This window comes from Symphalangus syndactylus, chromosome 1 (assembly GCF_028878055.3).
Source record: "Symphalangus syndactylus isolate Jambi chromosome 1, NHGRI_mSymSyn1-v2.1_pri, whole genome shotgun sequence".
In the NCBI taxonomy this organism is placed as follows: domain Eukaryota; kingdom Metazoa; phylum Chordata; class Mammalia; order Primates; family Hylobatidae; genus Symphalangus; species Symphalangus syndactylus.
Genome location: NC_072423.2, coordinates 67,593,686 through 67,665,774, shown reverse-complemented (window position 1 = coordinate 67,665,774; position 72,089 = coordinate 67,593,686).

Here is a 72,089-nt window from a genome sequence, read left to right as displayed (position 1 = left end):
GTCGCCCTTACTCCACTTGTTTCCCATTTCTCAGATATCACTGCCTTTTGTTGCCTGAAATTCAGTATTTTGAAAACCACTGGTTTGTATATTTATCTTTCTGTCTTTCCCCATCTCTCTCATCATTTCTTTCTATCTCTCTATCCCTGACCTCTCCCCATTCACTGATTTGTTTCCATGAAATAGGACAAATTTGAGGCCTCTTTTATCCCATCTTGGCCATAAGTGGAAATTTATTTTTAAGCAAGTATGATTTTAAAATAATATAAAGAAAAGAAGATGGGTTAACCATCCTGAGGCAAAGTAGACTTCATGCAGCATGCTATTGTAAATATAAGTGTGATCAAAGAATGGCCTCTTTAAAGGGTCGGGAGGTTTACTGCTAATGTACTAAATAGAATGCTGCTGCTCTTGCAGATTATGAGAAAGTGACATAAATATTGAGTTACTTAGTATCAATGGCTGGATTATTTTATAAACGAAGTGAAGAAATTAGGCTTAATGGCCACTGGGTACTTTCTAATGTTTGCATCAATAAACTGTATTCTTTATTGTGAGATTATTTTCACCAACTTTTTTAGTACCACATACTTTCACAAAATATTTATATTAAAATGCTCTAGTATATACTGGCTGTCTATTTCCTCACTGAACTTCACCATCATGTACTAAACAACACTGATATTTACTAATGACTACTCAATAATCTCATATCTCTGATGTCTTTGTGTTAAACACATACAATATTTGAAACTGGAATCAGACCAATTTAAATACAGAGTTTTACAAACATGGAACGTCTTGAGCCTGGCAGAAAAATAACAAAGGCAAAAACCTCACTCAGAGCCCAACTGACCTTTCCTGTTACCGATTTAACAAAATATTTCAAAGAAATTCAAAACTGACCTTTCTGCTCCACATTTCATGGCTGCGTTTCTGCCCATGGAACTAATCAGTACAATTCTCATTGTGCTGGGAACCTGGCAGAGAAAGAGAAAGAAAAACGCTTTCTTAGCAAAGGCTGAGGGACAATACAGAATAAGGGGAAAAACTCAGTTTCTAGTGAATAGCTACCTGAAAACAGCTATTTTTATTAGAACCTTTTTAACATTCATCCTATCCAAACTTTAAGATTTTTTTTCTCTCGAAGTGCATGCATAGTAGTGGAGAGGTTATTTTGGTATGCTTTTGAACTCAGAAGAGAATAAAGTTATCAAATTTGACAAATAAGTTGCAGAAAAGTGTTTTTAGTTAAAAAATGAACATTAAATAACATTTTGGAAGTGGAGAAATTAAACCATTTTAACCATTCTTATCTCTCTCTCTCTCTCCATTCTTTTCTAATGATTCACAGTAATAAACCAATAGAATAATTCATTATTCATAATAAATAATGAATATTGTATTCTTTCTTTTCCCTCTTGGCCCTTGTGGTACACCAGAATACAGTGACCATATCTGATTCATCATATGAATTAATTTAAAGAGGATTAGTTAACTAATAATTCTCACAAATCATCAGACTTGCTGGGAGCATCAAAATTCCCTTGTTTTCTTAGCTTCTCTTTGTGTTACCAATCTAAATGCCCATCAATGACAGACTGGATAAAGAAAATGTGTCACATATACACAATGGTATACTATGCAGCCATAAAAAAGAACAAAATTACATCCTTTGCAGTAACATGGATGGAGCTGGAGGTCATTATCCCAAGTGAACTAAAACGGAAAGAAAAAAACAAATACTGCATGTTCTCACTTACAAGTGGGAGCTAAATACCGCGTACACATGAACACAAAGAGAGAAACAACAGACACTGGGGCCTACTTGAGGTTGGAAGGTGGAGAGTGGAGGGTTGGAGGAGAGTGAGGTACTATGATACTCCTGTTGGGTACTACCTATTGGGTACTATGCTGATTATCTCAGTGAGGGAAGAATTTGTACACCAAATCTCCATGACACACAATTTACCTATATAGCAAACCTCCACGTGTAACCCTGAAATTAAAATAAAAGTTAGAAGAAAAATTCAACTGAGAAACACAGATGAAGCTTTGAGTAAATGTAAAGAAATGCCTTGTTCCTAGAGAGGAAGATACAGTGTGATAGTATTATTTTTCTTCTAGATTAAAATACATGTTTAACAGGATTACTAAATGTAGGACTGGCGTGGTGGCTCACACCTATATTCCCAACAATTTGGGATGCCAAGGTGGAAGAATTACTTGAGCTCAGGAGTTTGATACTAGCCTGGGCAACATAGCAAAACCTCATCTCTACTAAAATAAAAAAAATTAGCCAGGCATGATGGCAGGTTTCTGTAGTGCCAGCTCCTTGAGATGCTGAGGTGGGACAATCACTTGAGCCCAGGAGTTTGAGGAGCCAGTGAGCTTTGATTGTGCCACTACACTCCAGCCTAGGTGACAGAGTGAGATTCTGTCTCTTAAAAAAACAAATTAAATTTATTTTTAGTTTTTAGGGGGAGGAGACAATGGGTGTGTGTGTGGGGATAACTATAGAAACGATTTCCTACTATTTCCAGCATTTATTTTTGCTTTCCTCCCTCACATCACACCAAAACAAAACAAAATTAAAAGAAAAACAGATAAAAAAATTCCATTTAATGAAATAAATTGCCATTACTTCCAAATATAAACTATAACGAATATCTGTAAAATATAACAAAACTTTGACAGGGACAAGGAAGCATGCCGAATAGCACAATTGTCTTTTCTGATCTGAAAAAGAAAGAGATTTTCCCAAATGTCAATCTCAGCATACTAAATGTCTAAGATTTAGTTAGATTGATTATTTTGGCCAAAAGCAATGAGAATTCCTCTATGCTTAAAAATGTCATAAACAAAGTCAGAAGATAAATTTATAAGAAGGGAAAAATATTTGCAACAAAATCACAATTTTCCTTATAAGCCAGAATCTCTTATAAATAATTAAAAAAGCGATTCCAACAAGACAAAATTTGAAAAAGACACAATTGTTTGTTGAATGAATAACAGTGACTTAGAAGCATAAAAATATAACTGAGATAATACTTTTCACCTAACAAGTGCCAAGATTAAAGATCTGATACACGCAGTGCTTAGAGGATGTTGAAAATGGGCATTTTCACCTACTGTTGCTGTAAGTTTAAACTGATCCCAAGTTTTTGAAGGACAATTTGGCAATCCTTCATTTGCTGTAAGGTATCTTAAATTTACCATTCTACAAATAAGAACTTGATCCTTTGCTTTGATATTTTGTTTTGTTGCACTTTTCCAATCAGAGCAGCAGTTTTAGTGTGCACAGAACAATGTGTCTAACTCTGATGTGCAGTGTGTACATGTAATTTATGTAATGATCTTCTATTGTGATTTTTAAAAAGAGGTTACAAATAGAGAATATTTTTAAATGATTGCTTAGGACAGTAAAAATTGTGACAAATAAAAATGACCATGTTTCAAACAGTAATTCCTAAAATAATCTCAAACAGTAACTGTGACAGCAGGCATGATCATTGGCACTCCAGAGTAGAGATCTTCCTTGGTTTTTGGGGATGGCTGGATTTCCATTCGTTCGCCATAAAGCAAGCCCCACTTAGCTACATAGATTGGAAAAGTATATTTTTTAAATATAAAAATACAGCCAAGGACCCCCAGATAGTTACAGAAAGCAAAGGATATGAATGAGAAAGACAAGCATAAATTATTAGGGGGAAAAAAACTCACCAATGAACAATTTAATTTAGACAATAGAAAATAAATAAAAAAGAAAGCACTAGAATGTGTCCTTGGAAAGATTCAAGAACCTATTATATTTTTATAAACGTAATTCTATAAAAAAAGAAAAATCAAATGTCAAGAACACTGAAAATTAAAAGTGCATTTGCAGAATAAGCCACTCTATAGCACAGTAGAAGAATTAGGGGGTCCCACACCTCACTAGTAAAGAGAGATCAGAGAGAATAACAGGAGGGGAATTATGAAAGACGTAGAGTAGAAAAATTCCCCCAGAGAAAAAGTAAAAAGTTCCAAAAAGCTTCTAGAAAGAAAAAAGATATCTTATAAAGAATTAAGAATCAGACTGTTGTTTGGCTTGTCATTATTATCAGGATTATGAAGGGAATGGACTCTTTGAGTTCTAAGAAAAACATTTAACTAGAGGTTTATATCTAGACAAATGTGAGAGGCAATATAACATTCCAGACATATATTATTAATCTGTCATCGCTTTTAAAATTTTATCCATTTCATCATTCACTGAAAAGAAATACTTTTTATGATTTTTATCCTTAATCATTTTTGCCAAATAGTTTGTATTTTGGGAGTTTTATTTAAGACTCCTATGTTTCAAAGATATTCTTCTGTATGAGACAATTAGGTCTTTAATCTATCTGGATTCCACTTTTCTATGTGGTGTTAGGATGCAGTTTTGTTTTTTTTTCTATGGAGGGATCCTATATTCCCAGCAACTATAGATTACTCAAGCTCATTTATTTCTCTCCTGATTGAGATGTTATACTTTTAATGTATTAGGTTCACATACTTTTTTGAACTCCATTGGAATATTTGTCTGTTTTATTTTTCCAAAGTACCATACAGTTTTATATTACTCTATCTTTGTGATATAAAGTGATACCTGTCAGGTTCAGTCCTTTACATTTGCTTTTATTTTCAGAGGTTAATTAGTAGTCCAGTGATCTTTTTTCTTCCATACAAATATTAGCAAGAGTTTAATAAATTACTGCAAAAGATCCAGATTTATATCTTTTTGGGATTACATTTAATTTAGGTTAATTTGGGGGACCCAACTTTTTAGTTTCTCAGGAATCAGATGTGTCCTTTCAATATGTAGACACAGGTCTCCTCTTATTTCTGGAAAGATGTCTTGACCTACAATTTCAAAGATTAATTCTGTTCCTTTGTTTTGTTTTACTTCTTCTGGAACAGAAATTATATAAATGTTATTATGTAAATGTTTCTATATATATAATCATAGAAATGTTTCTTTGCCCGTCTTCAACTTCACTACTTTTCCTTAACTGCTTTTATTTCATTATTGTTGTCTTACTTATTTGCTTACCTTTCTTTAATGTCCCATATTAAATTCAAGTTTAAGGATATTCTACCTTGGAAAACTTAGTATTGAGGAAATTTTTTTTCTTGTATTTTTTTCTCCTGATTTCAATCTTATTCTCTTTATATTTCTTTCCCTTCTTACTTTTTGAATTTCTGATTCAAGGTAATTTTTCAGCAACTCTGAGTGTTTGTTTGAGTACACGTAATTCAGTCTGTGGTGGTGTGTTTTATTTTTCTTCAGTTTTCTTTGTGTGTATATCACTGGGAAGGGGGTTCTCATTAGTTGAGGTATGTTGAATTTTGCAATGCTTCATAAATTTGAAATCCAAAATTTGCATTATGATGTGAAAAAAATACACAAAATACCTAATGCTTTGATATATAAATTATTCTAAGGAAAACAAGTCTATCCTTTTAATCATAGCGAAATGCACATATGGAGTATTCAGTTCTCCTTTCCCAACATAAACATTTTTTATTGACACACAAAATAAATCTTAGGAAGAATCAGGTAAAATTTAATGTTTATGTCTAAGCTTCTTTAGGATTCTAAATATTATTTATTTGCATTTTAAATGACCACGCATCCTAGTTGTCAAAATGTCTTCATTCTAACATCAAAGTATACATAGTGTGTCACCACTAAATGACAAGCATTAGGCTTTATTAAGGAAATGAGTTCCTTAAGGGACGGTCAAGCTGTATCAAAATACTAAGTGGTTTAAGGGCACAGAAAATAAACCAAAACATCATTTATTTTTATGAATTCAAATACATTTGTTTTGAATTTGACTAAGAAAGAGTTGCCCCTAATACGTAATGAAACTCACACAATGACTTCTTATCTCAACAGGTATGTCCTAAGTGTCCTAAATGTTCATTCCTGGCTGTTGAGTAGCTCTTCCCTCTGGGGTAAACTATAGAAGTGAACATGGTAACAGTAAACCACCGAGGCTGGGGTGGGAGGTGGGATTTTTGGACAAGTAACATCTGAATCTACATCCACATCCTAACTGAAACCACATTCTATGAAAGGGGAAAATAGATTTTGTTGCACAACTAGCTACTTCTGCCTGGTCAAATGCTCTAATCTCTCAAAGGTATTTGTTTCATGTTGTTTTATAATTACTTTTTAGGGTAGAGATGTCAGATTCCTCACAAACCCCCTTATAAGCAAATCTCTCTCTCTGTTTCTCTCTCTCTCTCTCTCTCTCACACACACAAACACACACAATAATAGTTGCTAAGTTCTTCTCATGCAAAGCAATAAAATGATGAAACATTTTCCTTTAAAATTGGAAATGGTGTTCCAGTTATCTTATTCTGTACAAGAAATTCCCCCTCCTCCATCAAATTAGGGGTATAACATTATCATGTATTGTGATCATGAATTCACTGGGTCAGGAATTCATAAAAGGCACAGTAGGAATTTATTACTCAGGGATCTCTTAAGCATTTGCAGTTAGATAGTGGCTGGAGAGGCAGCATCTGAAGACCTGGCTGTGTCTGGAGGATCCACTTTTAAGTCGCCCACCCACATGGCTAATAAGTTGGTACTAGCTGTTGACTGAGGACATTAGCTCTGCTCCATCTTGGCCTCTCTGTGAGACTGCTTGAGTGTCCTAACGGCCAAGTGGCAGGCTGCCTCCTGCATGAGATATCCAAGAGGTTCAAGCAGAAGCTTCAGTGCAGTGTCTCTTAGAACTTCCCTTCAGGAACCACACATCCTCACCTATGCCATCTCTATTGGTTACAAAGAGAGAAAGAACGCCAATCTTTTCTTTCTTTTCTCTTTCCTTCTTCTCTTTCTTTCTTTCTTTCTTTTCTCTCTCTCTTTCTTTCTTTCTTTCTTTCTTTCTTTCTTTCTTTCTTTCTTTCTTTCTTTCTTTCTTTCTTTCTTTCTCTCTCTCTTTCTTTCTTTCTTTTCTTTCCTCTTTCTTTTCTTTTGACTGAGTCTTACCTTCAAGAACATCCTCACTTATGCCATGTCTATTGGTTACGAACAGATAGAAATAACGCCAATTCTTTCTTTCTCTCTCTCTTTCCCTTTCTTTCTTTCTTTCTTTCTTTCTTTCTTTCTTTCTTTCTTTCTTTCTTTCTTTCTTTCCTTTCCTTTCCTTTCCTTTTTTTTTTTTTTTATCTTTCTCTTTCTTTTTTTGTTTTTTGACTCAGTCTCACTGTGTTGCCCCACTGGAGTGCAGTGGTGTGATCTGGGCTCACTGCAACCGCCACATCCCTGATTCAAGAGATTCTCATGCCTCAGCCTCCTGAGTGGCAGGGATTACAGGTGTATGCCACCACGCCCAGCTTTTTTTTTTTTGTATTTATGGTAGAGATGGGGTTTCCTCATGATGGCCAGGCTGGTTTCGAATCATGACCTCAAGTGATCTGCCCGCCTTGGCCTCCCAAACTGCTGGGATTACAAGGGTGAGCCACAACACCCGGCCACACACACACACACACATACACACAAAAATTAGTGCAAAAATAATTGTGGTATTTGCCTTTTGTTTTTGCTGTTGTTTTAAGTAATGGCAGAAACTACAATTATTTTTGCACCAACCTACAATGCCAATTCAATATGGCATTTGCAAGGGGGACCACCTTGGAAACTTGCTACCAGATATAGGTGAGGGAGACTGATCATCTTTTGGCTACAGCAACTCTCAGAAGTACTGGGACCAATGTGTTTATGACTTTCATTTGAGAAAAGGACCCAAAGCTTGTTTGTAAGAAATATTTTTGGCCCATCAAATGTTGAGAAACATTTCTGAGAAACTTGATAACTCTTATTGAAGCCGTAACAGAAATGTCATTGACACCAAGGTTATTCTCTTTCTGAAGATAAAAAACTAGATATTCTCTTGGATGGTAAAGGGGTTACAAAGGGTAAAGTCTACTGACTAGTATTTATCAAGATTTATATAGCCATATTTTAAAATTTTAATTACTTTAAATATGATATTAGTAATTATCTTAAAATTTGAATATGATCACTGTTTTTCAGATCTTTTCCTAAATGTTTAAAATTCATCTTGATAATATCAAGGAAGGTGATAATGATGGTGACTGTGCGATAATGTGCTAGAAACAGTAATGGTAATGATCTCAATATACCTGTGCAGTATTTTTAGAATAGAAAATGCTTCTCACTGGTATTATCTTTTCATCATAGTTTTGTGAGATAGATATTCCTCTTCATTTTACATATGAAAAACTATAGTTCAGAAAGGTAAAATAATTCACACATCATCAAACATGAATCAAATATTTCTTAACTGAAAAATTAGTTCCTAGCCTTGCAACACACAAAGTTTTCCTTCTATTAATATTATAAAGTATCTAAAATAGTACTCCTACTATCATTTTACATTTCTTTATTGTTAGCAAACATTCAGTCTTTACATTTATGATCTCATCTTGATAGCCCAATAGAAGAAGAGAGATTGGTATTATTATCTCAGTGGTATAGGTGAAGAAACTGAGGAAGTGGGGAAAGAATTAAGTCACTTGCTTAATGTCACTATATGTAATAGCATACAAGTATAATGTGGTGTTCTGTGAATTAGTAGCAATGAAGTAATGATAAACAGCTCCACAGGCTTGTTCACTGTAAGAATTCAGTAATTTTGATATATAACTCAATAGTTCAGTTCCTGCAGTGTTCTGTTTAAGATTCTTGGCTGCACAAATTTATCACCCAGTAATAATTTAGTTTCTGTAACTGAAGAGATTACTTAATAGCAATTTCCTCACTTATCACTTTTTGATGAAAAATTAATAAAATAGATTATGATAATTTACTCTCTACCTTAAGCAATGAATAAATTATTATTTGGGTATCAATTTTGAGTTTGTAGTATTATTTTTAAGTTCCAAATATTTATAATTTTCAATAAAATTTTGTTTGCTTCAACTTTTGGGGAGCATTGTATTACAAAAATATTCCCAAATGATTTTATTGTTTATTGTTCAATAAAATAGACTTTTTAAAGTGTTTTCTTTTCTGTGCAATTGCCTTTACAGTTGTTTGGCATTTTAAGTATTCATTGCATCAAGGGATTAGAGAATTAACAACCATAGGCTGTTAAAATAATAAATCTTAGTGACACATTTTGATTAAGAAAAGTAACAGAGGCTCTAGCGCATGCTATATGATACATTGGCCAATTCCCCCATCTTTATAACTAAGACATTTATTTCTTCAGCTGCAAGTTTGGTTGCTGACAATTCTCAGATCAGCTTCTCTCTAGGAACTGGCTTCTATCCAGAGAGCTTCCTTGTTCAAATCTACGCCTTTTGCTGGGGCACCCTGCTTCCAATGACTGGTCGCTTTGAGAGTAAAAAAGCCCAGACCCAACTTCAATTTCAGGGCCCTCCCAGCTTCAGAGTTTGCCGTGAATATTCTGAGGACCCTGTTGCAAATGCATCACAATTTGACTTCTCTGTTCACACGGCCACACATCTTCATAAATCTGCACATAGAACTGAAGTGTGGATATTTTTTTCCCAACTGGTGGAATGGTACTGGAGCTCAACTTCTCCAGGTATTTTTCCCTGCTAGGGAGCTCTATGATAGTCTATAACCTACAAGGTCCCTAGTTGTCTCAAAATCCCACAGTTGGCTATTCCAGAAAACTCTGTAAAGTGTTGACATTCTAAATCCAGATTTTCAAGCACCAAACACTCTTGTGTGTTTCAGCACTGATGAAACCACTTCCTCATATTTTTAAAAGGAAAACACCCAATGGTGGTAGTGGTAGGGCTTTACTACATTAGAACCTAGTGCAGACTTCCCAGTTGTGACATGAGGGAAAGGAAAGATGGGGGACCCACAAGATCTCTGCCTGCTGACCCTTTGTTACGTGAAGTAACCTTTCTCTCACAAGGCCTATTCTCAAACACATGCCAAGTGTCGTGGAAATTATCTGGCCCATTGAACAGAGAGGACCCACCCAGCCTGACCCCTACTTAATTGAGTTATTTTCGGAATTGAATGATAAAATATATTTTAAAATTATTAGCTCATGGAACTGGCACATGCTAAGTATTCAATAAATAATTGCTATTATAATTATTATTGTTAGTATTGCGTATGTAATTATTTTATTTCAGATTGAGACAGTTAACTCATTTAAGTAATAAATTTAAACGTTTTGGGCTGGGTGATCTTACAGTCTATAGCAGTGAAAAAACACAAAAATCCTTGTTCTCATGGAACTTCAATTTAGTGACAAAGACAATAAACAATATGTTAAATATAGAAAATGATAAGTGGAGATGAGTTCAAATGAGAAAATTATACCTTGGAAAGGGAACACAGAGTGCTTGAGCTTAGATCAGGGAGACATAAAGAGTTGGTTTTTTATTACTAATTTTGAATTTTTATGGGTACATAGTAGGTGTATATATTTATGGGGTATATGGGATATTTTGATAAAGACATGTAATATGTAACAACCACATCAGGGTAAATGGAGTATCCATCCCCTCAAGCATTTATCCTTTGTATAACAAACTATCCAATTACATTCTTTTGGTTATTTTTAAATGTATGATTAAATTATTTTTGACTATAGTCACCCTGTTGTGCTGGAAAATGCTGGGTCTTACTCTTTCTAATTATTTTTTGTACCCCTTAAAGATATATAATAATTATTATAATAATTTACTCTCTACCTTAAGCAATGAATAAATTACTATTTGTGTTTCACTTTTGAGTTTGTAGTATTACTTTCCAGTTCCCCATCCCCACTTCCCACCATCATCCCACAGCTATCCTTCCCAGCTTCTGGTAACCATCCTTCTACTCCCTATCTCCATAAGTTCAGTCATTTTAATTTCTAGTTCCCACAAATAAATGAGAACATCCAAAGTTTTTCTGTGTCTGGCTTATTTCACTTAACATAATGACCTCCCATTCCACTCATATTGTTGTAAATGACAGGATCTCATTCTTTTTTATGGCTGAATAGTATTCCATTGGGTATATGTACTACATTTTCTTTATCCATTCATCTGTTCATGAACGCATAGGTTGCTTTCAAATCAGGATATTGTGAATAGCCCTGCAATAAACATGGGAGTGTCTCTTCGATACACTGATTTCCTTTCTTTTGGATATCTACCTAGAATTCAGGTTTCCTATTCATATGGTAGCTCTATTTTTAGTTTTTTTAGGAACCTTCAAACTGTTCTCCATAGTGGTTGTACTAATTTACATTATCACCAGCAGAGTGTGAAGGTTCCCTTTTCTCCACATCCTCACCAATGTTTATTATTGCCTGTCTTTTGGGTACAAGCCATTTTAACTGGGGTGAGATGGTATCTCATTGTAGTTTTGATTTGCATTTCTTTGATGATCAATGATGAGTTCTTTTTCATAAACTGTTTGCCATTTTTATGTCTTCTTTTGAGAAATTTCTTTTCAGATCTTTTGTCCATTTTTAAATAGGATTATTAGATTGTTTTTCCTATAGAGTTGTTTGAGCTCTTTATACATTGCAGTTATTAATCCCTTGTCAGATGGGAAGTTTGCAAATATCGTCTCTCATTCTGTGTGTTGTCTTTTCACTGTGTTGATTGTTTCTTTTGCTGTGTTGAAGCTTTTTAAATTGATGTGCTTCCATTTGCCCATTTTTTTCTTTAGTTACCTGTGCTTGTGGGGTATTACTCAAGAAATCTTTGCCTATTCTAATGTCCTGGAGGGTTTTCCCAACGTTTTATTTTAGTAGTTTCGTACTTTGAGGTCTTATATTTAAGTCTTTAATCCATTTCAATTTGATTTTTGTATATGGCAAGAGATAGGGGTCTAGTTTAATTGTTCTGCATATGGATATCCAATTTTTCCAGCTCCATTTATTGAAGAGGGCGTTCATTGTATGTGCTTTTCACCTTTCTTCAAAATGAGTTCACTGTAGATGTGTGGATATTTTCTGAGTTCTCTATTCTGTTCCATTGGACTATGTGTCTGTTTTTATGCCATTACCATGCATTTTGGTTACCATAGCTCTGTAGTATAATTTGAAGCCAGAGAATGTGATTCCTCCAGCTTTGTTCTTTTTGCTCAGCATAGCTTTGGATATTCTGTGTCTTTTGTGGTTTCACATACATTTTAGGTTCTTTCTTTCCTCTATTTCTGTGGAGAATGTATTGGTATTTGGGTAAGGATTGCATTAAATCTGTAGATTGCTTTGGGTAGTATGGACATTTTAATAATATTGATTTTTCCAAATGAACATGGAATATCTTTTCATTGTTTGGTGTCCTCTTTAAATTCTTGACTCAATGTTTCATAGTTTTCATTGAGAAGATCTTTCACATCATTGGTTAATTCCTAGGTATTTTATTTTATTTGTAGCTAACGCTAGATCTCACTTGAAGTCAGTACATCTCAGAGTCTCATTCAAGGTCCACGGTGTACCCCCTGGTTATTCACGACCCAAGTCTCTTTAGTCAGCAGGCAATGGATCCTGACAGGACTGGGACTTCCTTGCAAGGCAGTGGGTTCTCTTTTGGGCCAGGGTGTGTCTAAAAATGTAATCTGGGGGAAGGGCATAGTATGGGTGCCTTGTTACTCTGATCAGTGTCCTATCCTTCTGTAACAGAGCTGTCATCCAAGATGCAAATCAAAAGTCCTCCATACTCTTCCCTCTCCTCCCTTCAAGAGGAAGAAAGGGTATCCTTTGCAGCTGTGAGCTGTACTGCCTGGGGTTGGGGGAGGAGTGGCACAAGCTCTCCCTTAGCTGCCCTAGCTGGTTTCAAGTAAGTCACATGTTCCCCAGTTCCAAGTTGCAGTCCTTGTGATCTTTCAAGTTTATTTAGGACTCCAGAGCACTTCAGCCCATGGTGGCGAGGCTTGCATGAACTCCAGCTCTGGCCAATGGAATGGGCAAATCCTCTGTGGCTAGACGGTCTAGATGCTTCCTCTGGAGGTGGATGTCAGCTGAGTTCAGCCCAGTTTTACTTTCTGCTGTGAGAGGGCTATGCAAAGTCTCACAGTTGCTGCACTCTCCCCCACCCAAGTGCATAGATTCTCCCCAACACTACCCAGCTGCTATGGGAGGATGGGGGGAGGGGTGGCATTGGTGCTTTAAGGCTGTCTTTCCTACTTGCTTCAGTGCCTTTTTCAGCAATATGAAATTAAAACCAGGTACTGTGAGTGATCACATGATTTTTGGTTCTTATGAAGATGCTTTTTTTGGTGTAGATAGTTGTTAAGTATGGTGTTCCCGTGGAGGTAACAATCAGTGGAGCCTTCTAGTTCACCATCTTGCTCCCTTCCAGGAGGCATTTCCAAAGGTTGTATTTTTAAGTGGAATTGTCATGGAAGGATTCACTAATACTGTGATATCAGAGCAACAACCCAATGGTGACAAGAGTGAGTAAGGACTGAGGTTATGGATAAGAGGTAGAAGTGCTCCAGGTAGAAGAAACAGAATGCCTTTCACTTGTATGGTTTCTGTTAAGAAGGCTGTTGTGTTCTTATCTTTGCCCTTCTTCAGTTACAGGAATTATTTTTTGTTGTTGTTTATTAGCTTCTTTCAAGATGTTCTTTTTGTCTCTGGTTTTGTGCAGTTTGGATATAATATGCCTAGGGCATTTCATGTGTGTGTGTGTGTATGTGTGTGTGTTTGAAATCTGTGCTTTGGTGTCTGCATTAATTTTGGAAAGTTATCAGCTGTTATATTTTAACAATTTTTTCTGTTATATTCTCTCTTGCATTCCTTGTGGTATTCCAATTATACATGTGTTACACCTTTTGAGATTGTCACATTTCTTGGATTTTTTTTTGTTCATTTCATTTTTTTTCTTGTTGCATTTTAGTTTGGGAAGTTTCTATTGACCACCTTCAAGCTAATTGATTTTTTCTTTAGCTATATCCTGTTTGCTGGTGAACTCTGTGAAGGTATTCTTTATTTCTGTTGCTATATTTTTTATTACTATCATTTCCTTTTGGTTCTTTCTTAGAATTTCCATCTCTTTGCTTACAATAACCATCTGCTCTTCCTTGGTATCTACTTTTACATTAGAGTTCTTAATATATTAATTATAGTTATTTCAGGTTTTCTGTCTGATAATTCTAACACCTGTGTTATATCTGACTCTGGTTCTGATGCTTGATTTTTCTCTTTAGTCCGTATTTTGTCTTACCCTTTGACATACCTTGTAATTCTTTTTAAATTTAAATAATATGTATTGGCAAATAGAAACTGAGGTAAATAGGTCTTTTGTGGGAGGATTTATGTTGATTGAGAAAAACAGAATTGAGCTGTGTTTAATGTTTGTTGTAACCATCAGTGCCAGAGGTTTCAAATCCTCTAGTGGATGGTTGATTTTGTCTCCCCTCTTGACTTCAGTTATCCCTAAGTACCTTCAGAGAGACTCTGAGTCTTGTGTCTCTTTCGGCCGTAGCTCACTATTATTATATCATGTGTTTGTTGTTGGTGTGCCGGTAAAGTGTGGGGGAGAGGAAACTTTCTGTTGTCTTATGATTACATTTGACCTTTTTAAAAGTGGGTTTATGTCTCTGGGCTATGACTTCATAAGTGTTTATCCCATGGCATAGTGCTACAGCATCCTAGTTATACCTTCTTTAACTGCTCTGTTAAGGGTTACTGTATATTACTAGAATTTAATAATCCTTAACTTACTCCATTCTTTAGGTTTACCACATCCAAATAAATGCTAGGATGTGTGGATACTTTAACTCCATTCACCACTGTGTCATCTATTCTGTAATATCATCATGCACTTTACTTCTTGTGATTATTGGTTTTATGTGCCAACTTAGCTAGGCTGTAGCTACAGTTACTCAATAAAACACCAATTTAGGTGCTTCTGTGAAGGTATTTCATAAAGATAATTCACATTTACAATCAGCTGACTTCAAGTAAAGGAGATTTTCCTTAATAATCTGGATGGGCCTCACCTAATTAGTTAATAAACTATTTCTCTCTCTGCTTCTTTTTTTTTCTGATACCTGTTAGTAAAGACCACAAGAGCAGTTTGCTTTCAGTCAGCAACTCTAGGAAACCACCTTCATTGTCTTACCCCATGGGTATGTCAACTTTCCAACCCTGTGGCATAACTTAGTCCTCAGCAATCTTGATTATAGGTCTCTTTCACAAGACATCACACTGGTCCATTACACTGATGACATTAGACATAGTGAACAAGACATAGCAACTACTCTAGATTAATTGGAAACATATTTGTGTACCAGAGTCTAGGGAATAAACACACACACACACACACACACACACACAAATCAGAGAACATTTATCCAGTTAAACTTCTTGGGGTCAAATGGGACAGAGCATGTCACATCTGGCCCCTCCTATGAAAAAAACAAGGAACAATTCCTGGTGGGCCCCTTTGATTTGGGAGGCAATTTATTCTTCACTGGGTGTCTTACTTTGGTCCATTTCCAAGTGACCCCAAAAGCTACTTTTGAATAGGGGCCCAAATAAGAGAAGACTACCATATGCATCATGTTATCCATCAGATTTGATGATGTGTGAAGTGTCAGTGCCAAACAGAGATGCTGCTTGGAGATTTTTAGCAGGCCCCTTGGTGAATAGCAGTGCAGACCCTTCAAATTTTGGGGCAAATTTCTGCCATTCTCTGATGATAAATACTCTCCTTTTGAAATAAAGCTTTCAGCTTGATTCTGGCCTTAGCACAGACTGGATTTGAACAATCAGCCACCAAATTATCAGGCAACCTAATCTGGAGTAACTTTACTCCTAATTTCTCTGGTGTGCAATCCAGTTCCTCATATCTATACCTGACTAAAACCTGATTTCCCAGTATCCAGGGCCTGATTGGTTCAATTTCTACAAACATTTTGCTCTAACTTTGGGGGATGGCATCACAGTTGCCTGGCTTCCTGGGATGCAGATGGGAATCTGACTGTCTCTGCCTTTTATATATGAATTTTCAACCAGTTCTACTCTTTTGTTCAGTCCACTTCCACACCTCTTTTTTCAAGGACTGATAACTTGATTCTCATTGGAATTCTTTGGCAAATAATTAGACTAACTTTTTCTGCTATGTGATTTTTAAATGATTATTCTCTCCACTCTCTGTCTTCCAAAGATTATTGAAATTTTCCTATGCTCTTATCTCATATCTAATTGTCTTTTTCCTGGGAAGTTAATTTTTTAAATTCTTTTGTGACATTTTTATTGGGTTTGAAGATAAGTTAAATGCATGTAGTCAGTTTATCTTATTTAACAATGTGTCTGCATTCATTTTTTAAATGAGATTCTAGTGCTATTTCCAGTTTCCAAAACTTTTAATGATGAGATAATATAAAATGAGATAAATTAGAAAGCTATTAGAATTTTGTGACTAGTATAGTCACAAAAAGGAAAAGAAAAACATTTTCAGTTTTATCAATGATTTGGAATATAAAAAGGAAACAATCTGGGTATTTTTCTTTGTGCTTTACAACATTTGGGCAAAATTTTCTCTTGGAGTTAGGTCTGTTCTGCGTCTCTTTCAGGATAACAGCCTGATGTTTGCCTTCACAATCAATTCCCATTCCTTTCCATTTGCAGCTGATAAATCTTCACTGCAAATGGCACGTGAGGTCAAAGACATCCCAGGAGAGATGTCTTCAGTCTTCACCAGATGCAATTTGATACTCGGAAACCTGGTGAGAAGGATCAGGCAGGAACCAGTGAGGGAATGGGAATCATTTGCTAAAAGTTGTTTGGCGATTTGGTTTAAGATGATTTACCAGACCCTTATCTGTTATAAATCTCCAGGATAAGGTGATTTATCAGACCCTTGTCAGTTATAAATCTCCAGGAGTCTAAATGAATAAAAACCCATCTATATAGAAAATCAGAGTCAAGCCTAGAGGGGAGATTCTAGTCTACTAAAAATTTCTGTTTATAAGATCTGTCCAGTACTATATTTTTATGACTAATTGAGACTAACATATAGAAGGCGTGTTCTGGCAACACGGAACTAGAAGCCAAGATAAATATGTTTCAGGAGAGAATCAAAATTCATAATATCTCAATATGCTGAATTATGGGAAGGATCTAAATGTAATAGACACATGTGCCATCCTTTATATTCTCAAAGTTCAAATTAAGAATGTCTACCATTTATTGGTAGTAAAATGTTTCCACATTTTGTTTTTCCACATTAAATTTTTCCACATAATATTTACTAATATTTATGTGCATTCCACAAAGCATACACATAAGACGTCTCTTTTAATCATAGCAATCCATTCAATAATGATTTTTTTTGAGCACTTACTGTGAGCCAAACAATGTATTAGGTGCTTGAGATATATCAGTGGACAAAACAGATGAATACCTTGGCCATTGAGTAGGCCAAGAGGTGTGTGCCAATACTATTTTTCCCAGTTTTTGGATGAAAAGGCAAGGTAAAAGATATTCTGTAAATTAAAGTTCTCAGAGCAGGTGTACTGATGCTAAGTGGATTCAATCATTTTTTTCTATCATGTAAGTTATATTTAACAAAAACAAAATAATTTGTAATGGTAAAGAGGCAATGCAAAACGTGTGAAATAGGCAAATATAATTGACAGTAGATTCAACATATGTCAAGGCTTTAATGAGGTTGCCAAGCATCTACAAAGGCAGTAATAAAATAATGGTTAAAAGTATGAGCTTTGAGATTAGACAAACTTGGTTTCAAATCTTGTTGCCTCATTAACTAACTGAATGACCTTGAGCAATTTGTTTTACTTCTCTGGCTTCAGTTTCTTAAAATATAAAATAAATATATATCTTCAATCTTACAAAATAGGAGTGAAAATTAAATGAGGTAATATGTAATGTACTTAGCATAGTTCCAAGTACATTATAAGTGCACAATAAATGGTAGCTAATAACCCTACGCCACACTGACATATGTATATTATAGAGCAAAAGGAGGCCTTAAAACCTTCATTTTCTTATACTGCTCAGAGGCGTCAGAGGTTTTTCATTTTGTTCTTAAATTTACAGCTGAAAAGGTCTTAAGATAAATTTGAGATGCCTAAGGGAGAGCCTATGATATTGAAGAAAGAATTCAAATACAATTATCAATTAATTATGCAATGATAACAAAATGTATCGCAGGCACTGTACTCAAGACTCTCCTGAGGAATATTGTTTTAGCAAAAGTTGGTAAGTCTCGAAGTCCCCTGTGAGCGAATATCACTGATGGCTTCAAACAACTGTAGGAGCAGTCATGTGAAAGATTTACCCCTTACGGTCCCAGGAGCGATATTTACGTATAAGGTGTTGAAACCACAGTCAAGCAGGCAATATAAGTTTGAACTTCCTATCGGTTAAGTCGTCTAAGGATGAAAGATGGTATTACAAGAGCACATCATAAGGGACTTCTTGGACAGGTAAGGAAATTCAAGCATTAGGCATATGGTAGGCCAAGGTCCTCTTCTGGATCTGAGATGCTGTGCTTCTGTGAAACAATAGAAATGTGTACATATGACCAAGTCTGGCACTTCCAAGTATGATCAGATTCTCATGGGCAAGTGCTTCTTGCTCTCGCAGCATGTTATGCTTATGCATAACCCCAGCATTGTTCAAATCTTCTGAGAAGAAGATGCTGAAATAAAATTATGAGTGCAAGAATTTTATCAAGGACTGAGGTATGTGAAAGGTCCAGGAGGAGGAAGCAAGACTGAGGATATAAAACTGTTAGCCAACAATGTGAATCTCTGAAAATAAAAGAGAGGAAAGAAAAATAGGCAGAAAGAGTCTGAGATGGTGAAGATCTGACAGTCTCAGCCAACTCAAATGGAAGTTCCAAAGCAAACATTAGAGGAGTCCCATGTTGGGTAGAAATAGAAGACCCTACTACTCACTAACACCCTACCTTCAGCCCTGTGCTCAGGTACTGGCTGATGGTTGCCGGGAAAGGGTGTGGTGGCCTCAGATTGAGCAGAAACAGCCCCTAAAGTCTCCGTATGTAGCTGGAGGTTCCGAGCCAACATCATGCCTCACTAAGGAACACACACTCCTTCTTGAAAAGGGATTCAGGTGCCTTATGTCTATATCATCTACAGCACTATTACACCAGGCTAAAAATTTTCTTTTTACGTTCCTGTTCTCTTAGATGGGCTATAGGATAGTGGAATGTGCACACTGTGTTTAGATCTCATTATCTCTAGCACATATTCAAATGTTTGTAGAGGCTCGTTGCTGATTAAATTAATGCATGAATATAGGCGGAGGTGTTTGGAGAGCTATGAAAGAACTGAAAAACTTGTCATACTCAAAAATAACAACCGATCAACCTCTTGACCTTAAGAACCTTCTGGTAATATATACTTTAAAACAAATTGGGTAAGATTTTAATATCCAGGATTTGCTTATATATTTAGCTAAGAAATCTCTTTTCTACACCCATCATCTCCTACTAGAAAGCAGTGCCTTAAAAGAAAGAGAAGCCAGGGAGGTGACAATGGAGACAGGGAATTGAGAGAAGACTGACACTGTGGCTGCCAGAGATGATGGGGGAGGTAGAATGGATCACTGGTGGAAGGTGTAGGATCATAGAATGGCAGACAAGATTTGAGCCAGGTGTCTTTTCTTTTTTGATGCTTCCAGATCACTCCTCGACCCTGTTCTCTGCCCCAGGAGGTTGAGCTGTCTGATCTATAGCCATGAATGCCTGTGCCCTCGACTTTGAGTTGGGCAGTGTAACGGTTGTTTTAATGCATCAACTTGACTGGGCTAAGGGATGACTGTAAAGTTGATACAGCATTATTTCTGGGTCTGTCTGCGAGGGTGTTTAGGGAATAAATTAGCATTTCAGTCATCAAGAAAGTTCTGCTTTCACCAATGTGAGTGGGCTCTAATCCCTTAAGGGCCTGAGCTGAACAAAAACATGGAGGAAGGGTAAATTTGTTCTATCTTCTTCAACTATCTGTCTTCTTCAATTCTCAGACATCAGTGCTCCTGGTTCTTGGACTTTCAGGCTCAGACTGCGACTTAGGCCATCAGACCCTGATTCTCAGAACCTTTCCTGGTTCTCCAGTTTGCCAATGGCAGATCGTGGGACTTCTCGGCCTCCATAACCACCATGTCCCAGTTTCTATGATACTTCTCTTCATATGTATATATCTTCCTGTATCCTGCTGGTTCTGTTTCTCTGGAGAACCCTGACAAATACAGGAAACCTTGCAAAAAAAACTGGAGGGAGGGAAGAGAGTGCAGTCAGAAAATTTATTTCCTGCTTCTATCCTTAGGAAACTGCCTTCTCTACTCTATTTTCTCCCCTGCTGGGTTTTGATGACTATTCCTTTTCCTTGTCCATTTGGACCTACAATTTTAACAACTCGGTTGCTTCTAGTCCTGGGCTTCTGTGCTTCCGGTTATCCTATGTAGGATCCTATACCTTTGCACTTACTATAGTATTATGACCACATTGATATATAAATTATGTATCAACCCCTTTGCCCACACACTACACCTTCATGCATTTCAAAGGGAACCAAAACAACTCTGTGGCCTATTTTACCCCTTTTGTTCTTGACCCAGAAGTTCTGACAGGTCCGTTCTGAGGTCACATGTGTTTCTCCCAAATGAATGAACTTGGTGAATGGTAAGTGAAGAGCAGATTGGTATTAGAGTATAATTGCAGTCTCTGTAAATGGTCAAGCAGATCAAATGGCTTAGGCCAAGGCTGCAGCTCACCTCATGCTGTAAGAGTTCTCAAGGCTCACAATACTATTACGTTCCTGAGACCAAATGTTTCAGAGTTCAGCATTCATTTTGTTTCTGCAGCAATTCCTCTAATGGAATTTAGTGACATCTTCTTTTTCACAATAACATTATACATCCTTCCCACTTTCATGCATAAAAAGAAAGCTCTAATTTTTAGGGTAACTCTGGAGTTCCACACTCTGATATGCAGTCTCTAAAGTTAGTATGCTATTTCCTTTTATTACACTAAAAAAGAATACTTAATTTCCCTAATAATTAGTAAATTTTCAGTATGGCTTAAATTCTTTAAAATAATCTGCTTTCCCTTATTAATTCAGATGACAGCTCAGTCTAAACCAGGGGTGTCCAATCTTTTGGTTTCCCTGGGCTGCACTGGAAAAAGAATTGTCTAGGGTCACACATAAAATATACTAACACTAATGATAGCGGATGAGCTAAAAAAATTGCAAAAATATCTTATGTTTTAAGAAAGTTTACAAATTTGTGTTGGACCCCATTCAAAGCCATTCTGGGCCACAGGTGCGTGCGGGTTGGACAATACATTTGATTCCCTGTATCTCACTTTCTTTTTCAATGAGTTCATATTAATTGCTGTGGAGGTTAACACCTTCTGACTTTATCTTTTCACTAAAGTATATCTTTGCTACCTCCCTAGACTAATTTATAGACACCATCTGTTAAATTCTGACTGATACTGAAAAATTCATGGTTGAAAATAAATATATATTTTCAAATCTCACGGTAATGTGAAATTTTCAGTGCTCTCATATAGTGAATATGAGTAGAAATAAGTGACAGAAATTACCTTAATGATCACCTGGTGTCTTCCTGCCCTGCTTGATACATGGGGCATGTATGATCAAATAAAGAGCAATGGAGAATTCAATAAACAGACCCTCTCAAAACTGAAGCTCATTTGGCCTGTCTGACAGTTATGCACCTATTATGTTAGGAAACATATTCTTTAAAATCTTTTTCTATTGATCAAATGTCATTGAGAGCATTTCTATAAATTATTTACCAGGGAGGAAAGAACAGCACATTTATTTTTATAAAACATACTTAAAGAGAAATCCTGTGATAAATTTCAGGGAAAGGAGAGAAAATAAAGAGGAAAAAATGTTCATCCTACACGCATACAACCTCAGCTATAATACTTCTGAACAAAAGGCAATTTAATAGGAAACAATAGAATCTACTTTCTATCTACTAATCTAGGTATAGCCGCCTATACTTAAATATGTGGAGAGAAAGATATCCTAAAGAAAGAACTATTCAGATTATAAGAAAAATTTATAGGATACTCAAGTGAGCTGGGTTCAAAATAAAATAGTTTCTTATTCCTAGACCCCTTCAGTAAAGAATCTCAAATTTAAAAATGGCCTACGATGCCATCAGTAAGCATAGCCTCAGGATAAAGATTTCAAGGCTGTGGATAAAAGACTATTTATTGAGCTTTCTGAAAGATTTATATCTTACCTATTTGGGCTTCTAAGAGTAAGTATGAGCCTTGTATGTCCTCTAACATAGAGAAGAAGAGATTTACTAAAAACATTAAGTGTGGATTACACATATTTTAGACTAGGCAAAGAGGTTCTTAAGAATCTTGATGCTGCTCCACAGACTCTGTCAGCATAATCCAGAGAAGGACTTGTGTTGAAGATTATTTGTGGGGGTAGCCTTTGTCTAACGGAATGTAATGAAATAAGATGCATAGTAAAACTCAAAAATATTATATTAGAATTATATTGGGAGAACGACCTTCGATTAAAATTTAAATGATTTAGAAACATTTTTAAATACAAAGAGCCATCAGAATCCCCTGGTTCTTACAGGAAGGAGCTCAGATTATTACTTAAATTCAAATACAGCTGTAGATTCTATGCATTGAGAGTGGGATGTGCTCTGTCTTCTTATAAGGACACAAATCCTATTGAATCAGAACGCCAGCTGTCTGACCTCATTTAACCCTAATTACCTCTTTAGAGGTTTCCTCTTCAAATTAAATCACACTGTGAAGTAGGGCTTGAACATATACATTTTGGGAAGACACAAACACTCAGTCTATAACAGCTATTATTTTTTATTATTCTTACTTTTTTCCCTCTAAAAAAGTGTTTTAGGTTTGATGATAAGTTACATGATCACTTCAGGTATATGCATACTTAAATTCTCTGAGTCGTGTTAGACTGCTCTCTAAATAGACAATCGGATCTTATACTCCTATGAAAAGTGCTCGATGCTCTTAGGACTTCTTCTTATCTGATTTTCTAGGTTTGCCATTCTTATAGGTTATAACAGGCATATTTAGAACTAAACCTTATGTCTGTTAATTTATAGGATAGTCCTTTCTGACAATTTCCGCTTAGGACAATTTCCATTTAGAGCTGAGTGGTAAAGATTGCAGTCATTCTAAGAGTTAGTCTTCTCAGGTATTAATATGAACCCTCCATGTACTAAGTTGTTAATATACTGCACTCAGCATCTAGTAAATGAGATCTATTACTATGGTGTAAAACAGAAGAAAACTGTTTTAGTGGAACCAATATCTTGCAACTGTATATTTTGAGGAAAGTACTGTTTATAAGCCTGTGATTTTTGTACCCATAATGAGGGATATTAACATGTACCTGGTAGAGAGTGTTAAATGAAGTCATATAAGGGAGTGCTGATGGGTTACATTGTAGGTTGTCCATAAATGTGGATTCTCTAATCTCTGTCTGGAACATCTTTCACTGACTGCAAGAGAATGAATGACAACCTTTAACACTTCGCTTCTGGCTATTCGTTCTCTGATCTTCATTTCCAGATTGCTTTTTCTTCCTTGCTAAGAAATTTTTGGTTTTCTGCCTTTGAAAAATATAGCTTTGATTCATGTTTGTTTTCTTCAATCCCAAGGCAACTTGAGGGCTTTAAATCACGTACAGTTGGGGACTGAGTATGTGGTAAAGGAAACAGCCACATTGACTGCTCTGGAGCTAAGCTTCTCCTGGGGTTGAACCCTGTCCTCAGACTCAGAGTTAAATGTTTCCTTTGCTATTTGGATAATCAGATGGATCAAACTTTCCTTTATATTTACTGTCAAAAAGACATAGCTTTCTGGTAAACCAGATACCCTTAGTGGTGAAATGAACTGTGTCTCAGGAGGAATGGACAGCAGGAAAGGACAATAGGAGCTGGAAGAAAATGAGAGTGCAGAGGGGTGGCCAATGGGAAGGGTTTGCTCAGGTGCTGTCTGTCACACGCATGTGAAGCTGTGCAAAGACCTCTGCAAAATGCCTTTGCCCACCTAACATCTGGGACCTGGCAAGATTATCAGTGAACTCTTATCATCTCGGTCAAGCGCCTTTCAGCAATCTTAAAAACAATTTTCTCCTGTCGATTTTCATCCTAGTAAAGGGCCTTTGAAATGACAATTCACAGCTGAAAATTACCACATATTACTAGAGATGAATGACCAGTTTTAGAAAAACAATGATTGCTTCCTTATAAATTTGTGCAAGCAACCAAATCTAATAATATGGGGCATTAATGGAGATTGGTTTCAACAAAAGTAACAGCTTTGCTTGCCTTAGCTTACCCAGTTTATGTTTAGGACCTGCCACATTGACCATACCCACGATTCAACCTTCTGACATAAACCATTTGTCAGCTTCTGAAAACCCAACAATATAGAAAAATGATGGTTATTTCCAACAACATGTACATTTGAAGTTTTTTGTTACTATTTATGCCAGAATGAAACACATATGTAACTTTCCTTGTTTTTTCCTCCATGTACATTCCTGGGTTTTGAAATTTTGAATAAGTCACCACAGGAGAAGTTTAAAAATTGCTATGGTTTTAAGAGCTTTGCTCTTTTTTCTTTAACCTGATTCAGTTTGTTTGTTGGGACTGATTTATTTGAATTGGTGAGTTTTATTGATTTTTTTCATGCCCGATTTAATTCAATCAAATTGCCTTGTTCCAAGTTGTGTAAATGAGTTTTATTTTCTAACCCAATTAGGAAAAGCTTATAGGATGTTGTTCATGTAAGAACTGGAGAATAACCAATTTGTTTTCTACTAGCTGAAGCCAGTAAAATATATATATATATATATATATATATATATATATATACAATCCTCATGGTGCAATCTCCAGTGGTACAAATACCTGTGCCTAAAACATCTCAGAATTAATGATATATTTAGAGAATGGTTAATCATAAAAATGACTAGTCGAAGTTACATGCATTATAGGATTTACTCTATCGTAGGAGCTAGACATCTGGGTAGTGACTCAAGATATAAGAGTCAGCAGGTCTGATCCTCATCACCATAAAGTCAGTCCAAAGGCACAACCTGGATGAAAAGTCTTTTCCACTTCCTCCCACCCTGCAGTCCACACAAATTCCACAATGTCAACTTTACCTTGATCGTGCTCATAGAAAATGTCAGGTATTACAGTGCTAGTGGAAAACTCCATTATGATAAAATCTATTTCTGCATCCTATATATGTGGTTTTGTCTGGAGATTACAAAACAGCCTGCCTTTGATTAATGTCAAATGTTTCAAAAAATATTTTTCAGATATTTTGGTACATCTTTATTGCTGGGTAAAATAATGACTTACCAAACTTGTCCTGATTCATATGAAAATTTTTAGTTATGAAACAAGTATGTTTCCTCAAAATGATTTTACTGGATTTTGTGTGAAGGCATGCTCACAGAGTAACTCAGTGAATTACATGGAAAAATATTGGGTATAATTTTTTTCTTTAAATGAACAGATCTCTATTATTTTGTAATATCTTTATCTTCTATTTCACTCTCAAAATGAAAGTACTCAAAGAATTTTATATACCTATAATTGTTACAGATGTTAAATATATATATCTATATCACATTGATTTAAGCATCCCTTACAAACTTTTTAAGCACTTTTAATCAACTGGAAAATGCCAGGGGATTAAATTGTATATTTCACTAGTAAGTGCAGTGATTTCTCATGAGGTCCTGAAAACCTCTAAATAATAGTCAACATAAATTTAAGATAGAAGGTAAAATGCTTTGCATAAATAATACATTCTTAATAATTTTGTGTGAGTCATTTGAAATAAAGTGTGTGCAATGGTATTACTCTCTGATGTAACCGCCTTACTTTGCATGAAACTAAAAATTAAATCAAACTATACTGCAATTAACATATCTAAGTCAAATTTCCCGACTGTCATACAGCTCTACGTTACCAAATTGAAATATACATGTAAAGATAGTCCCCCTTTCTTTAACTAAATATTAATGTATCAATCAATTTCATTGAAATTATTTTCTTAATTGGTGTAAGGTTTATTGTATAAATCAAAAATATCATTGATATTTTTTGGTGCATACAAACTGTATCATATAGATCTCCGCCCATTTGCTTGCTTTCTGATTGGCACCATTCTTTTTCTTTGAGTGTATTTTCTCTTGACCAGTTCCAACTTATTTATTTCTGAAACAAATTTGTTATTGTCTTTGTTCTGTTTCCTGAGTTCACTTTATTCCTACATTTTTAAAAACTGATTTTCCTTCTTAGTTTCTGAATTTTCAATTCCAAGTGGTTTGTAATATCCTCAAACCCATGCTTGTATATATTTAATTCAGTGTGAAATATTGTCTTCTCTTCTGTCTCTGTATCTGTCCATCTCCTGGTTCATGCTTGCTTTTCTAGGGAGAGTTTTCCTCAGTTATGAGTTAATTTTTCTTCTCTGATGTTTTTTGAAATAAGTCTTTATAGATCTACTATTTTCTGATTTATTGTTGTGAAATCAAATCATTTTACATGATTTCCAGTTTCATGGTATCCTCTTCTGTCAAAAAATAAACAGATTTATTTTTTGTTTGTTGATGAAGGGAAAGATTTTGCGTTCTTCAAATGTTTTAGTTTTCTTTTGTTTTCAGGCTGCATAGGTTCCCTCTGGGCTACTTTTTCCCTTCACCGTTCTGTTTTCCTTTTGACAGCCCCCCACCCAGGCCCCAAATGTTGTGGTGCAAAGATCATTCGTTCAAAACACATGTATGGATAAGTCCCTTTTCTGCGTCCTTGTCCTGATTTACTAGGATGCCTTTGTATTATTCTCAGACTTAGGATGGATTTAGTATTTAGAGCACTAATTTGAGATCAATTTTGGATGGCATTGCTGGCCCCCTTCTTATTTACCTGCAGTGCTTTTTCTTGATCTGACTTTGTTTGCTGCAAAGTGATGGGCCAATGACAGTTGAGCAGGAGCATGACAGATTATGGATTAGAAATGATTTTATTCCTTTTTTACTTAGGGTTATTTGGAATTTACACATCCTATGTCTTCAAATTATTCTTAGGACATGAGTTTTGTGTCGTTTAATTTTGTTCCTTGCCATTTTGTGTTCATGGAGAAGAAAATTTTGGGAGATGAGGACCTAGGCAGTAGACATTCTTGTCTTCCTAGTAAAATTAACTTAAATGGTCCACTTCTATGGACATTTAGGTGTTTCCTATGGCACAATAGACTCTGACACCATAACTATTGCATGCCTTTGAGTATATCTGTATAATTAATTTCTGGAAATAAAACTATTGGCTCAAAGTATCTAAATTTGTAACTTTTAGAGATACAGTTTGAGCATCCTTAACCCTCAAATTTGAAATGCTTCAAAAATCTGAAAGCATTTTTGAGCACTGACATGGTGCCACAAGTGGAAAATTCCAGACTTGACCTCATGTGGCAGATTACAGTCAAAATGCAGGCACACAATATACAGTTTATTCAATGTCCCCAAAGGGAAAAAGACCCTACCAGCCCTCTTCATCTGATGTATATATTTTCCAAATGCCTTACAAAGGGTAATTTTAAAAAATCTGTTTCCTGCACAAAATTATTAAAAATATCATATAAAATTACCTTCAGGCTATCTATATAAGGTGTGTATGAAACACGAATAAATGTTTTTGTTTAGGCTTAGATCCCATCCCTAAGCTATCTGATTACATATATGCAAATATTCCAAAACCCAAAAATATTCTAAATCTGAAACACTTCTGATCCCAAGCATTTTGGATAAGAGATGTTCACCCTGTATTGTCTAATTGCCCCTTATTGCCAATGGGACAATATACATTTCTACTTGGAAAATATGAAAATATCTATTTTCACACCTTGCCAATATACTATGACATTTTGAAACATTTCTCAGCTTGATATTTGAAAGATGGTATTTCACTACAAATATTTTGTGCACTTCTCTTGTTGTGAGTGAAATTGAATATCTTTTCATATGATTAAGGGTCATTTTTGTTTCTGTGGAATGCCTGTTGGTAAATAGTATTCTTAAAAAGTTTAGATTCTTAAAAAATGTTTTCTTAAAAAACATTCTTAAAAAAATGTTTATCTGAACATTTGTCAGTGTATAGAGACATAACTTCAGTACACTGAGTTTTTAACCATCAACTTTGATCAACTCTGCTATTATTTCTCAAAGTTGTAGATAGAGTCTTTAGAAGGTCTCTACTGATATCTTTAAATAATGCCATTTTTGCTTATTGTTTGTTTTGTTTTACCTCTATATCTTAAATTTTTGTTTATTCTTCTTGTCTTATCACACTGTAAGGATCTCCAGCAACATAATTAATGGAGTTGATAATACGATTCTTTCATCTTTGTCTTATTATCAACCACAAAGGAAAGATTTTCAGTGCCTTGGTATTAAACATGAAATTTATTCTATTTTTTATAGAAAACTTTTTAGCAGATTCAGGATTTTCTTTCTATGCATACTTTGTTAAGGGATTTTGCCATAAGTGATACAGATCCTTAATGCTTCTTCTGCACCTGTTATAATAATTAAATTATTTTTCTTCTTTGATCTTTTAATGTGGTGAATTATACTGTTTTCTTATTATTAATCAACAGGCACAATGGCTACTTGGGAGGCTGGGGCAGGAAGGTCATGTTAGCCTAGGAATTCCAGGCCAGCCTGTGTAACATTAGAACATCATCTCCAAATAAATAAACACACAGTTACATTCACTGAAAGAAATAGCATTTTATAAATAATTATAAAATATAAAAATGTATAATTTTAATAAGAATTATAAAATTATTTATAATCTTAATAAATAATCTGTAAATGATCCACTTATAAATAAAACCTTATTGAAAACAAAGTATTAAAATAAATGAGATATACTGTGTTTGTTAATATTTATATGCTATTAATTTGCTACAAAATGATTACTTCAATGCTGTCCCAATTAATATTCCAGCATTGATACATGTGTGAGTATATGTGTTTCTGTGTGTATGTGTGATAATTGACCAGCTTATTTCAAAAGTATGTAAGCAAAGAAAGCATGCTGATTATCCAAAAAAAAATCATATAGCAGAATAATCAAGTTGGAGGAGTTACACTGCTAAACATCAAAACTCTCTATTGTAGCTCTATAAAGCTACAATAATCAAGACAGTGTGGTACTGCCATAGGGATACACAAATTGACCAGTGAAACAGAAGAGAGTTCTAAAGACACCCAGGACAGGTGCAGTGGCTTACACATGTAATCCTAGCATGCTGGGAGGCTAAGGGGAGGATCGCTTGAGCCCAGGAGTTCAAAACCAGCCTTGGCAAAACAGTGAGACCTTGTCTCTATGCTTAAAAAATTAATAAATAAATTAAAAGAGACCCATACATATTTTTAAACCAGATTTGCAACAAATGCATCACTGCAATTCATGAGGAAGAATATTATCTTTTCAATAAATTGTGTCGGGTCAACTCAGTATCTGTATGGAAAAACTAAACTGCCCCAACTTATACATAAAAATATTAATTAAAAATGTATCATATCAGGAGATCTTCTAGCATGAGAGTGTGAGGCACCTCACTGAAGTGTTCCCCTATGAAACTGGTTACAATTATAAACCAAACAATTATTTAAAGCCTCTAGAAATAGTCCCAAGGGACTAGAAATAGTCCCAAAGCAGCAAATAAAAAAATAACTATTCAAGATAATCTTTGAAAATTCGGTAAGAAAGCCTGGAGCCTGTGGTATTTGAATCAGGACTTCACCCTTCCCCCACCTCCTGGCTCAGCAACATGGAGACTCCACTCCCAAGAACACAGAATTTCTTTCCTCACCAGTGCAGGAGCCATGGGCTCTTGGCCCCCTAAAAATTTGCTAAAAAATCACTGACGTGAGGTAAGTTGATTAATAGGAGAAAAGGAATACACATTTATTTAACATGTATACACAGGAGCCTTCAGAATGAAGACCCAACTTCCCAATGAGTTACAGAAACATGCATACTACGCCACAAGAAAGAATGTAGGTTCAAAAAATGGCCAGAAACAGGTAAACAAGGTTTAGTGGCAACACAGGTTAAGAGACAGAGAAAGGAAGAAGCTTGTCTAGCAAAGGTGGACTTGTTAGGTAGATGAAGCCTCCTTTAGAGATAGTAAATGTTTCTTTTCCGATTTTTGAAAGTGTCAGACTCTCTGTCTCTCCTGGATCTGGGGAAAGGCATAGAAAGTGGAGGAGTTATGGCTGTGCTAATGGAGATTCTCTACTGATGCAAATTTTCTCCACTGAAAACAGCTTTGCAAGGCCACTTCTGCCAGGATGACCAACTGGCAGCCATTTCAAACAAAGAAATATATTTTAGGGTAAAATATTTTAATTTCCTTCACTAGATTCCAGTCTGATAACTTCTTTCCTGGGAAGAGTAGGACATCAGCTTTTCTTACCCTACCCTCAGCTACCTATTGCAGAGGCTAAGTCCTGAATGACTGCAGTTGAGAAGTGGCGACTTCCTTCTTTTGCCCAACCCACACTCATGGAATGGAGACTCTACCTCTTGCATGGCAGGCTGAGAATACTAGGGCCCTGCTAAGCCAAAAGGATCTTAGGCTGCTTCCTTGATTTCCATTGAGTGTGCAGCATCTAGAGCACAGATTTCACTCTGAGAAAAGTGTGCCACTGTCCCCACTCCCAGTTTATAGCCCTGGTTCAGAAATTTTGCCTATGGGAGAAACAGATCATAAAACACAGTTCCTAATCTCTTCCTAAAAGAACTGTATTTGCAACAGAGCATAAGTAAATTCCAAGCTAAAGGCACTCTTAAGAACAGTGGATACATACATGGTGAAAGGCAATTGGAGAGATAGTCAAGATAAAGGCTAAATGATAGACAAACAAGTTTTTGGAGAAAAATAGGAAATAAGACCACTGAGAGGAGCCCTCCTGAGGTCAGAACAAATATTAGACTCAGAAACTACTTCTTCAAAGGGGCCAGAAGTTGATTGGTTTACTTTGTAGAACAATTTATGTCCTAGAATGTTGTTGGAAACAATAGAGCAATCAGTTGGCAATTAGTGGAGTTTAACAGCTGAATGTGGTCAGAGAAAGAGAAGAAAGCCTTACCAAAACTACTACCATACTTGGCTATGGGTATATTCATACTTGTACCTCTCTGAGAAGAAATATAAGTCTTTACACTGTGTGCTGGGTTGGGAATGAGAGAGAAAATAAACTTCACTACAATAATCCAGATAGTCACTAAACAGATAAACAATCAAATAACAATAATACACCCAGAGGAAGGGCAGCAGTACTCCGAGTTGCTACAATGTGCTATTAAAGATGTCCAACTTCAAACAATAACAACAAAATGAGGCATGTCACTCAACAGGAAAGTATGACCCAGATATGGGTGGGGGAAGGGGGCAAAAAGCCAATAGAAACGAGAGCACTCAAATGTCAGATTTTTCAGAAAAAGACTTTGAAGTAGTTTTTATAAACATATTCGTAGAACTAAAGAAAACCATGATTAAAGAAGTGAAAGAAGGTATGATGACAATGTCACTTCAAGTAGAAAATGTCAACAAAGAGAAATTATAAAAAGGAACCCAAACGGAAATTCTAGAGTCAAAAAATAAAATAACTAAAACAAATAATTAACTAGAGGGGTTTATATTAGTTTTTTAGGACTTCAATAACAAAATACCACAAACTGGGTGGCTTTAACAACAGAATTTTACTGTCTCACAGTTTTGGAGGCTAAAAGTCTGAAATTAGATGTTGGCAGGTTGGGGTTTTTCTGAGTGCTGGGAAGGAAACATGCTTTTGATTTCCCTAGCTTCTGGTTCTTTGCTAGCAATATTTAGCATTGCTTGTAATTGTGGGACCTCAACCTCCACTTTCATCTTCATCTGGTGTTCTCCTTATGTGTGTGTCTATCTTAGTGTACATGTTTCCTTTTTTTGTAAGGCCACCAGTCATATTGGATTTAGTTGACCCTAATGAGCACACTTTAATTTAATTACTTTGAATACTTTGTCTTGAAATAAGCCCACATTCTGAGATCTTAGGGGTTAGAAATTAAACATATATTTTGGAGGAACACAATTCAACCCATAAGAGAGCTCAGTAGTAGATTTGAACTGAGAGAAGAACTTGAAGATACGTTGATAGACTGACCAAGATTATACAAACTGAAGAGCAAAGAGAAAGAAATAAAGAAAAATGAACAGAGCCTCAGACAAATGTGAAAAACCATTATGTGCACCAACATATGCATAATGGCAATCACAGCATTAGAAGGGAGAAAGAAAGAAGGAGAAAAATCTATTCAAATAAATAATGGCTAATCACTTTCCAAATTTATTACAAAACAACTATAAACAAATACAGGAAGTGAAACAAAGTCTATTGTATCATTCTTATGCCTTTGCATCCTCATAGCTTAGTTCCCACCTATGAGTGATAACACGATGTTTGGTTTTCCATTCCTGAGTTACTTCACTTAGAATAATGGTCTCCAGTTTCATCTGGTTACTGTGAATGTCATCATTTTTTTCCTTTTAATTTACACCATGGAATACTACTCAGCCATAAAAAGGAATATATATGTAATGTGATATATATCTCACAATTTTTTATCTAATCATTGATTGGTGGGCATTTGGACTGGTTCCGTATTTTTGCAATTGTGAATTGTGCTGCTATAAACATGTGTGTGCAAGTATCTTTTTCTTATAATGACTTCTTTTCCTCTGAGTAGATATCCAGTAGTGGGATTGTTGGATCAAATGGTAGTTCTACTTTAGGATATTGTTAACCCAGAATCTTATTTAACAGTGCTATCTTTCAATAATAAAGGCAAAATTAATACTTTCCCAGATTACAAAAGAGATAAAGAACCACAGCCAGAGAATTTGTTTTAGCCGACCTGCATTACAAGAAATACTAAAAAAAGTTACTCAAGCTAAAAGCAAGTTACCCTAGATAGTAATTCATATTCCCACAAAACAACAACAACAACAACAACAACAACAAACACAAAGAGCACTGCATTGGTAAAGGTAATTCTTCTCTGAATTGATTGAAAAAGCAATTGTATCATTATGTGTGTTCTCTGTTTGGGTCTAAACATATAAAAGAGTAATATATGTGTAGTAATAGCACAAAGTAGGTGTGCTGGAGAAAAGCTGTATTAGGCTAAGGAAATAACTACAGATGGTGTTGTAGTACGGAAGTAATAATTATACAGAAGTACTGCAGAAGTAATAATTATTATAAGAATTTAATATTGGGCTTGTAACATTAAAACATGTAATACGTGCTAAATATATGTAATATGTATTAAATATAAAACCCTAAAAGGGAGAAAACGAAATAGAATTATATAAGAGTGGTACCTTTATCAACCATAGAAATTAAGCTAGTATAAATCTGAAGGTGATCTGATATGTTAAGATGAATATAGTAAAACCAAGAGGAATCACTAAAAGATAACTGAAAAATACAATAAAAATGATTAAATAAATTAAAATGCTACATAAGAAAATGTTCACTTACTGCAAAAGAGAGCAGTAAAGGAGGAACAGAGGAACATTAAAATCATGAGCTAAACAGAAAACAAAAAATGGCAGACACTTTCAACTATATCAACAATAACATTAAATGTTAGAAACATTTGTACACAAATATTCATAACAACATTATTTGTAGTAACCTAAAGATGCAAAAAACCTAAATCTCCATCAATTGATGAATAGACAAACAAACGTAGTATATCCACATAATGGAATATTATTCAGGCATTTAAAAAAGTGAGGTACTGATACATATTCACTCTTTTTGTAAAATATGAGTGAACCTTAAAAACATTATGCTAAGTGAAAGAAGCCAGTCAAAACGACCACATGTGATGTGAATCAATTCATATGAGTAGTTCAGATTAGGAAAACCTTTAGAGAGAGATAAAGTAGATGGTGGGGAATTGGAGAATGGGGGATGAAACTTATATTGTATAGAGTTATTTTTAGGTGATGAAAAATTAAAATATTGACTATAATTATGCTTGCACTTATGTGTGAATGTACTTAAAAAACTATAGAATTGTACCCTTTATTTTTAATTGTCAGATAACATTATATTTTATCTTCTACAATACAAAGTTTTGAAGTATGTATATGTTGTAGAATGATTAAAGCTAGCCAATTAACAAATGCATTACCTCACATAGTTATTACTTTTGTGTTGATAGCACATATAATACCCACTGTTTTATATGTTTTTCAATAATACTATATATTGTGATTAACCATAGTCACTTTGCTGCACAATAGATCTCTTGAAATTTATGTCCTCTAACTATTATGTATTCTGTGACTAATGTCTTCCCATCACCTGTCCCCTAACTACTGCAACCTCTGATAACCACCATTATACTAATTTTATGAGATTCAATTTTTTAGATTCCATGTATGAGTGAGTTCATTGCATTCTTGGTCTTTCTTTGCCTGGCTTATTTCACTTAAGACAGTGTAACCTCCATACTGTTTTCCATAATGGCTGTATTAATTTACATATCCACCAATAGTGGATAAGTGTTCCCTTTTCTCCACATCATTTTAGCACATGTCATCTTTTATTTTATTGATAATGGCTATTCTACTGGGATGAAATAATGTCTCATTATAGTTTTAATTTGCATTTCCTGATGATTAAAAAAGTTGAGCATTTGAAAAATATACCTTTTGGCTATTTGTATGTCTTCTTTTGGAGAAATGTACATTCAGGTCTTTTGTCCATTTTGTAAATTGAGCTATTTATTTATTTTAATTACTTTATTTTTTGCTTTTGAGTTGTTTGAGTTTCTTATATATTTTGGATGTCAGATGTATGGTTTGGAAGTATCTTCTCCAATTCTGTAGGTCATCTCTTCACCCTGCTGATTGTTTCTTTTGCTGTGTGAAAACCTTTTAGTTTGATGTAATCTCATTTGTCTATTTTTGCTTTCATTGCCTGTGCTTTAGATGCCTCATACAAAAAATTATTACCCAGACCTATGTCATGAAGTGTTTCCCCTATATTTTCTTCTAGTAATTTTATAATTCAGGACATATATTTACGTCTTTAATCTATTTTGAATTGACTTTTCTATATGGCGAGAGATGAAAGTCCAATTTCATTCTTCTGCATATGGATATGTAGTTTTTCCCACAGGATTTATTGAGACTATTTTTTCTCCAGTGTGTGTTCTTGACATCTTTGTCAAAAATCAGTTGGCTGTAAATGTGTACATTTATTTCTGGGCTCTCTATTCTGTTCTGCTGGTCTATGTCTCTGTAATTTATACCAGTAACATGCTGTTTGCATTACTATAGGTTTGCAGATATTTTGAAGTCAGGTAGCATAATGCCTCCAGCTTCGTTCCTTTTGCTCAAGATTGTTTTGGCTATCTGGAGTCTTCTGTAGTTCCCTAGAAATTATAAGATTGTTTTTTCTATTTCTGTGAAGAATGTCATTGGTATTTTAATAGAGATTGCACTGAATCTGTAGATCATTTTGAGTAGTATGGACATTTTAACAATATTAATTCTTCCAGTTCAGGAACATGGGATATCTTTCCATTTATTTGTGTCTTCTTCAATTTCTTTCATTAATGTTTCATAGTTTTGATTGTAGAGATTTTTTTACCTCCTTGGTTATATTTATTCCTCAATATCTCATTTTTCTTGTAGCTATTGTAAATGTGATTCTTTTCTTGACTTTGTGTTCAGAAAATTTGCTGTCACATAAGAAAATACTATTGATTCTTTAGAGTTTATTAGAATAGTACACTTTACATATGTGACTGTATGGTATGTAAAATGCATCTTGATAAAGCGGTTAAAAATGTATCATAGCTTTAGGAAGTTGCAAATCAAAGCAACTATCACTATATATCCATTGGATGGCTAAAATTTGAAACACTGACAACACCAAATGCTTATGAGAATGTGAACCAACAGGAACTCAAGTTCACTGGCAGTGGGAATGCAAAATAATACAGCCACTTTGGAAGCCAGTTGGCAGTTTCTTTTACAAAGTTAACCATAGTGTTTACATACAATACATCTATCACACTCTGAGGTATTTACCCAACTGATTTAAAAACTTATGTCCATTAAAAATCTGCACACAGGCTGGGCACGGTGGCTCATGCCTGTAATCCTAGCACTTTGGGAGGCCGAAGTGGGTGGACCATGAGGTCAAGAGATGGAGACCATCCTGGCCAACATGGTGAAACCCCGTCTCTACTAAAAATACAAAAAATCAGCTGGGTGTGGTCGCGGACGCCTGTAGTCCCGGCTACTCAGGAGGCTGAGGCAGAAGAATCACTTGAACCCGGGAGGCGGAGGTTGCAGTGAGCCAAGATTGTGCCACTGCACTCCAGCCTGGGCAACAGAGCAAGACTCTGTCTCAAAAAAAAAAAAATCTGCACACAAATGCTTTATCCATAATCACTAAAAACTGGCAGCAATCAAGATCTTTATCAGTGGGAAAATGGGTAAACAAATTGCAGTACATCCATACAATGAAATATTATTCAATAGTAAAAAGAAATGAGCTACCAAGCCATGAAAAGACATGAATAATATTCAAATGCATAATGCTAATTTAAAAACAGCCAGTCTGAGTAAGGTATATATTGTATAATTTGAATTATATGATGTATTCATCCATTTTCACACTGTTGATAAAGATATACCTGAGACTGGGAAATTTACAAAAGAGAGGTTTTTAATTGGACTTACAGTTCAACATGGCTGGGGAAGCCTGGCAATCATGGCAGAAGGCAAGGAGGAGCAAGTCACATCTTACATGGATGGCAGCGGGCAAAAAGAGAGAGCTTGTGCAGGAAACTCCCATTTTTAAAACCATCAAGCCTCATGAGACTTATACACTACCATGAGAACAGCAGGAGAAAGACCTGCCCCCATGATTTAATTATCTCCCCTCTGGGTTCCTCCCACAACATGTGGGAATTATGACAGTTACAAGATGAGATTTGGGTGGGGAAACAGAGCCAAACCGTATCATGTGACATTCTGGAAAAAACAAAATTATGTGACAGTAAGGGCAGTAGTGGCTGGGAGTTGAGGGAGGCAGGGAAAAGGTTGAATAGGTAAAGCATGGAGAATATTTTAGGGCAATGAGACCATTCTGTATGGTAAAATAATGGTGGATACTTGGTATTATGCATTTGCCAAAATCCATAGAACTTTGCAAAACCAAGAGTGAAACTAACATATGCAAATTTTAAAATTATGTAGGAGGTAGGATTCCAGGATGAATTGTAGACTGCAACAAAAGCTTTTAAATGTATTACAAATGTATAAAACAACCTCACTGACAGGGATAGGGTTTAAGGTGGTGATCTAAGTAACCATGGAAATGAATGGAGTTTGAAAATCTAAAGGAAAAAGGAACTGCACATTAGTATTATACTATATTTGATAAAGTGCTTCTCATGGAGATATAGGTTAACAGTTCTGATACTATTACATGTATATAAAAATTGAACAATTGAGTAAATGGATGGTATATGGTGGAAGGCAGATTTCTTTCTAATGCAATGGTAGTTTATATATAAGCAGGGTGAAAAGGCCAGAGTGGTTCACATAGTAGTGTAGAAAAGTTGGAAACATCAGTATGAACTCATGCTTTGCTTATGTAGATATAGAAAGTCACAGATAAAATATTTATAGATAAGTATACATGCACTAGTTAGTATGCATACATATATTTCCTTGTTCTGTCAGCTGAAAGGGCCTAGAAATGATGAAGCCCCAATAGCAATGAGCATATCTAGCACCTATGACTTGATTTCTCTTAGCAGTCATCTTAGTAAAGTTGATGCAAAAGTAATTGCGGATTTTGCTATTACCTTTAATGACAAAAAACGCAATTACTTTTGCACCAACCTAAAAAAGGAACCCTGGCTCCTGGGAGAAATGGCTGACTCTAGAACTAAAGCAGGCAATATACAAATAAGCCTCGAGTATAGTGCTAGAAAAGAAGGAAGTCTTTAAAAACAATACACAAAAAACTACATTGATGGAGGTATGTCCAAGGCACACACGAGGCCACCAAAAGATCACCCAATTGCTAATGCTGAAATAATTTAAGCAGCAAAGTAAATGAATATGTATTGACCGAACACAGTGGCTCATGCCTATAATCCCAGCACTTTGGAGGGCTGAAGTGGGAAGATCACTTGAGCCCAGGAGTTCAAGACCAGCCTGGGCAACATAGTAATACCCTGTCTCTGTTAAAAAATAAAATAGGCTGGGTGTGGTGGCTCATGCCTGTAATCCCAGCATTTTGGGAGGCTGAGACGGGTGGATCATGAGGTCAGGAGATCGAGACCATCCTGGCTAACATGGTGAAACCCTGTCTCTACTAAAAATAAAAAAATTAGCCGGACATGTTGGCACGCACCTGTAGTCCCAGCTACTTGGGAGGCTGAAGCAGGAGAATAGCTTGAACCCGGGAGGTGGAGGTTGCAGTGAGCCAAGATTGTGCCACTGTACACCAGCCTGAGCAACAGAGTGAGACTAAGTCTCAAAAAATAAATAAAATAAAAAATAAATTAGTATTGAAGTATAATCAAAAATATAAAAATCTGTGAATACATGGTAATATAAATAAATGATAAATAAATGGGAGAATACAGACAAAACTCTTATGCAGAGCAATTCCAAGTGATTTATTTAGTAACTCTGTGTGTGTGTGTGTGTATTTATTTATTGAGACATGGTTTTGCTCTGTCACCCAGGCTAGAGTGCAGTGGCATGATCACAGTTCCCTGCAGCCTGCACCTTCTGGGCTCAAGTGATCTTCCCACTTCAGCCTCCGTGCTCACCACCATACCTGGTTATTTTTTTAATGTTTTTTTTTCTTTTTTTTTTTCCACAGACAGAGACTCCCTGTGTTCCCCAGGCTGGTCTCAAACTCCTACCTAACCTCAAGTGATCCTCCTGTCTTGGCCTCCAAATTGCTGAGATTACAGGCATGAGCTACCATGCCCAGCCCTGTATATATGTTGAAAACAAATTCTCTTTATAAAATATGATGAAAAAGCCACTTTACCTTTGTGTTCTTCTCACAAAAACACATAACACAGCTTAATCGTATGGAAAATATCAGACAAATTATAATAGAAGGTCATTCTATAAAATATCTACTCCTCAAAACTGTCAAGGTCTCCAAGAACAACAAAAAAAAGGTAAGACACTGTCACAGCCAAGAGGAACCTAAGGAGACAGGACAGCTAAGTGTATTATGGCATCTTGGCTGAGATCCTTAAATACAAAAAGAATATTAGGTAAAAATTATGGAAATCTGCATAAGCTTTCAACTTTAGTTAATAATGTATCAACATTTGATCATTATTATAACAAATGTGCCATACTGATGTTAATAATAGAGGAAACTGATTGTGGCCTTTATGAGAACTCTGTACTGTTAAAATTTTCTGGTAAATCTAAAACTTAAATTTTTTTTTTGTATTAGAGATTTAAATGTGAAAAGTAGAATAATACATCTTCTTCATGCAAACGTAGATCTTCATGACTTTTGAGTTGGCAAATATCTTAAGGAGAATTTAAAAGTTCTTCATACTAAAGAAAAATTTGATAATATGAACCTTACAAAAAAGGAAAAATTATCTTCATTAAGTCACTATTTTTAAAATTTCAATTAAGAGAATTAAAATGCATGTCATCAATTAGCATATTATATTTCAAAATATATATTTGACAAACTACTAATACTGTTATAGGAAGAACCAGATTCTTGTCACATGACCAGAAAAGCCTAGGCTCGCAGACACTTTGAAGGATGAGCGGGTTATTTATTGGGAGGAATTTTTTTTTTTTTTTTTTTTTTTTTTTTTTGAGACGGAGTCTCGCTCTGTCTCCCAGGCTGGAGTGCAGTGGCACGATCTCGGCTCACTGCAAGCTCCGCCTCCCGGGTTCATGCCATTCTCCTGCCTCAGCCTCTCCGAGTAGCTGGGACTACAGGCGCCCGCCACCACGCCCGGCTAATTTTTTTTTTGTATTTTTACTAGAGACGGGGTTTCACCGTGGTCTCGATCTCCTGACCTCGTGATCCGCCCGCCTCGGCCTCCCAAAGTGCTGGGATTACAAGCGTGAGCCACCGCACCCGGCCTTATTGGGAGGAATTTATTGGGTGTAAAGGAAAAAGGAAAAGCAACACAGCAAAGTGAGAGGTGTTCTTGTTAGGCCCCCATCTGACAGGTTGAATCCCAGGTTATCACCCAGGAACAGGAGAGGCCAGGCTCGTCTCCGCTAGAAAGGGCGCCAACTTCCCCAGGACCCACCCTGTCCTCCCAGGGAGAAGACCAGTTGGTGATTCTCCGGGGAGCCCTTTTTACTTGGCTGTCTCAAAATTCATAAGAAAACAAAGATACTTTAAATCAGGAAGAAAAAAAAGCAAATTATAGTAGGCAAACAATTAAATATACACTTCATAAAATGGTTATGCCTCCAGTTATATGAAAAGTTGCTCAACAGCCTTAGTAATTGGTGAAATGCAAATTAATACCAAGATAAATTATGACTATGCACTTACTAATATCTCTAAAAATAAAAGGAGTAACAAGTGTTGATGATAATTGGAGTAACTGAAACACATATATATTACAGGTGACAGTGTACACTGGTACAATTGCTTTGCAACATCTTTTGGCAATATCTATTAAAGTTAAGCATATCCTACTGTATAGCAACAATTCTAATTTTAGATATATACAAACGTAGAATGAATGATATTAAAAGACTGTTTATGGCAATTTCATAGTCAAAAATTGGACAAATACTAATGTACATCAACAACAACAAAATTGCTCTTATTATTCTACAATAGAAAGCAACCTCCTGAATCTCATCAATAGCTATCAAAACTTGTAGGAAACCTCATGTTTAATACTGAAACATTTTTTGTGATTATCAGGTCATGTTAATTACTTTGAGTTTGCTTACTAAATTCAGAAGAAAAAGACAATGATGATCTTTAATATTGCTTGGTAATATTTTACTGAAAGTCCTGTGTAACGCAGTAAGACTAGAAAAAGAAATGCAGGTGTACAGTTTGGGAAGAAATAATTGATATTGTCAGTATTTATACACTATATGATTCCTTACTTAAAAAAAAAGTCAACCGAAGTTAGAAAATAAATTGCTAACAGATTTCAATAAAATATATCAGGTGTATTATAATATATTAACAAATTATTAAAAAATACGATTTCACAAAAATACCATTATCCACTGCATAGCAACATTTCAGTCAATGACAGACCCAATATACAACAGTGATCCCATAAAATTATAATGGAGGTGAAAAATTCTGGTTGCCTAGTGACGTCATAGGTCATAGCTGTCTTAATGTTGTAGTTCAATAGATGCAATAGGTTATTCACACATTTGTGGGGATAGTGATGCTAATGTGAATAAACCTACTGTGCTGCCAGTGGTGTAAAAGCGTAATACATATAATTACGCACAGTGCATAATAATAATGATAAATGACTGGTTTATGTGCTTACTGTATTATACTTTTGTTATTTTAGAGTATGTTTCTTCTACTTAGATATATTTTTTAAAGTTGACTATAAAACAGCCTCAGGCAAGTCCTTCAGGAGATATACAAGAAGAAAACATTGTTCTCATAGGAGCTGACCACTCCATGCCTGTTACTGCCCCTAAAGACCTTCCAGTGGAACAACATGTGGAGGTGGAAGACAGTGAGATTGATGATCCTGACCTTGCCTATTAGTCTACAGGCTAATGTAGGTTTGTGTCTTCATTTTTAACAAAAACATTTAAAAAGTAAAAAATTTTTTAAATAGTAAAAAGCTTATAGAACAAGAATGTAAAGAAAGAAAATGCTTTTGTACAGTTTTATGATGTTTGTGTTTTAAGCAAAGTATTATTACAAGAGTCAAAAGGCTAAACAAAAAGTTAAAAAGTTCTTAAAGTAAAAAAAATCATAGATTAGGTTAATCTATTACTGAAGAAAGAAAATTAAACAAAAATTAATTTGATATGACCTATATGTACGGCATCTATAAAGTCAAGAGTAACGTGCACTAATGTCCTAGACCTTTACGTCCACTCACCACTCACTAATACATCCACAATGGCTTTCAGTCCTGCAAGCTCTATTCACGGGAGGTACCTATAAAGGTTCACCATTTTATATCTGTTATACCATATTTTTAGTGTACATATGTGTTGGATACATATGTGTTAGATGTTTACATATGTGTTGGATACATATGTGTTAGATGTTTACATATGTGTTGGATACACAAATACTTACTATTGTGTTAAATTACAGCATTCAGTACAGTAACATGCTGTACAGGTTTGTAGCCTAGGAGCAATAGGTCATACCATATAGCCTAGATGTGCAGTAGGCTATATCACTATGATACAGTGATAGTCTATATCACTATATCACAGGGAATTCTGTAAGTACTTACAAACCTATTGCTCCTAGGCTACAAACCTGCGCAGCATGTTACTCTACTGAATGCTGTAAGTAATTTAACACAATAGTATTTGTGTACCCAACACATATGTAAACATCTAACACATATGTATCTAACACATATATATCCAACACTTATGTACACTAAAAATATGGTATAACAGATATAAAATCGTGAACCTTTATAGGCACCTACCATGAATGGAGCTTGCAGGACTGAAAGCCGTTGTGGATGTATTAGTGAGTGGTGAATGGACGTAAAGGTCTAGGACATTAGTACACATTACTCTTGACTTTATAGATGCTGTACATATAGGCCATATCAAATTAATTTTTGTTTAATTTTCTTTCTTCAGTAATAAATTAACCTAATCTATGATTTTTTTACTTTAAGACCTTTTTAACTTTTTGTTTAGCTTTTTGACTCTTGTAATAATACTTCGCTTAAAACACAAACACATCATAAAACTGTACAAAAGCATTTTCTTTCTTTATATTCTTGTTCTATAAGCTGTAAGTACTTACAGAATTCCCTGTGATGACACAACAATGAAATTGCCTAATGCATTTCTCAGAACATATTCTTAAGCGACACATGACTGCATACCGTTTACAATAGCCACTAAAAGTATGATTTCTAGAAATTATTTTAATAATGGTTATTAAAAATCTTAATGAAGACAATTATACAATTTTATTTAATGAATTTAAACCTGATCTATAATACATAAGTATATACATACAAGTTCAGAAATAGTAAGATGCAGGGTTAAAATTATAACTATTATTCTGAGAGAATTTTGTGGAAGATTCAGGCTTAATCTAAATTTTTTGTGGAAGGACAAAAGGCCATGAATATTCAGGAAAAATTTCAAGAAGAACATGTACGTGGGTGGGGAGGGGATGTGAGTGTGTATGTGGTGGGAGGTGGTAGGGCTTGTTCTTTCAGGAAAACATCTAGTCTCATTTAAATTTAAAATAAGTAAAATTGTGTGGTATTAGTATAATTATGGGAAATTAAACTTGCAAAATCAAATTTTAAAACCTACAAAGAGATGCATGCATATATGGAAATTGGATAAATTGTAGAGATGGAAAACATTGCTACAAGTAAAATGGAAAAGAATAAACTACTTAAAATATGCCACTAGGGGAAGTGACTATCACATGAAAAAGAATTAATTGGAAACATGGATCTTCCATAAATAATTAATTCCAGATGGATTTAAGAGACAATTCTGAGAAAAGTGAAATTAATGGAAGGAGATAGGTGAAAATATCCTTATGAACTTGGTCTCAATAAGGTTTTTAAAGGCTACTGAAAATGTAAAATATATTAGAAAGAAAGTTTTTTTACATTAATAGTTAAAGTGTGTGTAGGTTAAAAGAGGCACCATGAGTGAAAATCATCTGCATCTTGGGAGAAGCTATCTGTACTAGGAGATTCCATACACAGACGTGCTATTTGTTATGGGCCAGTTGTTCGGAGTTCTGAGGATGCAGCAGTTTATATAAGAGTGAAAAATGCTTGTCCACAAGAAGCTTACATCCTAATCCTATAGCTGGTGTGTGGTAAAATCAGCACTTGGACCTATTGCCACTCACTCTGTAGCTCATGTTTCTGTATCACTTTACAAATTTCAAGCTGGGTTAATCCTTGACAACTGGATCCACTCTCAACTTTAATGGAATCTAAACCTACAAACATTAAGCTCATGCTATGGTGAATTTTTAAAAATAAAAGTAATCTTGGGAGCACTCAGCCTTAACAGAAGACATTAAGTCTCATAACATATGAAGATATGAATGTCTCAAGAGCTCCTGTAAGTCAATTAGAAAAAAAAATTAAGCCTCAAAGAAAAATTTGCAAACTATGGGAACAGGCAATTGATTCATAAAAGAGGAAACACAAATAATGATTAAATGTATTGAACATACTTTACCTCACTAGTAGTCAGGGGCCTTGCCAATCAAAGCAATATGAGATACTATTTCATTCTCATCCAACTGGTAGGACTTAAAGTCAGCCAATAGAAGTGTTTGAGTAGATGTGTATCAATATGAACTTGTACACACTGCTGGTGAGTATAAATTGTGCATCACTCGGGAAAGAGCAGATTGCTCATATTTGATAAAGCTGAAGCCACCCATATCACATGACTCAAGAAATCCAATTCCATATGTACAGCCTAGAGATACGCAAAAAATGCTTACTGCAACATTGTTTCTAATAGGAAAAATGGAAAAAAAAACAACTAATTATCTGTTAACAGAAAGATGGATATACACATCAAAGACTATCCATTTAGTGAATAATAAATAGCAGTGATAATGATGGCCTAGAGCTCTATCAATGAAGACGAATCTCACAAACATACTTTGGGATAAAAATATAAACTGCAGGCCAGGTGTGGTGGCTCATACCTGTAATCCCAGCACATTGGGAGGCCAAGGTATGGGGATCACTTGAGGTCAAGAGTTCAAGACCAGCCTGGCTAACATTATGAAACCCTGTCTCTACTAAAAATACAAAAAATTAGCTGGATGTGGTGGTGTGCACCTGTAGTCTCAGCTACTCAGGAGGCTGAGACAGGAGAATCACTTGAACCCAGGAGGCGGAGGTTACAGCGAGCTGAGGTTGCGCCACTGCACTCCAGACTGAGCAAAAGAGAGAAACTCTGTCTCAAAAAGAAAGAAAGAAAGAAAAATATATGTAAATTTCAAAAAGATGCATATACAGTCCCTTTTAAGTGAAGTTTAAAAGTATGAAAAGCATTACTATATATTGACTATAGATTCACGCATATGTAGTAAATATATTAAAAAGTATGAGAAAAACTCTTTTATACTGTTTACCTCTTTAAAGGAGGAGAAAAAATTCAATTAGGGGTGTGGATTAAAGAAATTTCATATGAAACATGCCATTTCTCAGATCACTACAATAATCATATACTTGAGTATTACAGACATGAAGGCCAATGAATCAGTTAAGCAAAAAATATTTACTTGCTGATTTTTCTGCTTATGCAAAGCCAATATTACATTTTTATAATGTGTTGAGATTTTGAACTATAACTACAGAAGAATTTTTAAAGAAAAGTATTACTGACCTATAAAACCATGAGTATAGTGTAGAAACACCTACACATTACTTATTTATTTATTATTTTTTTTGAGACAGGGTCTGTCTCTGTCACCCAGGCTGGAGTGCAGTGGCACAATCACTGCTCACTTTGTCCCCAACCTCCTGGGCTCAAACGATCCTTCCACTTCAGTCTTCTTACTAGGCTAATATTCTTACTGTGAGGCTAATCCAGATGGGTATTAATATTGCCCCTGAAGAACACAAGAACATACTCATAGTTATCTAGTCCAATATTCACTGCTCCCTTTCAACATAAACCATTTTATCAGAAACTGAATAGCAGTGACATATGTTCTGAAATAATAATTTTATATGTGTTTTTAATCTTTGGTACAAAATTGAACATATGGGAAGCTGTTTCAAAATACTTTTGCCTAAACACCATTGGAAACCTATTGAGTAAATAAAACCCCTGGATATCAATTCTAATGATGAATATGTTAAAAACATATTATCCAGGTGTTTCTAATGTGAACTCCCAATTATGAACAATTGATTAATGCTCTCAACATCCAATTAAGCAAAATGGATTATCTGCATTTAAAATTGCCTTTGTGTGTATTTCAGGAGAGATTTTTTGCTGCACTCAATGTCATGACTATGTAAAAGGGCATGTCTAGAAAGATAAAGAGCCTGGATAAGTTCAACACATTCTATTTAAACTTTTGGTCTTTTCCCTGCATTGCAGCTCCCTGTGCTTTTACATATCAAATATGCATAGAATATACTTCTGAGACTATTTCACCCAAGAATAAGTATGCTTTAGAATTAATTAAAGAGTTGTTTGGCAAATAATAACTCAGTCTGATAATACAGCTATTGATATATTAAATATTAAGATTTAGTCATTTTTAGTGTCATTACTCATTTTAGTGTCATACAGTGATTGATAGCTTTGTTTTTTAATTTTACAGATTTTAATTTCAGAGTCAATAAGAAAGTACTGATACAAAATTTATGGGAAAAGAAATCAGTAACCTCTCCAGAAGGTGAATACATTAAAGCCTTAAAATACTTACTTCACATCCCCAGCTGAGAAAAAAATTAAGGACTTTGGAAAATACATTTTAAATTCATATTAATTATTTAGAATCACCAGAGGGAGGACTACCATTGTCCATTTCACAACTGTCTAAGTTCATAAAGTTTCCAAAGATCTTACAGCTGCTTAATCAAGTTCTATCCAGAAGCGGTTTTCACCATGAAGGTAAAGATCTAAGGTGAAGGAATATTATACCTTATTACACTTCATCTGAAAACAAAAATAGACTTCTTTTCCTTTTATCCCTATTGGATATTTTGTGTATCAAATGACAAAAAAACCTGCTTCATTGAAAGATCTTGTTATCAGTTAAATTTAATTACTGAATACTTATCTGTTTAAGCCATCTCTTTTGGTGACATCATGTAAATAAGGAAATAGAGTGTCAGATACAAAATGATACAACTGCTTATAACCCACACAGATTAGGAGCTGTCATTTATTCCTCGTAACAACCTTGTACTATAGCTTTGAATGTATTATCTTTCTGAGGAGAGATAAGAGAAAAAAAGTATGCCAAAAACAATGCCATCTTTTGAAAGACACATACAATTTAGCAGAAGAAAGGAAAAGAGGTTTTTGCAAAAACAAAAGGCACATAAATAGTCAGGAACAAGAAAAGATAGCTAGGAAAAAGTAATGACCTAGAAGTCAGAGAAGAAAGATACAGCATTGAGTCTGGGGATGAAGTAGCATCTATCACAAGGCTACTATGAGCCAAGTGCTTCATGGGCATTCTGTCAATTAATCATTTTATCATCTAATTGCTCTATGTGAAAGCTAATTATTTTCTCAATGTATAGATGATACAATTTTAGACAAGACTCTCAAAATCTATTTAAATAAGAAATACAATGTGTCATTTCATTTCTTTCTCTCTATGCATGTGAGAAAAAAATCCAATGATTAACTTAGGCCTCTTCAAAGAAAATTATTTATACCTTGAGAAAAGTATTTATACTTTTGAGAAAATAGAGATGTTCATTTAAATATCATTTTAGGACACTATGTTATTAAGTAAAGCAATCTGTTGGAATTACACACCTTAGAGTTTAAAGGTTAATTTAATAAGACACAACAGTGATATCAGAAGTCTGGTTTTTTGTTTGTTTTACAAAGTCTCATTATTGGGTTTAATTTTTTTAAGACTAATTCTTTGATGTAGATTAAGAGGTAATTTTTTTCTTACCTTCTGTAGCTTTTCTTTCTTTTTTTTTTTTTTTTTTTTTTTGAGTTGGAGGCTCACTCTGTCGCCCAGGCTGGAGTGCAGTGGCGAGATCTCCACTCACGCTCACTGCAAGCTCCGCCTCCCGGGTTCAGGCCATTCTCCTGCCTCAGCCTTCCGAGTAGCTGGGACTACAGGCGCCTGCAACCACGCCCGGCTAATTTTTTGTATTTTTAGTAGAGATGGGGTTTCACCGTGTTAGCCAGGACGATCTCGATCTCCTGACCTCGTGATCCACCCGCCTGGGCCTCCCAAAGTGCTGGGATTACAGGCGTGAGCCACCGCGCCCGGCCTGTAGCTTTTCTTTTAAACTAGCATTTAGAAAGACATAGTTTCAAGGCTAAGAACTGAAATTTCATTGGTCAGTCTAGAGGAATAAAAGACGGCCAACTAGAAAACTCAACTTCTATGATATGGAAAGGAAAAAGTCAGAAATGATAGTTAAGAAATGGCATGTGGAGTTAATGGTTTAGTCCTGTATTACTTTGCATTTACCTAAGAAATCCAAAGTCAAACACTTAGGAATGGTAGAACTGTTAGCGAACCCATGTCTGCCTGAAGCCAAAGTTTATACCGGCTCAATTATTCCTTGGCCTTTCTCTCACTTTCGAGAAGGTTATCAGTAAGCATATAGAATTTAAGACCGATAAAAAAATTAGAAAGGGTCACAAATTTGACACAAAGGAAACAATAGTAGGGAAATAATTTAGATTCATAACAAACAGCAAATTGGAAGAATAGAAACTGTAGTTTTATGAAAATATCGGAGTATAATAACCTGAAAACCCACCCATGACCTAAAAATGATGGCTGAGCTAGCAAGCAAGCAAGAAAAACACACAGATGACAGAAATTAAGAAGAAATGAAAATGGAAGTGGAAAGTAAAATGAAGCATTGCCATAATAGACATAAACTTTATCCAACTTGGGAAACGAAAGGCTTGAATATGAACATTCTTCAGGAAAGATCTTGAGCCCATATGAGGTGGCAATTTTAACCTGCATCCCCCTTCAGTAAAGTCAGGACTTCAAAGGGCTTCATGCAGTAAAATCATTGACTAGAAATATACCCACTCTTCAGCACAGGGTGATGACAAGACACTTCTCTGTCTCTGGAGGGCCATGGGTAAGAAATATAAGTTCCCTGAGGAATTAAAAAAATTCCAAGTCTGTGTCTCATGTGGATTTCAAACAAAATTTCTAATATATAAATAGAATGGAACCCCCTACATGAGTTAATTAATTAAAAAATTGTTCCTGAGTTGCGGACAGTGCAAGGATTCCTAAAAGAATTATACATAGAACCACTCTGAAGTAAAATGCCCATAACCAAGACCACAAGGAGTTAACACAGAAAAAAAGTCCACTGAAAATGTACTCAAAGTAAAAAAAGGAAGCATTAATCCACATATAAAAATCACAAAAAAGTAGAATCCAAGAACTTAAAGGAGCAAAGCAATAGAGAAATAATTTGTGTTAAAAAAGTGTTAAAGAATCAAAATACTAAGAGGTAAGTTGTACAAGAAGTTGGGCACCAACTGAGAAGATGATTATTGAACTGGAAGCTGGGCCTCAAAAAATTTACAAAATGCAAGGCAATTGAATAAAAATATTTTTAGAAAATATATGCAAAGGAGATTATAAAAACTTGTATGATAGGTTTTATATCACTAATAATAGTTTTATAAAGAAAAAAATAGAATCTATGACAGAGAGAGTGAGAGAAAGAGAAACATTTGAGAAAAAGAGGCTTTTTAAAATCAGAATTGATAAAAGTAAAGAATCTTCAATGTTCACAGTATATCAATATCAGGTGAGATAAAAGTAATAGACATGAGAAAAACCAAAGGCAATATGTGGGTAAATTTAAATAAGTATTAGCTGTGTCAAATAATAATACTTATTAAAGAAGGAGTCAATGTTAAAATAGTCCTGTTTTCTACCTGAATGAAAATACGTTGAGAAATATTCTTAGCATCTAGGCAGATGGAGATCAAAACATCAGTTTTTATTAACCAATATAACTATATATTGGAATATATGGTTTAGGTATGGAACTGAACTGATTTGAAAATCCACTCTGAAATGAACTTACTCCTCAAAATGGCAGCCCTCTGAGCTTTTCAACTGACAAAGAGCATATTTACATTATGCAAGCAGCCTGATGCCAAAGAGAAGAGCAAGGCATTTATAAAATCATGTTCAACTCCTCCCAAATTCACTAATCAGATTACTTACCACTTCTTCTCTTGGAAGATAAATCAGGCAGATAACTATAAATTATTATATTTACATATAAATAATGCAGAAATCTTCACAACTTATCAGAGCAAAGCTTTATTTCTTGCTCAAATAACGACCACTATTGCTTATCTGTGGACTATCCTCAATGGCTTTATTCCTGGTCTCATTGCTGGCTGAGTAGTGGTCTCTCTTTGGGGCATTCTAGTCTCATGGCTAAGAAGGCAAATAAATGGCAAACTGCATGATAACCTTTCCATTGGGAAACTATACAAGTCACATCTATTTATATTACATTGGCTAAAATTTCATGTAGCTAAGACTTATCAGAACAAATAATGAAACCTACTAAAAGATGAGTGAGTGAAGGAGTAAGGCAAGAGACACTTCTCTAGTGTCACTTTGTCTAGAAGGAAAAAAAATGGAGCCAGAGAAAGGATCTGTCCCCTAGATAGTGGCAATTAATTTTGTATACATATGGTTATATGTGGAGGCAGGTGGCTATAAGACAAGATAAAATTCATATTCTAGACAATAAGCATGGAATGTAGGAGGAGTGATTAAAAAATGAATATTTTTCAAGAGAAAGAAGTTCTAATTTTAGACACTGTTAAATTTCATATGTTTACAAATTTTAAGTATTATAAATGTTCATAGAAATTAAAATAGAAAAAAGGGGAATAAGTTAAATTTGAGCAATTAAATAAAATTCTAGCAGTGGACAGAAGCAGCAAAAGAAAAGCAGGTTAATTCAAGGCACAACACAGAATGGTATAAATAAATTCAAATATATTAGTAGGCATAATAAATGTAAATGAACGAAACTCATCAGTTAAAATACAGAGATATCTAGACTGGACCAAACAAAAAATTCATCTATATGTTATTTTCCTGAAGTACATGAACATGGAAAGTTTGAAAGTAAAAACGTTGAGGGAAAAATGATTTCAGTCAAATACTTGCCTAGGTAAAGATTAGAAGCTATGTTAATACCAGACAAAATAGACATTGAGACTAAAACTACTATAATGGATAAAGAGAAACTGCAACTAGAATTATACATTCTGAACTCAAGCTATGTACTAAAAGTGTTTTTTCTCAGAGGCAAGGAAACAGTATAACATTAGAATTTCTATTATAAATAATCACATTAATAGATTAGGAGGAAAAAGTTAGCATTCTTTTATGATCACCTTAGCTAATTAGGAATAGAAGGGAGCTTATTTAACAAGACAAATAGTCTCCCATAAAGATCTACAGTAAATATTACACTTACAACTTTGTAAAATCATTCCTTTGAAATGATTGAAAGACAAAAAAACAACGTCGGTGTTCATCAATGAATAAATAAAGAAAATGTATTATATATACACAATGGGATATTATTCAGCCTTAAGAAAAAGAATCTTGCCATTTGCAACAAAATGGATAAAGCTGGAGAACATTGTGTAAGTGAAAAAAGCTCAACACAGAAAGATGTATATGGTATTACTTCACTTATATGAGATTTCTAAATTAGCTAAACTCATAGAGTCAGAGAACAGAATGAATAGTTGCCAGGAGGTGAGGGATAGGGGATATAGGGAGGTGATTGTCAAAGGGTACAAAGTTTAAGTTATATCAGATAAAAAAGTTTTGGAGATCTACTATACAACATAGTGTCTAGAGCTAACAATACAGAATTTTTTGTTTGTCAATCACACTGAATAAAGTGGTTTTAAAAATTAGTGGACAGGATGAATAATTATACAATTTAAATAACTATATAGATAAAAGATAGATTATTACTTAACACCCTACAAAAACAATAATTTCATTTCAATTAAATACTTGAATGTTGTGTTAGTATCTTAGGGCTACTGTAAGAAAGTATCATAAACTTGGTGGCTTAAAACAGAAATTTATTTTTTAATTTTTAAAAATTGATGCATAATGTTTATACACATTTATGGAGTACATATTATATTTTGATACATACACAGCATATAATGATCAACTCAAGATATTTATGTTATCAATCGCCTCAAATATTTATAATTTCTTTGTATTGGGAACATCTCAATTATTCTAGCTATTTTGAAACATAAATTGTTAACTCTAGTCACCCTATTGTTCTATTAATCACTGAAACTTATTCCTCCTGTCTAACTGTATGTTTGTACCCATTAGCCAAGCTCTCTTTATCTTCTTACCCCCACATTTGCCAGCCTCTGATAGGTATCTATCATTCTATTCTCTATCTCCATAAGATTAACTTTTGTAGTCCCCATATATGAATATGAACATGTGATATTTGTCTTTCAGTGCCTGGCTTATTTCGCTTAACATAATGATCTTCAATTCTATCCATGTTGCTGCAAATGACACAATTTCCCCTTTTATGGCTGAATAGTATTCCATTGTGTATATATACCACATTTTCTTTATCCATTCATTCACTGATGGACATTTAGTTTGATTCCATATCTTGAATATTGTGAATAGTGCTGAAATAAACATGGGAGTTCAGGTGGCCCCCTGATATACTAATTTCATTTTCCTTGAATAAATACTCAGTAGGGGGATTGCTTGATCAATGGTAGTTCTATTTTTAGTTTTTTGAGAAGCCTCTATACGGTCTTCCATAATGACTGTACTAATTTACATTACCACCAACAGTATATAAGCTTTGGAGAGGATGCAGAGATGTTTGTCTCTCTGTAACCACTCTCCATATGATTGTGGTTTTGATTTGCATTCCTTAGATGATTAGTGATGTTAAACATTTTTTTCATATACCTATACCTGTTGACCGTTTGTACATCTTCTTTTAAGAAATATTTATTCAAATATTTTGCCCCTTTATGATGGGATTATTTGAGTTTTTTGCTGTTGAGTTGTTTGAGTTCTTTGTATATTCTGGATATTAGTCCCTTGTTGGATGAATGGTTCACAAATATTTTCTCCCAGTCTGCAGATTGTCTCTTCACTCTGTTTATTCTTTTGCTGTGTAGAATATTTTTAGTTTAATATAGTCCCATTTGTCTATTTTTGTTTCTGTTGCCTGTGCTTTTGAAGTCTTACCCATAAAACCCTTGCCTTGACCAATGTCTTGAAGCATCTCCCCAATGTTCTCTTCTAGTAATGTTATAGCATACTGTCTTATGTTTAAGTCTTTATATGATTTTGAATTGATTTTTATATATAGGGAAAGACAGAGGTCTAGTTTCATTCTTCTGCACATGGATACTCCCATTTCCCAGCACCATTTATTGAAGAGGTGTCTTTTCCCCAATGTAATTTCTCAGCAGCTTTGTTAAAAATCAATTGCCTGTAAACATATGGATTATTTCTGGGTTCTTTATTTTGTTCTATTGGCTTATGAGTCTGTTTTTATAGGAATACCATGCTGTTTTGGTTACTACAGCATTGTAGTATGCTTGAAGTCTCAAAGTTCTAGAGGATAGCAGTGCAAAATCAAGCTGTTGGCAGGGACATGATCCCTCTGTAACCTACAGGAAAATTTTTCTTCCTAGATTCTGGTGTTTTGACAGCAATCTTTGATGATCCCTTGTTTGTAGATGTATCCTTCCAATCACCTATTTCACATGATGTTCCTCTTGTGTGTCTTCACATTATCTTCCCTCTGTGTGTGTCTGTATCCAAATTTCTCCTTTATATAAGAACACTAGTCATATTGGATTAGGGCCCACTCTAATATCTCTTTTTAAACTTATTAAATCTGCAAAGATCCTATTCCCAAGTAAGGCCATATTCTCAGTACTGGGAATTTGAATTTCAACATATCTGAAGGTGGGGGGCAATTTAGCTCACAACAAATGTGAAAAATAAAACTTTTAAGAGATGTAATAATGTATATTTATGGCATAGGGATAAGGAAGAATTTCAAAGACAAGACACACAAATACACAATTCACAGTTTTGTGTGTTTATTTGAGAATAACACTTGCAAAAGGAATGTGGAGGAAACAGGATGGGCAGAGAGAATCTTCAGATCACAATGACAACATGACAAACTTTAACAGTACAACAGGGAGCTCAGGAGGAAAGATGGCTTTTTAGTGGGGTTCTATGATGGGCAAAAAAAAAAAAAAAAATCTCTAGTGTCTTGTGCCACTACCCTGCATTGATCAGGGACTAATCCAAGAGGAGCAAGACCTTGGCTTGTACACTGAGGTGACCCCTGAAAAAGCTTACAGCTGGAGGTGCCTAGTAAACCATGCTCTTTGCAGTTGGGCCAAGAGTCCTTTCTTGAGGGTTATCTTAATGCAATATCCCTGAATCTGCCAACAAGAGTGAAATAGAAAGTGCTGTTCATTTAATGTAAAAGTAAATATATCTCTTGGCAAAGTGTGGGATTTCTGAAGTTAGGGGGTGTCACATGCTGGGCTGGAGGGAATAATGATGAGAGGAACTATTCCTAAAGGCTTAGAAGTGACAAGATGAAGGGATTACTAGGACTGGAGAATGGAGGCACATGTGGAAGCAAGGGACAGAGAATTAGTGTAATTGTTTCCTATTTTCCGGAAAATCAAGGGAATTAAAGACTAACAGACAACAGTTACCATGGGAATAAAAGTGAGCAATAGATCCGAGATTCTTACTCCTGGTGTATTCTGGGGATCTGTTCTTAGCTTGGGAGTGCCTGAAATCTCATAGAAAGAATGAGACTGTCTAGGCATCAAGGTTAGTTTCAAGAATTAGTGAATGATTCTGAGTAAAACGTCGTGTTGATAATTTGCATTGTTATCTTCCCAAACCTCTTGAATTCAAGTAGGACTCATGTGGAACTCATGTTACAGGATGCAGCAGTTCTAGTAAAAAAGTTGACATATAAAAGAACATTAAGAAAATGTTTCTCACATAAGACATTAGCATCAGCTAGCAGCTTCTAACTGGACATAATGTGCCATCACCAACATTCATACCAGTAACATTAGAGAAGACTTAAGTGGCCCAAGCTTGAGCGCTGGTCATAATGGTGGTGATTTCCATGGGTCTCAATAGCTTTTGCTTTTGACTAGAGATATCACCATAGTGATCTAGAAAAGTGGAAAAGGAAGATGGCAGAGTTAGCTAATTTTTAAGCAAACCTATTCCAAAGTAACAGTGAGGGTCTTGGGGAAGACCAAAACTATTTTGAAAGAATGAAGCCTGGTGTATTCAGAAAATAGAGGAAGTGCCACAGAAAAACATTCTACTAGACCCTCATTTTAGCCTAAACTTGGTGTGGCATGAGAAGCATGTTTTGCAAAGATATAGAATAAGAAATTGAGTTACACTATCATTTTTACATGTATATATATGGACAGACCTTTCCCCCCGCCACACACACGGACAATGTGTAGATCACGGGAAACCTGGCTGGCTTATTTTCTCTGTTCTGTAGTCATGAGGGGAAAGGAATAAAAAACACGGGTCCAGAAAGTGGAAGAAAAGGACATCACAGCGGATCTCTAGTTAAGAGACCTGATAAGGAGCTCTCATAAACACTAACACTTGCACCCTCATATTAAATAGCACTTGAAGACCATTAAATAGTCTAACACAATTTTCATCTTTCCATCTTTTGTCCTCATCAAGATTCACAAAGACTTTGCAATGACATAATGGGAGATAAGTATATTTCACATGCAAATCAACTTGTTTGTCCCCATCTTGTATACAATAAGCCACGTGCTACTTTAAAACTTGAGGAAAAAAATGGCTACAGAAAAAGGCTAAACATAGAATTACCATATGACCCAGCAATTTTGCTTGTAGATATGCAGTCATGTGTTGCTTAATGATGGGGATACATTCACAGAAATGCACTCTTAAGTGATTTTGTCATTATGTGAACACTATAAAGTGTACTTACACAAACCTAGACATTATGGCCTAAAATAAATAGTATGGCCTATTGCTTCTAGTCTACAAACCTGTGCAGTGTTACTGTACTGAATATTGTAGGTAATTATAGCACAATGGTAAGTATCTGTGGGTTTAAACATAGAAAAGGTATGGTAAAATACAGCCATAAAAGATGAAAAAGATGCACCTGTATAGAGCAGCTCCTTTATAATCTTATGGGACCACTGTCTTTTATGCCATCTGTTATTAACCAAAGTGTCATCATGTAGTATATGACTGCATATTCAAAATAATTGAAAACAGGGACTCAAACAGGTACTTCCATGCCAATGTTTATGGTAGCATTATTCCTGATAGTCAGAAGGTGGAAAATATTCTAGTGTCCATCAGCGAGTGAATGGATAATTAACAGGTTAATTTGCCTATTCAAGATATTTCACATAAATGGAACCATAAAGTATCTGTCCTTTTGTGTAACATTTTGTATGTCCTTTAGCATAACATTATCAGGGTTATTCCATGTTGTTGCATATATCAGAAATGTATTTCTTTTTAATGCTGAAAAACATATTATTGTATGTATATGCCATATTTTACCCACAGCAGTACTTATTTCAAAATTGAAGCCAAAATCCTCCCTAATTTTGCACTGCTTTACCAACTAAGTTTATGTAATATTCTAAATTCTTTGTTGTCTTTTCAATAACATTCACAGCATCTTCACCAGGAGTAGATTTCATCTGAAGAAATCATTTTCTTTGCACATCTATAAGAAACATCTCCTCATTCGTTCAATTTTCATCAAGAGATTGCATCAGTTCAGTCACATCTTTAGGCTTCACTTCTAATTTTACTTTGCTTGCTATTTCCACTGAATTCTCAATTACTTCCTCCACCAAAATTTGAACCCCTCAAAGTCATCCATGAAGGTCAGAATCAGCTTCTTCCAAACTCCTGTTAATGTTGATATCTCAGCCTTTTCCATGAATCATGAATGGTCACAACGGCATCTGGAATGGTGAATACTTTTCAGAAGGTTTTCAATTGCTTTTTCCAGGTTTCTTCAGAGGAATCACTATCTATGGCAGTTATAGCCTTAATAAATGTGTTTCTTGAATAATGAAACTTGAAAGTCAAAATTATTCCTAGATCTGTGGCCTACAGAGTGAACGTTAATCTTCTAGTACCTCCATCAGAGCTCTTGTGTGACCAAGTGCATTGTTAACGAGCAGTAATATTTTGAAAGAAATTTCTTTTTCTGAGAAGTAGGTCTCAACAGTAACTTAAAATATTCAGTAAACCATGCTGTAAACAGATCTGCTATTATCTAGTATTTATTATTCCATTTATAGAGCACAAGCAGAGTAGATTTAACATAATATTTAAGGGCCCTAGGATTTTCAGAATAGTAAATAAGCATTGTCTTCAACTTAAAGTTACCAGTTGCATTAGTTCTTAACAAGAAAGTCAGCTTGCCCTTTGAACTTTTGAGCCAGGCATTGACTTCTCTTTAGCTGTGAAAGTCTTAGGTGGCATTTTCTTCCTATATAATGCTGCTTCATCTACATCAAAAATCTGTGGTTTAGTGTAGCCATATTCATCGATGATCTTACCTAGATCTTCTGGATAACTTGCTGCAGCTTCTACATGAGCACCTGATGCTTCACCTTGTACTTTTATGTTATAGAGAAAATTTCTTTTCCTAAACCTCATGAACCAACCTCTGCTAGATTTAAACTGTTCTACAATTTTCTTACCTCTCTCAGCCTTCATAGAATTAAATAGAATTAAATAGTGGATTAGGCTTTGGCTTAAGTAAATGTTGTTGTTGGTTTGATCTTCTATCCAGTCAACTAAAACTTTCTCCATATCAGCAATATGGCTGTTTTGACTTTTTTATCATTCATGCATTCATTGGAGTAGCACTTTTAATTTCCTTCAATAACTTTTCCTTTGCATTCACAACCTGGTTGTTTGGCTCAAGAGGCCTAACTTCCTTTTTTTTTTTGAGACGGAGTCTCGCTCTGTCACCCAGGCTGGAGTGCAGTGGCTCAATCTCGGCTCACTGCAAGCTCCGCCTCCCGGGTTCACGCCATTCTCCTGCCTCAGCCTCTCCGAGTAGCTGGGACTACAGGCGCCCGCCACCACGCCCGGCTAATTTTTTTGTATTTTTAGTAGAGACAGGGTTTCACCGTGGTCTCGATCTCCTGACCTCGTGATCCACCCGCCTCGGCCTCCCAAAGTGCTGGGATTACAAGCGTGAGCCACCACGCCCAGCCAAGAGACCTAACTTTCAACCTATCTCACCTTTTGACATGCCTTCCTCACCAGCTTAATAGTTTTCAGCTTGTAATTTAAAGTGCATTACATGGCACTCTTTCTTTCACTTGAACACTTAGACACCATTGTAGGGTTATTAATTGGTCTAATTTCAATATTATTGTGTCTCAGGGAATAGGGAGGCCCAAGGAGAGAGAGAGACGTGGGGAACAGTGGAGCAGTCTGAACACACATAACATTTATTTATTTATTTATTTTATTATTATTATTATTTTTTTGAGACAGAGTCTCACTCTGTTGCCCAGGCTGGAGTGCAGTGGTGCTATCTCAGCTCACTGCAAACTCTGCCTCCTGGGTTCACACCATTCTTCTGCCTCAGCCTCCCGAGTAGCTGGGACTACAGGTGCCCGCCACCACACCTGGTTATTTTTTTTATTTTTAGTAGAGACGGGGTTTCACTGTGTTAGCCAGGATGGTCTCAATCTCCTGACCTTGTGATCCGCCTGCCTCGGCCTCCCAAAGTGCTAGAATTACAGGCGTGAGCCATGGTGCCTGGCCACACGTAACATTTATTAAGTTTGCCATGTTACATGGGTGTGGTTCATGATGCCCAAAACAATTACAATAGTAACATCAAATGTCCCTGATCATAGATCACCACAACAGATATAATAATTATGAAAAATTTGAACTATTGAGATAATTATCAAAATGTGACACAGAGACACCAAGTGAGCACATAGTGTTGATAAAAATGGTACCAATAGTCTTGCTTGATTCTGGGTTGCTACAAGCTTTCAATTTGCAAAAATCTCAACATCTGCCAACAGCAATAAAATGAAGTGCAGCAAAATGAAGTATGCCTATATTTTAGTTAAGTCACTATAAAACCGTGTAATAACAAACCATGTCATCATACAAGTTGTCTCTAAGATTCTAAAAAACCTGTTCCATAATATTAGCACCACATGTACCTCATTTTACAATGCAACTGAAGAAGATACACTTGTATATTCAACATTGTCAAGGTTTAAAAAACTCACGTTAACATCATGTCTTACTAGGAAACAATCAGAGCTATGAATTTCTTGTGGAAATCATTCTCTTTATATTTTCTTGAATAGCAATAAGAAAATCAACTGCTATCCGCCCTCAAGGAGCTAAAGGGAAAATACACTTGCAGGTGAGATACATTGCCTTCCTTCTGTTGAAGTAAAACTGCTATCTACGTGCTTAGCAGCGTATGTAAATAACCGATTGAAACTTGGTCACAGACAATTTTCTGTTCCCGACATCTGTTATACTTGACAGATGCCCCAGTGCTAACATTGCATCAAGTAAAGTGAGACTATAGAGAAAGTAGGAACTCCCATTGCCTTACTCCTTCCTGAACAAAAGCATCACTACTCAAAAATGAGGTTCTGAGCTGAATAAACTATATATGATGTCTGCAGTTTGTGGATGTAGAGGCATGTGTGATTTCAGTAATTAAAACATCACATTCCTTACTCCCTGCTCCTGACAGACAGGTGGTCTGGTTTACTTAATCTTACATTTGAGTTCATAACATTTCAAAATGTTTTCATTTATTCTATCAGTAGGAAGAAACAGAATATCTAAATAGTGTGAAATGTTTAATCCCAGTAATAAGGACAATATCATGATGTTAATAAATGCATATGCAAAAACATGAACAGCAAAATGACTGAAAAGCAAATGCAAATAACAGACATTGTTTAATTTTGCTACTATTGCAATGATTGCAAATTAAAGCAAAATTGAGGTATCATTTACAAGGCATGCAATTTAAAATGACATATGTCACCAAAAGCTAGTGATAGTGCATTAAATCTGTAGTGCTTCTGCACAGATTGTAGAATGGCCATTTTCAAAAGCAATTTGGCACGTCAAAGGCCATTACAAGTGTTTATAAGACTCACTTGAGGAAGCTGCTGGTTAATTCTGTGATGATAAACAAGCAGAAGCTATTGACTTCCTCTATAAAATCCAATCCTGGAGCAATGGGGGAAACAAAAGGAGAATACGAATGCCAGAAAGAAACCAAAAATCTGAGCAAGCTCTTCAGAGCATGGAGTGTGTTTTGGGCATTTTATGTCTGGAGTGTGAGTGGCTGAAGGCAGCAAAAGAAGAGGGAAATGGAAGCCGCAGGGACAGGGCTGGCCAGAGGTAAGGCTTTTTTTTTTTTTTTTTTTTTTTGGCAGAGTCTTGCTCTGTTGCTCAGGCTGGAGTGCTGTGGCACAATCTCGGCTCACTGCAACCTCCGCTTCCTGGGTTCCAGTGATTCTACTGCCTCAGTCTCCTTAGTAGCTGGGATTACAGGCACACGCCACCATGCCCGGCTAATTTTTGTATTTTTAGTAGAGATGGGGTTTCACCATGTTGGCCAAGCTGGTCTTGAACTCCTGACCTCAGGTGATCCACCTGCCTCGGCCTCCCAAAGTGCTGGGATTACAGGCATGAGCCACCACACTTGGCCCAGAGGCAAGCTTTTATTCTTAACTTTTTACTGAAAAATTGCATGCATATTATAAAACATAAAAAATATGCAACTCAGCAATCACCAAGGTAAGTACTTTTCAGATCAAGACAGAGAACATTACCAGCATCAAGTTCAGGCAACAAATGATACCAACACCCAGAAGCCTTCCTCCTGCCCTACTCTGGGCTACTCTCCCCAGAAAGGTCAATAATTGACTTTTGGCTGTTTTTGAACTTCCCTATGTAGGTAGAGTCATTCCCTTTTGTATGTGGTATGTTTAACTCAAAGTTACATGGAAAGATTCAGACATTAGTTCTAAAAGTTATTCATCAGTAGTTCTAAAAATTATTATTGATTTGTATCTTTATTATTTAATATTTTAGTTATATTATTATATCATATTTATTATTTATATATTGCTATTGTTTGAAGGTTTGCATCCCTCCAAAATTCATGTTGAAACTTAATCCCCAATGCAATAGTATTAAGAGGTAGAGACTTCACTAGATGATTAGGTCATGAGGGCTCTCTAAAATAACAATAACTTAAATAAATATAAATCGGTTAAACATCAATTCAAAGACAATAATTATTTGGTTTTATTTAAACTACACAAGATACAATAATACCAATGGGACATATTTAGATAAAAAAGTATAATAGTGGTTGAAAATCAAATATTGAAAAATTATACCAAGTAAGCATAAATATAAACAAAGACAGATGGGGTAACAATCTTATATGACAAAGTAAAATTTAAAACAAAATATGATATAAATACAGTGTAAGTTGAAAGGATATTGTACATATAGAGAAAAATTAGAAATAAATATCACAAAATATATGCACAAATTATACATCCTCAAGTCATAGTAAGCATCAACTGATATAATTGCAAGTAGTAATATACACCATGTCAGCAATTGCTTTGGAAACTTTGATGTAATCCTCTCATAAATTTAAGGTACAAAAAGATGAAACTTAAGCATGAATGCCAGGATTACAAATGACATAAATAATAAGTTTAATCTGTTAGATATATGTAAAATTCTACATTTGACAGAGAATAAACATTTTGAGCAGGATTAATATATTAACGAAAAAATATTCTTTGTTAAACCACAAAGAAGTTTCAATTAACTTCAAAGTATGAATAACAGAGCATATACTTTATTGCAAAATACTATGAACTTACATTTTAAGGCAAAAAGATAACTAAAATATTCCATAGGTTTTTAAGCTAGAAAATGTATTATTAAATAAATCACTTGCTAAAAAAATTCTAATGGAAATCTAAAAAAAATTTACAAGTGATTGATAACAGATCAGTGTTTGTAAGACACAGCTAAAACGGTAAGAAATCAGTATACAATCCTAATCAAGATTTTAGGTGGATATAATGAGAAACTTGATAAACTTTTTCTAAATTAAAAACAAACATATTGCAAAAGAAAACATATTAAAGCCTTTAGAATGTGGCCTATGGGACAGGAATGAAAGAAAAAATACAAAGAAAAATACAGGCGTTGCTGTAGCAATTCAACTAATTTAATTAGATGACTTATAAGAAAAATATGATTCATGTAAATAATTTGAAAAAATGCAAATTGATTTGTTATAGTGTTATTTAAAGTGAGAATATATTTTCATTGTTCTCAACATCCAACAACAGAAGAGTAACACACCGGATTAATAAAAGAAAACATTATGCAGGCATTAGCATGAGACAGATTACATACATGTGTCTGCAATGAACTTTTTTAAACAACTATTTCTGGTAAAAATAAATTAGCTTCATAAAACGCATTTACTATGCTTTATGATATTAGAGTAAATCTAATATCCAATTGTATGTAAACTGGATGATGTATGTCTGAATAAAAATAAGATACAATCAGATACAATATGAAGTGTTATGATAGAGTGAGGTTAACATCATTATATAACCTTTTAGTTTCTTTAAATATCATATGACACTTTCTTGACAAATTTAGACAAAAACACTGGTTTTAGTTTGCAATCCTAGGGATTTGCATTAGCATATTTATAAAAGAAAATATGAGTTATACAATGTTAGATGGGAAGTTATTCAGTTGTCAACTATCCACGCTATGGTGGAATGCCCAATATGACCATTATATATACAGCAACTTATTTTATTTTCATTATACCTTGTGTTCATTTATTGATTTCATCCTCATGACCTTAGGTTTATTCTGTCTATATATTATTGCATTCAATTCGGTAGAAAGTTGTGGAGAATCTAGTGAAAAAAAGTGTTGGATTGATACAAAAATTAGTCGGGTATGGTGGCTGGTGCCTGTAATCCCAGCTTACTCCAGAGGCTGAGGCAGGAGAATCGCTTGAACCCAGGGGGCAGAGATTACAGTGAGCAGAGACCGCGGGCCACTTCACTCTAGCCTGGGCTTAAGACTTTGGGAGGCCCAGGAGGGTGGATCACGAGGTCAGGAGATCGAGACCATCCTGGCTAACATGGTGAAACCCCCTCTCTACTAAAAATACAAAAAGTTAGCCGGGCGTGGTGGCGGGCGCCTGTAGTCCCAGCTACTCGGGAGGCTGAGGCAGGAGAACGGCGTGAACCCGAGATAGTGCCACTGCACTCCAGCCTGGGCGACAGAGTGACACTCCATCTCAAAAAAAAAAAAAAAAAAAAGAGTTAAACTCTGTCTTGGCGGGGTCGGGGGGGAAGAGAAACGGGAAAATTGCTTTTCTTGACACTAGGAGATATTGCTATACTGTAATAATAGTGTGGTGATTGTTGTTGACCTGTTTAGGTGTTATTTTTTCCCCTGTTGTTTTCTTCAAGAATATGACCAAAATACAAATTTGGAAAGAGGGTTGTGAGCCTAAGAAGGATAACAATGAACACCCTAAATTTGTTTTCTCATAATATTGAGCTCCTTGCTGGCCACAGAAAGACCAAACAAACCAAAATAAATCTAGCAGAAACCACACCTACAAAAATAATTAATTACCATTATGACTTTCAGTCCCTTTTCTCTTAAAATTTATTAAGCCCTATGCCTATTTTCTCAATTACTAGAAAAACCACGTGTATCCTGCCTACTCAAGACTTCATGGCACCTTTCCATGTCTTTAGAAACATCACTATACACACATGTACGCACATATGCACACACACACACACACACACACACACATACATATACACAGAACTAGACTGATGAGCTAGGCATTTCAAGAAGTTCTTGTCAGCAACAGTCCAATTCAAAGCATCTGAAAACCTACAGGCAGCTCTATAATTGTCATAAAGTCAGAGCTTGAGGTGAGCAGCTGGCTTGGAAAGTTTGGGTAGGTGAATTGCTTTGTAGCTGATTTCAGTGGCAAGCACACTTGAATTGTTTATTTCAAGTGTCTTGGGGATGTCTAGTGGAGACTGTATAAGGGACAAAAGCTATAAACTTCAACTAACCCACTGGAACTACTTACTGGTTAAAATCTCTTCTGCTGTATTAGTTGGATGTCAGATGACCCTTTCAAGTTTTGAACTTTTAGAAACCATTTTGATTTCATAGTAGTCTATATATGTACTAATTAAAGGTAGTAGTAGTTTTAAAATCCATTTCTTTAAGGACATTTTAGTGTTCAGAGGAGTAGATTTTGGTAGAGATGCTGAAACCTGGCAAATGGTACATTCTTGAGAAAGAAGAAGAAAATACAAGGAAGCCTCATTGCCATTAGTAAGAGAACTAAAGCTCGAAGTTCCAAAAAGACTATGAAAACTTCATCACCAAAGCCATAAGATGGCATGTATGCACAGAAATATGCTGAGAAGTTATAGAACATTCTATTGCCAAGAAATATTTAGGGCAGCCTGAGCAGAAGTCCGAGTGATAATCTCATCATTAGTATAAAGTCATTTAATAATTAATATTATACCTTTTAAATTACATGATAATTATAATTACTGCTCTAAAGAAGAAACATGAACCACAATTTAACCTTGAGAAGTAATTAAATATGTCTGGAGAGTTTTCACATCTGTTGTATAAAGTGGCTGGATTATATTCAAGTTCAATGACAAGTTATTAACAACCTAGGAAATACAGGTGTTTTAACGTAATGTTTTAAAATATCTATTTTAACAATGTTTATGAATTGTCTTCCTTCTGCCTGGCACTGAGAGATATAACAGTGAACAAGACATAGTCCTTAAGGGAAACTGACAAGTGAAACATTACAAGGTGGAATAATGAGCAGATAAACACAGAACATAGACAGAACTATAAAGACAAATAATGCAGGCTTAGATAATATGGAAACAATTTTAAGAGAAAAGGACATCTATCTACGTTGAGACAATTACGTGTGTTACTTCATCTTTATTAACAACCCTTTAAATTAGGTAATGTGATCTCTATTTTACAGATAAGATTGAGGTTTAAATAATATATACCTCATAATTAAATATATACATATATAGAGAAAATATTTTATATGCATACATATATAAAGTAAATAATATATATTCATATATCATACATATATACATATAAATGAGTTAAAATAATATATGCATAGACAGATGGAGTGGTGTTCTTCAAATCTTTATAGTGGTTGTCTCAGTGGTGTGATTTCAAATGAATTTTAATTTCATCTATGTACCTTCCTGCATGTAAAAATGTTAAACATATTTGCATGTAAAGCTATTTCAAAACATTTTAGACTGGGTGCGGCAGCTCACGCCTGTAATCCCAGCACTTTGGGAGGCCGAGGTGGGTGGATCACAAGGTCAGGAGTTCGAGACCAGCTTGACTAACATGGTGAAACCCCGTCTCTACTAAAAATACAAAAATAGCTGGGCGTGGTGGTGTGCATGCCTGTAATCCCAGCTACTCAGGAGGCTGAGGCGGGAGAATCGCTTGAACCCGGGAGGTGGGGAGGTTGCAGTGAGCCGAGATTGTGCCACTGCACTCCAGCCTGGGCAACGGAGCAAGACTGCATCTCAAAAAAAAAAAAATTTTTTTATATAAGTATAAGATATATATATGCATATGTATGTGTGATATGTAAATGTCATGCACCATAAATATGTATAAGAAATGAGATATATGATCATGATATATATGTAGATATAAATTACACACATTTGCAAATTTTTTTTCTCTATTTCTTCTAAAAAAATGGGATACATGTGCAGAACATGCAAGTTTGTTACATAGGTATACATGTGCCATGGTGGTTTGCTGCACCTATTGACCCATCCTCTAAGTTCCCTCCCCTCACCCCCTACCCCTCAGCAGGCCCTGGTGTGTATCGTTTCCCTCTCTGTGTCCATGTGTTCTCAATGTTCAACTCCCACTTATGACTGAGAACATGCCGTGTTTGGTTTTCTGTTCCTGTGTTAGTTTGCTGAGGATGATGGCTTCCAGCTTCTTCCATGTCCCTGGAAAGGACATGATCTCATTCCTTTGTATGGCTTCATAGTATTCCATGGTTTATATGTAACACATTTTCTTTATCCAGTCTATCATTGATGGACATTTGGGTTGGTTCCATGTCTTTGCTATTGTAAATACTGCTGCAGTAAACATACATGTGCATGTGTATTTATAGTAGAATGATTTATATTTCTTTGGGTATATACCCAGTAATGGGATTGCTGGGTCAAATGGTATTTCTATTTCTAGATCCTTGAGGAATTGCCATACTGTCTTCCACAATGGTTGAATTAGTTTACATTTCCATCAAGAGTGTAAAAGCCTTGCTATTTCTCCACAGCCTCACCAGTGACTATTGTTTCCTGACTTTTTAATAATCGCCATTCTGATAGGCATGAGATGGTATCTCACTGTGGTTTTGATTTGCATTTCTCTGATGATCTTTTTGTTGAGCTTTTTTTCATACGTTTGTTGGCCATGTAAATGTCTTCTTTTGAGAAGTGTCTGTTCATATCCATTGCCCACTTTTTGATGGGATTTTTTTTTCATGTAAACATGTTTAAGTTCCTTGTAAATTCTGGATATTAGATGTTTGCCAGATGGGTAGGTTGCAAAAATTTTCCCCCATTCTGTTGGCTGCCTGTTCACACTGATGGTAGTTTCTTTTGCTGTGCTGAAGCTGTTTAGTTTCATTAGATCCCATTTGTCAATTTTGGCTTTTGTTGCAATTGCTTTTGGTGTTTTAATCATGAAGTCCTTGCCGATGCCTATATCCTGAATGGTATTGCCTAGGTTTTCTTCTTGGGTTTTACATTTAAGTCTTTAATCCATCTTGAGTTAATGTTTGTATAAGGTGTAAAGAAGGGGTCCAGTTTCAGTTTTCTGCATATGGCTAGCCAGTTTGCCCAGCACAATTTACTTAATAGGAGATCCTTTCCCCTATTGTTTGTTTTTGTCAGGTTTGTTGAAGATCAGATGGTTATAGATGTGTGGCGTTATTTTTGAGGTCTCTGTTCTGCTCCATTGGTCTATATGTCTGTTTTGGTACCAGTACCATGCTGCTTTGGTTACTGTAGACTTGTAATATAGTTGGAAGTCAGGTAGCGTGATGCCTCCAGCTTTGTTCCTTTTGCTTAGGATTGTCTTGGCTATATGGGATCTTCTTTGATTCCATATAAAATTTAAAATAGTTTTTTCTAATTCTGTGATGAGTATCAATGGTAGTTTGATGGAAATAGCATTGAATCTATAAATTACTTTGGGCAGTATGGCCATTTTCACAATATTGATTCTTCCTATTCATGGGGATGGAATGTTTTTCCATTTCTTTGTGTCTTCTCTTATTTCCTTGAGCTGTAGTTTGTAGTTCTCCTTGAAGAGCTTCTTCACATCCCTTGTTAGCTGTATTCCTTGGTATTTTATTCTCTTTGTAGCGATTGTGAATGGGAGTTTATTCATGATTTGTCTGCTTGTCTATTGTTGGTGTAAAGGAATGCTTGTGATTTTTGCACATTGATTTTATATCCTGAGACTTTGCTGAAGTTGCCTATCAGTTGAAGTTTTTGTGCTGAGACGATGGGGTTTTCTAAATATAAAATCATCTTGTCTGCAAACAGACAACTTGACTTCCTCTCTTCCTATTTGAATATCGTTTATTTCTTTCTCTTGCTTGATTGCCCTGGCCACAACTTCCAATACTATTGAATAGAAGTGGTGAGAGAGGGCATATCGGTTTTCAAAGGGAATGTTTCCAGCTTTTGCCCATTCAATATGATACTGGCTGTGTGTTTGTCATAAATAGCTCTTATTATTTTGAGATATGTTCCCTCAATACCTAGTTTATTGAGAGATTTTAACATGAAGGGATGTTAAATTTTATCAAAGGCCTTTTCTGCACCTATTGAGATAATCATGTGGTTCTTGTCTTTGGTTCTGTTTATGTGATGGATTAGGTTTATTGATTTGTGTATGTTGAACCAGCCTTGCATCCCATGGATAAAGCCAACTTGATCGTGGTGGATAAGTTTTTGGATGTGCTGCTGGATTTGGTTTGCCAGTATTTTATTGAGGATTTTCACATAGATGTTCATCAGGGATATTGGCCTGAAGTTTTATTTTTTTGTTGTGTCTTTGCCAGGTTTTGGTATCAGGATGACACTGGCCTCAAAAAACGAGTTAGGGAGGAGTCTCTCCTTTTCAGTTGTTTGGAATAGTTTTAGAAGGAATGGTACCAGCTCCTCTTTGTATTTCTGGTAGAATTCAGCTGTGAACCCATCTGGTCCTGGACTTTTTTTGGTTAGCAGGCTATTAATTAGTGGCTCAATTACAGAGCTGGTTATTGGTCTGTTCAGGGATTCGGCTTCTTCCTGGTTTAGTCTTGGAAGGCTGTATCTGTCCAGGAATTTATCCATTTATTCTAGATTTTTTAGTGTCTTTGCCTAGAGGTATTTATAGTATTCTCTGATGGTAGTTTGTATTTCTGTGGGGTCAGTGGCGATGTCCCCTTTATCATTTTTTATTGTGTCTATTTGATTCTTCTCTGTCTTCTTCATTAGTCTAGCTAGAGGTCTATCTATTTTGTTAATTAAAAAAAAATCTCCTGGATTCGTTGATTTTTTGGAGGGTTTTTCATGTCTCTATCTCCTTCAATTCTTCTCTGATCTCAGTTATTTCTTGTCTTCTGATAGCTTTTGAATATTTTCCTCTTGCCTCTCTGGCTCTTCTAATTGTGATGTTAGGGTGTTGATTTGAGATCTTTCTAGCTTTCTGATGTGGGCATTTAGTGCTACAAATTTCCCTCTTAACACTGCTTTAGCTGTGTCCCAGAGATTCTGGTGCATTGTCTCTTTGTTCTCATTGGTTTCAAAGAACTTGATCTTTGCCTTAATTTCATTAATTACCCAGGAGTCATTCAGGAGCAGATTGTTCAATGTACATGAAATTGTGTGGGTTTGAGTGAGTTTCTTAATCCTGAGTTCTAATTTGATTGCACTGTGGTCTGAGAGACTGTTATGATTTCTGTTCTATTGCCTTTGCTGAGGAATGTTTTACTTCCAATTATGTGGTCAATTTTACAATAAGTGCCACATGGAACTGAGAAGAATGTATATTCTGTTGATTTGGGGGAGAGAGTTCTGTAGACGTCTACTAGGTCCACTTAATCCAGAACTGAGTTCAAGTCCTGAATATCACAGTTAATGTTCTGTCTCATTGATCTGTCTAATACTGACAATGGGATGTTAAAGTCTCCCACTATTATTGTATGGGAGACTACATCTCTTTGTAGGTCTCTAAGAACTTGTTTTATGAATCTGGGTGCTTCTATATTGGGTGCATATTTATTTAGAATAGTTAGCTCTTCTTGTTGAATTGTTCCCTTTACCATTATGTAATGCCCTTCTTTGTCTTTTTTGATCTTCTTTGGTTTAAAGTCTGTTTTGTCAGAGACTAGGATTGCAACCCCTGCTTTTTTTTTCGCTTTCCATTTGCTTGGTAAATTTTTTCCATTCCTTTATTTTGAGCCGATGTGTGTCTTTGCACGTAAGATGGGTCTCCTGAATACAGCACACTGATGGCTCTTGACTCCTTATTCTATTTGCCAGTCTGTGTCTTTTAATTGGGGCATTTAGCACATTTATATTTAAGATTAGTATTTTTACATGTGAATTTGATTCTGTCATCATGGTGTTATTGGGTTATTTTGCACACCAGTTGATGGAGTTTGTTCATAGTGTCATTGGTCTTTATATTTTGGGGTGTTTTTGCAGTGGCTGGTACCAGTTTTTCCTTTCCCTATTTAGTGCTTCTTTCAGGGGCTCTTGCAGGGCATGCATGGTGGTAAGGAAATCCCTCAGCATTGGTTTGTCTTGAAAGGATTTTTATTTCTCCTTCACTTATAAAGCTTAGTTTGGCCGGATATGAAATTCTGGGTTGAAAATTCTTTTCTTTAAGAATGTTGAATATTGGTCCCCAATCTCTTCTGGCTTGTAGAGTTTCTGCTGAGAGGTCCACTGTTAGCCTGATGGGCTTCCCTTTGTAGGTGACATGGCGTTTCTCTCTGACTGCCTTTAATAATTTTTCCAGGAGGATCTGATTGTCAGGCCTCTGAGCAGAAGCTCAGCCATTGTAACCTCTGTGACCCACCCATATACGTCCATATGGCCTGCAGGAGCCAAGAAGTCTGGAACAACCGAAAAACCACAAAAGAATTGAAACAGCCAGCTCCTACCTTAACTGATTGACCAACCTTACGACATTCCACCATTATGACTTGTTCCTGCCCTGCCCCAACTCATCAATTGACCTTGTGACATTCTTCTTCTGGACAATGAGTCTTATGATCTCCCCACCATACAACTTGTGACCCTCTCCCCTGCTAACAATAGATAACCACCTCTAACTGTACTTTCCACTGCTTACCCCAGTCCTATAAAGCTGCCCCCTCCTATCTCCCTCCGCTGACTCTCTTTTTGGACTCAGCCCACTTGCACCCAAGTCAGTAAACAGCCTTCTTGCTCACACAAACCCTGTTTAGGTGGTCTTCTATATGGACATGCATGACACTGATGATTATGTGTCTTGGGGTTCATCTTTTTGTGGAGTATCTTAATGGCATTCTCTGTATTTCCTGAATTTGCACATTGGCCTGTCTTGGTAGTTTGGGGAAGTTCTCCCGGGTAATATCCTAAAGAGTGTTTTCCAGCTTGTTTCCATTCTCCTGGTCTCCTTCTGGTGCTCCAACCAATCGTAGGTTTGGTCTTGTTATGAAGTCCCATATTTCTTTGAGGCTTGGTTTATTCCTTCTCATTCTTTATTCTTATTTGCATGTCTTATTTCAGTAAGGTGGTCTTCAGACTCTGATATCTTTTCTTCCACTTGGTCTATTCAGCTGTTGATACTTGTGTATGCTTCATGAAATTCTCATGCTGTGTTTTTCACCTCCATCCAGTCGTTTATGTTCTTCTCTAAACTGGTTATTCTAATTAGCAATTCCTGTAATCTTTTATCAAGGTTCTTAGCTTCTTTGCATTGGGTTAGAACATGCTCCTTTAGCTAATTGTAGTTTTTTATTACCCATCTTCTGAAGCCTACTACTGTCAATTCGCCCATCTGATCCTCCGTCCAGTTCTCTGCCCCTGATGGAGAGACACTGCGATCATTTGGAGAAGAGGTACTCTGGCCTTTTGGGTTTTCCGCATTGTTTCATTGATTCTTTCTCATCTTAGTGAGTTTGTCTAGTTTTGGTCTTTGAGACTGCTGACTCTTGGATGGGGTTTTTGTGGGGGCCTTTTTTGTTGTTGTTGATGCTGTTGTCACTTTCTGCTTATTTGTTTTTCTTTCAATACTCAGGTCCCTTCTGTAAGGTTTCTGCAGTTTGCTGGGGGTTCAGTTCAGGCCCTATTCAACTGACTCACTCCCATGCCTGGAGATGTCACTCCAAGGACACTGGAGAGCAGCAAAGATGGGTGCCTGCTCCTTCTTCTGGGACCTCGGGCCTTGGGGGCACCAACCTGATGACAGCAGGATTGCTCCTGAATAAGGTGTCTGACAACCCCTGTTGAAGCGTCTCACCCAGTTCGGTGGCATGGGGAGCAAGACCTGTTTAATGAAGCACTTTGTCCCTTGGTGTGTTTTTCTGGAGGGAAACCCACTCATCTGGGCTTCCTGGATTCCTCAGAACTACAAGGAGGAGAGGGTAAGTCTGCTGGTCTGCAGATACTGTGGCCACCACTCCCCC